At 30.6% G+C, this 72,089-nt stretch overlaps 3 protein-coding genes, 2 long non-coding RNA genes and 1 pseudogene across 15 annotated transcripts in view; 3 read left to right on the top strand and 3 right to left on the bottom strand.

Moving 5' to 3' along the window:
- The window catches only part of LOC145974826 (uncharacterized), a 10,023-nt gene extending 6,386 nt beyond the window's left edge, over positions 1 to 3,637 (bottom strand). For 3 of the 4 annotated variants that reach the window (XM_083104866.1, XM_083104868.1, XM_083104867.1), the window contains exons 1-5: positions 3,491 to 3,636; positions 3,346 to 3,427; positions 949 to 1,153; positions 369 to 629; positions 176 to 277 (exon numbers count right to left, since the gene is read on the bottom strand). In XM_083104866.1, the coding sequence (XP_082960992.1) occupies positions 176 to 277; positions 369 to 629; positions 949 to 1,144 (559 nt within the window). In that variant the 5' untranslated portion in view covers positions 1,145 to 1,153; positions 3,346 to 3,427; positions 3,491 to 3,636. Of the gene's footprint in view, positions 1 to 175; positions 278 to 368; positions 630 to 948; positions 1,154 to 3,345; positions 3,428 to 3,490 lie in introns of all 4 variants that reach the window. The other variant, XM_083104869.1, reaches the window with a different exon arrangement.
- Positions 3,638 to 11,525: 7,888 nt separating this feature from the next.
- On the top strand, positions 11,526 to 18,344 carry LOC145974830 (uncharacterized). The gene is made up of 2 exons (XM_083104873.1): positions 11,526 to 12,405; positions 17,676 to 18,344. Exons 1-2 carry the CDS (start codon positions 12,029 to 12,031, stop codon positions 17,680 to 17,682), a joined length of 384 nt encoding a protein of 127 aa, XP_082960999.1. The 5' UTR covers positions 11,526 to 12,028; the 3' UTR covers positions 17,683 to 18,344.
- A 2,949-nt stretch (positions 18,345 to 21,293) lies between these two features.
- Positions 21,294 to 23,640, top strand: LOC145974832 (uncharacterized). Its single transcript, XR_014439813.1, has 3 exons — positions 21,294 to 22,165; positions 22,264 to 23,395; positions 23,498 to 23,640. It is a non-coding gene; the product is annotated as an uncharacterized LOC145974832 (long non-coding RNA).
- Positions 23,641 to 26,591: 2,951 nt separating this feature from the next.
- Positions 26,592 to 28,435, bottom strand: LOC145974833 (uncharacterized). Its single transcript, XR_014439814.1, has 3 exons — positions 28,178 to 28,435; positions 27,885 to 28,054; positions 26,592 to 27,013 (listed from the first exon to the last, which is right to left on the bottom strand). It is a non-coding gene; the product is annotated as an uncharacterized LOC145974833 (long non-coding RNA).
- A 6,253-nt stretch (positions 28,436 to 34,688) lies between these two features.
- Positions 34,689 to 48,369, top strand: LOC145974312 (uncharacterized; annotated as a pseudogene). Its single transcript, XR_014439642.1, has 22 exons — positions 34,689 to 35,523; positions 35,711 to 35,856; positions 37,630 to 37,829; positions 38,805 to 38,969; positions 39,039 to 39,345; positions 39,432 to 39,559; positions 39,629 to 39,911; positions 40,213 to 40,337; positions 40,431 to 40,549; positions 40,627 to 40,757; positions 40,885 to 41,021; positions 44,179 to 44,469; positions 44,660 to 44,799; positions 44,885 to 45,081; positions 45,977 to 46,115; positions 46,185 to 46,585; positions 46,671 to 46,804; positions 46,897 to 47,172; positions 47,450 to 47,574; positions 47,665 to 47,783; positions 47,873 to 48,003; positions 48,127 to 48,369. The product of XR_014439642.1 is annotated as an uncharacterized LOC145974312 (transcript).
- Positions 48,370 to 61,001: 12,632 nt separating this feature from the next.
- On the bottom strand, positions 61,002 to 71,329 carry LOC145974825 (uncharacterized). Of its 7 annotated transcripts, XM_083104862.1 has the most exons (10): positions 71,179 to 71,329; positions 67,905 to 67,978; positions 65,205 to 65,409; positions 64,896 to 65,117; positions 64,645 to 64,758; positions 64,482 to 64,571; positions 63,769 to 64,007; positions 63,492 to 63,651; positions 62,006 to 62,123; positions 61,529 to 61,669 (listed from the first exon to the last, which is right to left on the bottom strand). In XM_083104862.1, the coding sequence occupies exons 3-9, from the start codon at positions 65,401 to 65,403 to the stop codon at positions 62,029 to 62,031; spliced, it is 1,119 nt and encodes a 372-aa protein (XP_082960988.1). In that variant the 5' UTR covers positions 65,404 to 65,409; positions 67,905 to 67,978; positions 71,179 to 71,329; the 3' UTR covers positions 61,529 to 61,669; positions 62,006 to 62,028. The 7 variants fall into 7 exon arrangements, with proteins under 7 accessions (XP_082960985.1, XP_082960990.1, XP_082960987.1 ...); XM_083104859.1 differs by lacking the exon at positions 62,006 to 62,123 and having other exon boundaries at positions 61,002 to 61,669; XM_083104864.1 differs by lacking the exon at positions 62,006 to 62,123 and having other exon boundaries at positions 61,002 to 61,669; positions 63,769 to 63,941.
- Positions 71,330 to 72,089: the final 760 nt, after the last annotated feature.

Below are 72,089 nucleotides of genomic sequence, written 5' to 3'. Positions count from 1 at the left end.
CAAAAAATGTGAAATATTAAAATGAAATTAGTTTATAACTATTTTAATAATACTGAAATATAATAATTTACTGAATATACTAAAAATATAAAAATACTGAAAGCGCGATACTAAAAATAAAATTATTATAAAAATTATTGTTGTAAAAATTATTATACATATTTTTATCGATTACCTGTATTTTTATTTATTGAAGAAAATGTTTCTACATTTGTTTTGTTTAGGTTAATATTTGAATTGTTATCTTCATATTCGGTCAGTTTTGATACATTTTTATCTATATAAATGATAAGTAAAATTATTATTGTAATGTATATATTATAAATATTTTTACTATATTAATATACGCTATAAATCTTTTTACTAACTTTTCAATGGCATTTTAATGTTGAATTTTATTGTTGAATTTTCATACGACTGTTTATCAAGATTTTTTTTGTGTGGAACCTTTGGATACGATGGTACACGAACACGTTTTTCCTCTTCACTCAAACTTTCTTCACTACTTATAACAGTCTTGGCTCTATATTTTCTACTCCTTTTTAAAGTATCATTATCTTCACTTTCAGAATTTAAATCTGATATAAATTCTGCTTTTTTTAATTTTTTAATTCCTTTTTCATATGTACCTTAAAAAAATAAAATTATATATAACAAATAGTAAATATAAAATTAAAAATTTTTATATTTTTAAATAAAAAAAATGCTTGTTAATTATATTTTACTTTAACAATTATACTCTAAAGTGTAAGTATTATAAGTTTGTAAAAATATTTTTTGAAAAATTGTCTATAAGTTATGCTACAAACATATACTATATTTAATACTATTTTAATATTGAAGAATATTGAATGAGCAACAAAATAAGAATACAATTAATTATCTATATTAACGTATTATTTATGTATATTAATATAATTATTTAATTTACTTTTTGTATGTACTTACTTGCAGTTGCTAAAATCCTTTTTATTTCATGTTGCGGCCAATCGTCCATCTTTGAAATACATTTTTGCACAGCTTTTCTAAATTTTTCGTTTGGTGTAAAAGTATGCCAATATGCATATTTATTATTTTTGGTTATCCAAGAAGAGGGTATCATTTGCAGTCCATCGATGAACTCTACTATGGCATACTGTTCCATAGCTCCAAACTAGCAGTAATAGATATATTAAATATATTTTAGAAATATATTTAATATACAATATACCGTTTAAACATACAAAATATATATAAGTGTTAAATTAGTATATTAAAATATTAAATATACATTATCTAATTACAATAACTAAAATCTATATATATATATATATATATATATATATATATATATTTTTTTTTTTTTTAAATTCAATTTATTAATGTAAAGTACTACATATTTATTTTCTAATAGTGGTAATTTAACATATTTTGTATCAATATTTTTTATTGGCCACATTTGTAATTGACCTAAACTATGTACACTAAATATTTGTAATAACGATGAGGAACATGGAATGTTGTAAAAATCTTCCTTGTATAAAAATTTTCGACCTATAATTACATCTACATTTAGATCTTTATTATGTGCTATGTTTTCTATTAACACAATAGTTCCATCAGTTAATGCGCAACAACTATCAGCTTGTACATCTATACGTAAAGTCATATTTTCTTTTCTTATTATTTTATATTGTGGATTGCAACAGCCATGTATTAATGGACCAAATGTATGAATAGATTTCAAATCTACTGTAAAATGATTAGTTTCTTTTGTCATAAGTTTTTCTGCTACTTTATTTTTTTCATGTTCAAAATATCTTCTTACAATTTGTTGTAAAGGTTTATCATATTTTTTTAATAGTTTCTTTAACGTTTGTAAATAATTTTCATATTTAAACGCACTAAAATTATCTAGTGGACCAAATTTTTTTACATCTTTTACAAGATGAATAAGACCATGTACATTGTAAGAAACGTTATGTGTACCATAAATTAATGCAAATGCTGTAACGAAATGTTCTAATAATTCTTGACAATAATTAAATAAATCCTGTAATTTATTGGAACATAATATTCTAATAGCTACATGTAAAGTTACAAAATGATCATACATATCTCTACGAAGAAAATTTTTAAAAACTACAGGTCCTGTATATAAAAGCAGTTCTCGATATTCTGTTGCTTTCCACAATTTCACATAAGTTAGTGATCGAGGCTTTCTTACAAACTCACATGGTACATTATTTTTAAAAATATTTTCTAAATTTAATGATATGCTTTGACACTTTCTATTTTCTAAACGAAATCTGTTATCGCCAAATAGCCATAAATATAATAAACGTCGCGTAACGCCTAGACAAACTAAATGCATGTAATCTAATGGTATATTATTTATAAGATCAAAATTTGGAATTTCTTCAACAATTGTGGTTCCAATATGAAAATTTTCATCAGTCTTTAATCTAAAATCTAGATCTGTCCTCAATGAAGCATTTATTTCAGGAAAACAAACTTTATTACAACGGAAATCACCTTCAGTTATACATTTAGTGCAACTCGAATAGCCAGTATGTTCTTTAATTTGTAATATAAATGATTTGGCTGGAGTATCACATATTATTGAATCTATACTACATTTAATGTGTTTATTATTGATAAAAATTCCATCATTACATAATAATTTTGCTTCTTCTATGAATTCTTTTAGAAACTCTTGTGAATTTGAAGGTTTTTGTCTACCGTAATATGCACCAATAATAAAAACTTGTTTTGATTGTACTACGGAACCCAAAATTGGCCATAATTGTTGTTGCGAAGACTTTGCTAATGGTAGTCCATCAATATTTATACTTATTTTTATATTACTTAAATTTGTTGAAAGAGATGAACACCTATTTTCTATTGCCTTTAATAAACCAAAATGATAATATTCTCCGCTACCACAATTTCTAATATTTGTACTTCTTGGTGTGCGCAAAAGTGTTCTAGGATCAGATGGTATGTCATGATGACATTTAACACATGTATATTGTTTTATTCCTTTTAAAAGACTACGTAATGATGCCTGTGCAATGTTTTCTTTAACTGCCCAACTGGCAAGAAATCTTTTAAAATCACTTTTTTCAGTATCTGTATCATCATCATTATTATTCAAAAATTCTTGCTCTAATAAAGGTAAAAACTCATTGTTTTCATTTTCGCTGCTTGAAGCAGGATTTATTTCCTCAAGATCACTATCGTTTGATAAATTTGCATCCATTGATATATCCAAAACATTCTCAATAATTTCAGATGTTGGTTCATTAGATAATATTGATTTATTAGATGATATGTTAGAATTTAAAGTTTCATTAATTATATTACCTTCTAATTTTCTTATTTTTCGCTGGGTTGGAGAATTAATTGTATGAAACGTTTTTTTATAGTTAGGATATGGCATCTTAACCTTAAATATTAAATTATATATTATTTCTTTTTTCCTAAAAAACTGTAAATGTTAAAATCTTACCTTTTGATTCCTCCTTGAGGATTCACAAAAATTATTATGTTTGAAAATAAACTTATACACTGAACAGGCACAATTAATAAAAAATTGTCAATCGAAGCACTGGCACTGCTAAGCACAATCATCAGGCACACAATGATATAAAAAAGCGGGAACGTTCATTTCGTTACTTTCGTTGCTAAGATATTGCGCATGCGCAATATCTTTGTTACTTGCAAATCCAACAGTTGAAGCATTTCTTACATGTTTTACTGATTTTAAAAAATATATAAATATATCATCAATCTTTCAATTAAATAAAAGCAAATTACAATAAAAAAACAAAATATTCTTTTACATATACGAACAACATATATAATATATGATAAATATATATATATATATATATATATATATATATAATTAATATATATTTGTTATATGTTGCTCATATATGTATAAGAATATTTTTTTTATTATTTTTCTTGCTTTTATTAAATTAAAAGATTGAATCTTTAACAGGAGCATACATGTTTGAAAGACGTTCAGAGGACATCTAGAAGATATTTTTTGGATGTCCTCTGGATGTCCTCTGAATGGTCTCTGGATGTCCTCTGGATATCCTCTGAATGTCCTCTGAACGTTTTTCGAAGATCTGTGCTGATATAATATATATCCAGTGAGTAACCAGTAAGCATCCAGTGCATTTCTAATGGATGTCCTATGGATATTTATGGGACATAATAAAATTATATTTATATATGCAAATATTCTATAAATATTCTATATTAAAGTAAACTGCAAATAATTTTGCAGGTTCTTATTAAATTATATTATTATACAAATATTTTTAATTAGACTACACAGTATTTAAGGAAAAAATAGATCTTTATGGGATATTTATATACAGGGTGATTCTGAATAACTTTATGTTTTTGCAAAAACATAATCTTGACCGAATTCTAAGACGATTTTTCTTTTGGCAAAATTTCGTGCAAAGCATAGTTTTTGAATTATTAAAGGAAGTAGTTAACGTATGACGGGTCGAATACAAGAGGCAGGCAAGGGTGGCGTGATTCACCGTCAGACGCGGGCGCTCACGCGGGGCGCCTTCGGCGATCAGCTGGTCGCTATACTATGCACGGACATACATGCGAATACATACATTCTCTCTCACTCTCTCTCTCTCTCTCTCTCTCATTCGCTCACTTACCCGTGGTTTTTTTTTTTTTTTTTTTACGAGGGGAAAATGCATTTTATGCATACTCACCGGTCGGTCCGGTGAGTTATGTGGGACTCGAGTACCAAGTCGAATTACCAACTCGGTACTCCCTACCCACTAAAAACCCCTCTCTTTTCACGAATTTCCTTTGACACACTGTCCCTCTGACTTCCCGAGATCTGTTTTCACATAACGTCAAAAAATAGTTATTATTACCTTGTTCGATGACTTTTGATGTATTGCTGTAATTGCTTGAAGGAGAAATGAATTTTCCGATAGATCGTACGTTCTCAAATTTAACGTAGATATCACGTTGCAAAAGACAAGATATCCACACTAAATTATTAACTGAAAGTTTTTCTTCTTTCATGAACTGTATTCTTTTATAAACTTTAACGTAATCACATTTATTTACTCACTCGATGAGACGAGAAATTTACTAATGACTCTATCACTAATCACTATTAATCACTGTCGAATAATAACTGTTGGCGATTAAAAATCACTCGATGAAAGAAACACGCGCGGACACGTTACTACACGACGCGACGACGCGACAATGCGACGGTAATTATTCGGCGACTGCAAGCAGTTTTTGTCATGGTAGGTTGCGGTAGGTTAATGTACTACTGGCGCTATCGAACGCGATCATGTGTTCGATTGAAGAATGCGGTAAACATAATAAACATTTAACATATTAATATTATTATTATCATGAATGTGTGTGATATCCATACATCATATGATATCTATTTAAAAATTAATTAGATTAAATAAGTGTTTTTAAAATATTTATTACTTTTACTATTATCTTAAATAAATATTTAATATTAATATTTTATATGATAATAGTAAAAGTAATAAATATTTTAAAAACACTTATTTAATCTAATTAATTTTTAAATAGATATACGATGTATGGATATCACACACATTCATGATAATAATAATATTAATATGTTAAATGTTTATTATGTTTACCGCATTCTTCAATCGAACACATGATTGCGTTCGATTGCGCCAGTAGTACCTTAACCTACCGCAACCTACCATGACAAAAAACTGCTTGCAGTCGCCGAGTAATTATCGTCGCATTGTCGCGTCGTCGCGTCGTGTAGTAACGTGTCCGCGCGTGTTTCTTTCATCGAGTGATTTTTAATCGCCAACAGTTATTATTCGACAGTGATTAATAGTGATTAGTGAGAGTCATTAGTAAATTTCTCGTCTCATCGAGTGAGTAAATAAATGTGATTACGTTAAAGTTTATACAAGAATACAGTTCATGAAAGGAGAAAAACTTTCACTTAATAATTTAGTGTGGATTTCTTGTCTTTTGCAACGTGATATCTACGTTAAATTTGAGAACGTACGATCTATCGGAAAATTCATTTCTCCTTCATGCAATTACAGCAATACATCAAAAGTCATCGAACAAGGTAATAATAACTACTTTTTGACGTTATGTGAAAACAGATCTCGGGAAGTCAGAGGGACAGTGTGTCAAAGGAAATTCGTGAAAAGAGAGGGGTTTTTAGTGGGTAGGGAGTACCGAGTTGGTAATTCGACTTGGTACTCGAGTCCCACATAACTCACTGGATCGACCGGTGGGTATGCATAAAATGCATTTTCCCCTCTCTCGTAAAAAAAAAAAAAAAAAAACAGGTGAGTGAGCGAATGAGCGAGAGAGGGGGGGAGAGAGAGAGAGAAAGAGAGAGACAGACAGAGAGAGAATGTATGTGTTCGCATGTGTGTATGTATGTGTATAGCGACCAGCTGATCGCAGCAGGCGCCCCGCGTAAGCACCCGCGTCTGACGGTGAATCGCGTCACCCTTGCCTGCTTCTTGTATTCGACCCGTCATACGTTAACTACTTCCTTTAATAATTCAAAAACTAAGCTTCGGACGAAATTTTGCCAAAGGAAAAATCGTCTTAGAATTCGGTCAAGATTATGTTTTTGCAAAAGCATAAAGTTATTTAGAATCACCCTGTATATATTGACGATTAAAATTAAATTAAATATTTTATATAACTAAAAGTAATCATATATGCACATTAAATCTTTATATAAATATTTGTACAAAAATTTAAAATGTCCTATAAATCTCCCAGGATGTTCTGGACATATTCAGGAAAATTTAAAATGTCCTATAAATCTCCCAGGATGTCCTGGACATATTCAGGATGATACTGAGGACGTTTTGTGCTGTCTGGGTTATGATTAAAATTGGAGCTAAAGTTATGATACGGCGTAATATTGATGCTAGTTTGGGTCTCGTAAATGGTACAATTACTGAAGTGATTTCAATTGTACAAGATCCATGTACTAATAACGTAGAAAAGATTAAACTTCTTTTACCATCAGGTGCAGAATATTTAATTGAAAGAGGAAACGTTAAATTTGAGGTGATGGATAGAGCATATGTTACCAGAAAACAGTTTCCATTATCTCTGAGTTATGGTATAACTATTCATAAAAGCCAAGGATTAAGTTTGAAATGTGCTATTATGGATATTGGTAATTCTATATTTAATTGTGGTCAAGTTTACGTTGCGTTGTCACGAGTAACATCTTTAGATGGTTTACATTTAATTAACTTTGATCCTTCGTCAATAATGGCTAGTGAAGAAGCTATTGTCGAATATAACCGGCTAAGACGTATACATAAACCAACAACAGAAATAATAATACCTCCAAAAGGACGTTATCCGAAAGTAAAAGATGTTCTATGGGCGTTACCAAAAATAATTACTTCCATTCAACAGTCGGATGAAAAAATAGAGCGAAGTACTGCTTGGATTATACGTGGTTTCGAAAATACAGATAAAGTTTCTTGCTATGCAAATGCAGTATTGCAATGTTTATTAAATTTTAATATTATTAGACAGCAATTGTTTCATTGCGAAAAATCAGATGTTTTACGTACATTAGTATGTCGATATGAAAATGGTGTGCGTAATCTAAGTACAAATTCAATACGACAATATTTAGGAGAATATTTTTCAAATCCAGTAAAACAAAATGTATCTGATTTTCTTATGGCTCCCCGGGAAAAAAAAGCCCATGTCTATTTATATAAAAAAAAGTAAAATTATATACAGTCTTATATGATTATATATAATATCACATATGATTTTATCAGAGCATACGTTTTTGTATATGCTTAGATATGATGTCCATCTCTGATCATTTCTGATCATAAAAAATGATATTAGATACCTCACGTCATTTTGTACAATCAGACATAGTCAGATATTGATATCATATCTAAGCATGTATAAAACCAAAGCAAAGGTTAGTTTCATGTATGCTTTGATATAAATCATATATGATATTATATATAATCATTTAAGATTATATATGATTTTACCTTTTTTTATATAGACAAATATAATTTTTCCTAAAAATTATATCTTGCATTATATATTTAATTAATTATAAGTCCTCCTTATAAGTCCTCTTAATAAATATTCTTAATAAATAAGAATATATTCTTAATGAATAAGAATATATTCTTAATTTGCGACTTCTACGCCGCAACTCGATTTTCGTGTGCGCGACATGTTTCTTCATTTGCCGCTACGCGGCGACACCACTCTTAATTTTTTTCGTATTCAATATTTATCATGAAATGTATATAAAGGACTTGTATTAACGTAAGATCTAAAGTATATTTTTTTCCCTTAGCTGTGGTACGAAAGAGAGGACGCTGCTCACACACAGGTTCTCTGTGTACACGTGAGCCGCATTCTCTTTCTGACATCACTGTTTATCAGTTTAATTTCAAACTGAATTTAAAATAATTTATTTAATAATCTGAATTCCTTGTTGGGATTCAGAATATTTAAACAGATTATTTGAAATTAGGCGGAAAAAAACTTTTAGACCAATAATTAAATTTATTTGACTTCAACAAAATTTATTAAATCCAAAAAAATATTTGTCTCTGTATATTAAGAATATCTCTTTAGAAGATTTTCCTCTTAACTTAAGAGGATCCTCTTGGCGCCTATTTTAGTGGTATATATTCTAAAGATAAGTGGCATATTCTTAAGTTAAGAATACAATTTTTTCGGTGTACTCTTAGTGGTACTTAATTTTCAGATCTGATAATATTTATTCATATATGATATCATATATGACTATATTTGGCAAAACATAATTAGATATTGACAAAATCCATATATGGCCAATTTTATATGGACTTTTTTTTCCCGGGTCTTTGCGAAAAATATGATTGCATAAAAAGTCTCATGAGAAATCAAATAGTTTCTACAAGACGGTGTAAAACCTGTGATAATACAAAAACTATTGTTGATAATAATATTATTATTTCTATTCCTATTAATAATTTGAAGAAAAAAAGATATGATCTTAATGATTTGTTAAATGTTACTTTTTCACATTGGTTTCAATTGCATAACGAATCGTGTGAATATTGTGCTGAAAAAAATAATATGTTATTAAAAAGAGAAATAATATTGGCAAAAGAGATAATCGTGATTCATTTAATATCTTTTCCATCACAAAATGATAAATCAATGAAAGCGACACATGATTTTAATTTATGTGCTATTCCAACGACTAAGATATTAATAGATGGACACGTACAAAGTGACAAATGCCATATTTTTTCAAAATCCTGATATTGATGAAGGACATTATATAAGTATGTGCAGAGAAGGAACATCTAATATTTGGATCGAAGCTAATGATGCTCAAGTTAAGAAAAAACAGTGGCCTAGAGGTGGTAAAAATGTTTGTTTATTTTTTCTACGAAGAATGTCTAATAAGTAATATATAAATATATCCAATATTATAAAATTAATAATTTAAATATCTGCAGTAGGCAAGAAAGACCGTCACATTTTGAAAAAGTATAACGGGGGGTTTATTTAAAAATGTATAATAAATACGTACAATAAAAAAATAATATCCATAAAAAATTTATAAAATATGTAATGTTTAATACATAAAAAATAATATTCTTAAAAAATACATTTTAAAGAAAAGTTAAACTTAAATATCTGTAAAAAACGATCATATAATATTTAAATATCTATAGTAAGCAAGCGAGACCGTCACATTTTGTTATAGTATGACGGGGGTCGTGGTGGGTTTATTTAAAAATGTTTAATAAATATTATGAAAAATAATAATTATGAGAAATTAAATTTAAAATACATAATTTTTTATACAAAAAGAAGTGATATCCCTAAAAAAATACCTTTTAAAAAAAGGTAAAGAAAAAGCGTCGAGTTCATCTAAAAACCGTCTCACAAAAAATAGCTATCACAAAAAGTAGCTACCTTTATGTAAAAAATTAACTCTGAAAAATTTTCACAAAAAATAGTTATTTTTATAAAAAATACTGATATTAATTATAAAAAATTGCGTCAAGTTGGGGTGCAATTTCACTTTAAGTTTGTTAGTGTTATAAAATTTTATACATATGTGCTTTTATATAATCCGCTGCTGACAAATAGGTAGAAGTTCCGTATAAAATCTATTACATTTTTGTCATAAAGAAGAATATTTTTGTTAGAGTTGAATCAATTTTTTAAAATAAAAGATTACGTCAAATGATTTTTAAATTTTCTAGAAAATTAAAATAAGATTAAAAAAACTTATTTAAAAATTAAAAATTCAAAAAAATGAAAGATTACGTCAATAATTTTTCAATCTTCTACAAAAATAAAATAATTTAATAATAATAAAATTAAAATAATTAAAAGAACAAATTTTTTTAAAAATTAAAAATGAAAAAAAATATAAATTAAAAAAATTTTAAATAAAAAAACTCGGCGCTACCTAGTAATTATTGAAATAATGTTAATATATAATTGTTCATTTATCATTTATTATTATTGCCAATCAAATTGGTAGCGCGCCGAGTTTTTTTATTTAAAATTTTTTTAATTTATATCTTTTTTCATTTTTAATTTTTAAAAAAATTTGTTCTTTTAATTATTTTAATTTTATTATTATTAAATTATTTTATTTTTGTAGAAGATTGGAAAATTATTGACGTAATCTTTCATTTTTTTGAATTTTTAATTTTTAAATAAGTTATTTTAATCTTATTTTAATTTTCTAGAAAATTTAAAAATCATTTGACGTAATCTTTTATTTTAAAAAATTGATTCAACTCTAACAAAAATATTCTTCTTTATGACAAAAATGTAATATTGTAGATTTTAAACGGAACTTCTACCTATTTGTCAGCAGCGAATTATATAAAAGCACATATGTATAAAATTTTATAACACTAACAAACTTAAAGTGAAATTGCACCCCAACTTGACGCAATTTTTTATAATTAATATCAGTATTTTTTATAAAAATAACTATTTTTTGTGAAAATTTTTCAGAGTTAATTTTTTACATAAAGGTAGCTACTTTTTGTGATAGCTATTTTTTGTGAGACGGTTTTTAGATGAACTCGACGCTTTTTCTTTACCTTTTTCTAATTTTTGCTTACATGGTATATTGGTTGACTTTTTTCGCATAAGTATTGATTATTATTATTTATACAATCATTTAGGTTTTGTTTTGTTAAAAGTACATACTTTTATTTGATTTTTCGCGACGTGTTTTAGTGTTTGTTGATTACTTTGTAATAGTTGAATTTGTTCATTTATTAGTTTTCTATCGTTCGCGTCCATAAGTCCAAATAACGTTTTAGTTATTGCTCTTACTCCATCTATCAGACCTCTGCGTTTGTCTGATGATGTTTTATACAGATTATTTATTAATTTTATTATTTTAGCTAGTGTATTGGATTCATTGTTGATAATGTTTTTTAAATTTTCGCACGTTCTTTTAATGTGATCTTCGGATTTTATGCTTTTACATATTTCGTTCGTTTGTTGCACATATTTATTTAATTGCCAAGTTTTGTCATTTAATTCAGTTATATCTAGTTTAATTACTAATTTCCCAGTCTTCTTGATTTGATGTAGATTTCCGATTTTCTCGTAGTAGATTCCTGGGTTGTGCTTAAATTCTTCAATTTCAAACGGAAGACGGGTTTCGTCTTGCTCGGTGGGAACGGGGTTGATCCCTAGTGTTAGTATTCTGTAATAATATATATTAAGTATTATATTATGCACTTTTGCGAGTGTCATATTTTTTCCGTTTCTTGCTACGTTTATCATTGTGAGAATGGTTTTAATTTTCCTTGACTAGCTTCGCTATACTCTATATTCTTTTACGAGCTTCAGTCGCTCGCCGTCTTCCCAGTAAGTAACAAATGTCTGATACGAGTTATCCTACCTCGTCGGAGGAGTTATCCGATAATAGTAGATAATAGTAGAGGTGAAGTGTGTGGCCCGTGCCAAAATGGTGTCTGGTGCGGCTCGGGGTGTGTTGTGTGGCCCGCCTTTGCCGCGCGACCGGTTTGAATGGGCATGTTTGCGCGTATACGCGAATGGCCCGTTATCCTTACGGATAATTTTAGACATTAATACAGGTGAGCGCAGTGTACTTGAAGTGGTGCCCTATCCCAGAGATGCCCTGCACTGGGTGTGGGACTTTTTGGATATTTTCCGGGCACAGGAGGCCCGGGATTTCGCTGCCTTGCGGGGGCGTCGGAGATTTGAGCGACTTCTCAGGCTCGGCGGGGGCGGCCAGCGTATGGGGCCGTTACCGTTGGGACCTCTTCCCCGGCTGAATGAGAGGATGCCCCCCATCGGACGTGGTCGTGGTCGCTCACCTGGGTAAGTACTTTTTATATTTTTAATATTCTATAAATAATTTTAATTTGTTCACGTGCATGCGTGTCGCTTTTCTTCCCTTTTTTATGGTGTAATTAACGTCGGAGTTTTTCTCTAGAATTGTATATGGTCCTGTCCATAGTGATTCTAGTTTCTTTGATCTTCCTCGTCGTAATGTTTCGTCGTATACTAATACTTTGTCTCCTACTTTGAATTATGTTTCCTTTGTGCTTTTATCGTATTGTTTTTTAGCCTTAAATTTTTCTTCTTTTAAGTATTCTTTCGCGAGTTGATTTTGTCGCTCTTAGTCTTTCTTTTAATTCCTGCGCGTAATCGTCATAATTGTACGTTGGTTTAGGCGGTTTTGTTAACGCTGTCGGAATTTCGGCTTGGTGTCCGTACACCAATTCGAAGGGTGTATATCCTGTAGCGGTATGCGGCGTTGTATTGTAGGTAAACATCGCGAACGGTATCCACTCGTCCCAGTCCGTTTGATCTTCGTTTATGTAGTGTCGTAGATACTCGGCTAATGTGCGATGCGATCGTTCTAACGTGCCGTTGCTTTCTGAATGATACGCGGTTGTTTGTATTTTGTTTATTTTTAATAGTTTACAAGTATTTTTAAATATTTCGCTCATAAAATTAGTTCCTTGATCCGTTAAAATTTTTTCCGGTATTCCGTGTTCAAGTATTATTTTTATAACATTCTTTGCTGATTGTATTCGCTTCTTGATTCGGAATCGGTATTGCCTTACTAAATTTATTTAAGTTATCTTGGAACGTGAGTAGATATTTATTTCCACTATTAGTAATTGTTAACGGTCCGACAATGTCTAACGCGCATTTTTCAAATGGTTTATTAGGCGTATCTGTAATAATTAACGGTACTTTATTATTTCGCGATAATTTATTTTTTTGGCAAGATTCGCATCTTGCAATATGTCGTTCGATGTCTTTTCTCAAGCCTTTCCAATTGTGCTGAAGTCGGATTCTTCTTATTGTCCGTTCTATTCCTTGATGCCCTCATATAGGTGCATCATGATATTCGGAGAGTATTTGCTTTTTCTCCTCTTCTGTATATGTTTTTGCTTGTTCGTTGCTTGCTTCGTCTTCTTGTTTTTCTTCTTCGTCTTCTTCTTCTTCTTCTTCTATTATTAAGACGGCATGATTATTATTTTCATTTGAGGGTCCCGGTACCGCGTTGCGACTTAATGCGTCGGCGTTCGCGTTTGCTCGTCCGACCTTATGTATAATCTCATAGTCGTATTCTTCTAATTTTAATCTCCATCGGATTAGTCTTGATCCGAGGTCGTTTACGTTGAACAATCCATATTAGCGGTTTGTGATCGGTCACAATTTTAAATTTTGTTCCATATACGTATGGTCTAAAATGTTTTACGGCCCATACAATTGCTAGTAATTCTTTTTCAGTGGTATTATAATTTTGCTCCGCCTTTGTCAATATTCTGCTGGCGTAAGCAATCGGTCGGTCGTTGCCTACCTTTCCTTGTGATAACACTGCTCCGATCGCATAGTCGGAGGCATCGGTGGTCACTATGAATTCTTGTGTGAAGTCAGGATACTTCAACACTGGTGCAGTCATTAATTTTTCCTTAAGTAGTTCAAATGCTGCTTGCTGTTCCGTTGTCCATTCAAACTTCTCCGATTTTTTTGTTAATTTTGTTAACGGTTTAGCTATTTTTGAAAAGTTTTCAATAAATTTTCTGTAATATCCTGCAAGTCCTATGAAGGATTGGATATCTTTTACCTTTTTCGGCGTTGGAAATTCTTTTATTGCCGTTAGTTTTGACGGGTCTGGCGATATTCCGTTTTCCAAAATAATATGCCCTAAATAGATTACTTCTTTGCGTAAAAATTCGCATTTATCCGGCTGCAATTTTAAATTAGTTTTTCGCAGTCTTTGTAGTACTTCCTTTAAACGTTTATTATGATCTTCTAAGCTCGATCCGTATATCACGATGTCGTCGAGATAGACCAGGCATCTAAGTCCTTGTATTCCTGTTAAGACCGAATTCATCAGTCGTTGAAATGTAGCTGGCGCATTTTTTAATCCGAACGGCATTCGATTGAATTCGTAATGTCCGTAGGGAGTTGAAAAAGCTGTTTTATTTTTATCCCTCTCAGCCATTGGGATTTGGTGATATCCTGATGCTAAATCTAGCGTGGTGAAATATTTCGCATTTCCCAGCTGATCTAAGATATCGGTTATATTAAGCAACGGAAATGAATCGCCTATCGTTAATTCATTCAGCTTCCGAAAATCTATTACTACTCGGAGCTTCGGTTTTCCAGATGCGTCTGCTTTTTTCGGCACTACTAATAACGGTGCGTTCCATTGACTCGTGCTAGTTCGAATAATTTCGTCCTTTAGCATTTCTTGAATTTGTTTATTTACCTCTGTCTTATGTTTCTCGGGTAAACGATACGGCTTCACGTTCCGCCGGCTTTCACCGGCGCGGTATCGGCACGCGTGTTTATCTCATGCTCTACCGTCGCGGTGCAAGTCAGTGGTTCTCCTTCCAAGTGGAATGTATCGCTGAATTCTTCGCAGATTTTTAAGAGTGTCTGCCCCTCTTCCTTATTTAAGTGTTGAGTTCGCAATAATTGTCAAATGCGCTGGGCTCGCGGAGTGTTGATTTTATTCTTCGTTACTGATTTTACTGTATTTATTTCGGCAGTGCTAATTTTGTCTTCCATGTCTTCTAATGTGACGATGGGAGTCTCTAACTCGACGGTTTCATCGGTCGTATTTATCACGCTCACAGGACATGAAAAATTTTTTGGTTTTACTAGACAGCTTCCAATATATACTCCCGGTGTGGTTTCTTCTGTTCGGACTATCCCTATCCGATTTTGATTAGTCGCAGCTTTTATTATTGTTTTGCTACGCGGATTTAGAATTATTTTGTTGCAAGGATGGAGTTTTAATGTACTGTCTTGTATTTTTATTTCGTTAGTTTCATAATCACATTTAGCTGTTTGTTTTTTAAGGAAGTCTAGTCCTAGAACTCCCTCGTGTTCTATAGCGGTATCGTCTTTTATTACATAAAATGCATGTTTAATTTTATGTTTGTTTATTTTTATCGTGGCGTACATTTTGCCTAATGTATATATTTTATGTCCGCTTATTCCTATCAGTGCTATCTTCTTCTCGTATATTAATGTTTCGTCCTTTAAATGTTTTAATTTCATTAAGGAAATTGTTGACCCGGAATCGTACATGTTTATTTTTTCTCCTTTTACTTCGGGAATGGGTAGTGTAACTTGTAATAATTCGTCCTTCGATGGTGCATGCATATTTTTAACATGCGTTACGCGATACTCTAGGGCAGGTCGCGGTTGCTTCTTCGTTTCTTTCTGCTCCTCTTCGCTATTGCTTGCAGAGTCGGTGCTCTTTTTCCGCTGTCGATGCGAAGTCTTTTGTTCACACGTATTATCTTTGTAATTATTTTTATTAGTTTGTTTATTATTTTTAATATTATTTTTTGGTCGTCCATTTAAATTTCAGCACTCGTCGCGGCTGTGTCCGGATTTTTTGCAATATTTGCAGAATTTAGTTATAGTATTTATTCGCGTAGATTTTTCCGGTTTTGGTAATGCATATTTATTACTGCTACGGCAATCGCGTCCGTAGTGTCCAGATTTTCCGCATTTATAACGTTGTATGTTTGTGTCTCGAGTTGGTCGCGTGTGTTTAGCGTCGAATTAATTTTTATTAGAGAATCCGGGTGCTCGTGTGACAGACGGTCCGATAAGCTTCTCTTCCGCGCTCGCGCCGTTTATCGCTTCTTGGAGCGAAGTATTATATCGTTGTGATCGCACGAGGATTTTTAATTCGTCGCGTAATCCGATTTGAAAGTTTATTAGAGCTTGTTTTTTAATGGTTGCATCTATAGCTTGTTTGAATGAAGGAGGTTGTTCTTCTCTTTCCACCATAGACTCATATAACTTCATGGCGAGTACATCGACACGTTGCCCGAATGCATGTGCGGTTTCGCTTGGTTTTTGTTTTAGCGAATTGAATTCTATTTGTAAATGCGTCGTGCTTTGTTTCGCTTGATAGCACGTTTCAAGTTGTTGTTTTAAATCTTCGAACGTTTGTATATTTCGCGTCTCGAAGTCTTGCATGGCTTTTCCTTTTAGTTTAGTATACAAAATGGCTTGCATCAGCGATTCTTCGTCCGCGGGATTAATATTTTGTACCGCGTATGTACAAGCGTTTAAAAATTCTTGCAGTTTTTGTCGCGATGATCCGTCAAATTCGGGAATCATTGATCGCGCTTCTTTTAATGGTAGATAGTGCGGGGCTGCGCTACGTCTGTTTCCAATATCGTGTTCGGTACGTCCGTACGTCACGTCGTGTGGGACATCGTTTATATTTGCTCGTGGCTCGTTAAAGTTTCCTCGGTTTATATGTACGTTTCGCACTTGTTCGCGTAAATCTCGCATTTCCTCTTGCATTTCGCGAAAACTATGTACGAGTTCGGCTAATAATATATTACTAGTGCTTTCGACCGGGCGACCGGCGTCTTCATAATTCGCGGCTGCATTTTGTCCGGCTTGTTGCGCTCGTAAGCGTTCGATTTCTCTATCGACGGCTTCGTTATCCATATTTCTCGCGGGATTTGGCTCAAAGAGGCTAATATCAACGGATATTGGTGAATAATTTCTCCTGACAGTAACTCAACTAACGCTTTGTCGGTCCTGTTCTAAATTATCGTTATCGTCTTGTTCGCGCGCTTCGGAAGATTCGGAACTCGAATATTGGTTCTCTAAATTTCTTCGCACGCTATCTCGTATATCGCGAGTAGCTTCTTCCGCAACTTGGAACGGTGTTACAAGACCTAATCTATTTGCCAATCGTTCTGGCACGCTCAAAAATCGTGGGCTATTAAATCGAACTCGGTTTAACGGTTCCGACATTTAAATTAAAATTCGACTTACAGTAGTAGTACGGTGAATCGCATGGTCGCTTATCGGTTCGCTCGACTGCTGACGCTGCTAGTAGATACGGGTCGTTGTCCGTCGGTGATGCGCTGTCCGTCGGCGATGCGTTGTCCAGGCGAAGGTCGTGGATCGACGTTGGTCCTTGGGCGTTGGTGCTCCCTTTCAGATAGAGCTGCTTGACCGTGGTCACTTATCACTTGTTGGCTTTATGCGTTATATGTGCTGTGGTCTACTTGAGTCCGTCTGCTTTAATATAGCAGTTGCTCCGTCCACTTTATTAATTTTATATTTTCTTTTTGTTGCAGATATTAGAGGTCCAGGATTTTTCTTCGGCGGTTCTCTTTCTCGGTTATCCCACCGCTGCCACCAATAATGTTGTGCCGGGAACGACACGGGATGTGGGGTAGCCTGGAGTTTCCCAGAGGATGCCTCGGAATTGTTTCTTAGGATTATTCTCTTTATTAATTTTTTATCAAATCGTTTATTTCAAGATTTGCACACAATTTGGTTAACTTTTAAATATATCTTATTTCGTGATCCTTCTCAAGAGTTTCAAGTTTCTTTCCTTAATATCGCTAGCCTTCGAGCTTGAACAAATTTCCTTTAGCGTTCGATGCACAAAATAGCGGTTAGCCCTGGATTCGCACTCTTTGTTAATTGATTTCTCATTAACGACTGTCCACCACGGACCCGCGGTGGACGGTTTTTAACACCTCATTTTAGGGATGTTTTGGAGGGGATCGCCTAGCGACATGACCGTATATGGTCATGGAAGATTTTCGTGGCGGTTAAGTCCAAGTGCAAACGAAGGAGGTTCAAAGTCGAATCCCTTCGTTGGCATTTTCACGTTTCCGGCGAACTCGCGCGTGGTTCGCTGAGGTAGCGGTTTTACGCGGTTCGCGAACATTCTATCGCATCTAAAGCGTATAAAATTTATTAATGGTAAAATAAAATAAAGTTATAGTCTTTCGGAATACAACAATATACACATATAAATAAAATTAATAAAATCTACATATGCACGTCTATTTTCAAATCTTTTTCCTTTATGTATTTTTTTATAATATAAATGTATATCTCTTCTATACGAAATGATAATTATAATGATCAGTTTTATTATAGAGAAATATATATATGTTATGCCATTGATTCTTATTTTTTATTTTCATTCGAATTTAAAATAAAAGCGTTCTTATAATTCAAATGTAACTTTATTTTAATATTTCAGAGTAATAATGTTGATCATGTTTCATAGGAATCGTTATGGTATAAGAAGTATTTTTACAGAAAGACTTAATATATGTTGCATCGCGATGTTAGCAGCTTATATCCGTAACTGTACCATGCATACTACCGATTCTTTCAATTAATTACTATACTTCTGTAAGTTATACTGGGATACCTGAGATAATTTTGGCGATATACATAATTTAACATATTTTTAGCCATTTCTCTTTGCAACAAAAACACATTGCAAAAATTCCTAGTAAATAATAGTTGCTGTTTTCGAATTATAAATATTATTATTTGTATATTTCAAAACAAATAAATTTCTGTTTGCAGAAATATTTGTTACTTAAATTAAACTATAAAATTAAAAATCATTTATGTATTGGAAAAAATAATTAGTTAATTAATCTATATATGTTCAAAAACTGTATAAAAATCCTAATTTAACTATAATAAATTTTGTTGAAATATATTTGTTGAATATGTATGAATCTTTGTTTCATTAAATTGAAATTCTCTCTATATCTACAATTAGTATATCTTAAATTCATATTTGATCAAAAATAAATGCATAGGCGAAAGTGAAAGTAAAATAAGTAACATAAAATTAAAACATATAAGTAGATAAAAAAAATATATATATATTATAAGAACGACCAGAAATGTAAAACTTACTGCTCGCATATGTGTTAAATTAAAATTAAAATTTGAATGGTGTAGACTTCATTGCCGGAGCGTTTAAAATTAAATAAAATGAATCCATTATATATAAATTCAAGCTACAAATTTTATTTATCTGTTTTGATAATTCCTCATATATTTTGCGAATCTTTATTAATTCTTTTGTAATGTTACATAAATAAATAATAAAAAAATAAGATAAGATAGCAAAAATGAAAAGAAGGAGTAGAGATATAGTAGATAAAAAGGCAAAAAGTTAAGAAAGGAATTCTGCGGATCTATTAATAATTTTTAATAACTGAATGTGTATTCTTTTACACTGCATTTAAGCACAGTGTATTAAATAAAAAATTGATAGCATTCGATCGATTTGCATTTCGATTTCGTTGAAAAATTAGTTTCCATTTTTTTTTTATATGTTCCGCTTTATTATATGATGGGCATTAACCATAAGTTTTATAAGCAAAAAAGAGAATATGAAATCAATAATCTATCTCTTTAGCACATACATGTATAAATTTTGTCTAATTGAAATAAAAAAGTTCCATATTTATATCAGTCACGTAATATTTTTAAGGAAATCACAAAAAATTAATGAAATATAATCAAGCAATTATTGAATATGTTATATTGAAGTGTATATTAATATCATATTCAAAAAATTACATAATTATAAAAAAATATATAATAATAAATAATAAAATAATATGTAATAAATCTTTTATTAAAAATAATTTATGGGCAAAGAAATTTAATTAAAATCATAAAATGCCGGAAAAATTATTACGCTATCCGAATCGTTATGTGGAATATGTAGTTTAGGCAAATACGCTTATTGTTTGACAGAATAGAATATTAGAATGCGCAGCAATTTCTTTCTAATTAGTTTTTAACTTCTTGCGTTTTACAAAAAAGTATCTTATATATGTGCATTTATATATTACTTCCATTTTCTCTCTCTTGTTTGATATATTTATTCAAATCTTATCTTCTTATCTTCTTAACAATACAAAACAATCACATCTTCTCTCTTAAGCATATAATAAAAGTAGAGGTAATATATTTCTACTGTATGGTACAGTAACTTTATGGAATAATATCTTCCAGTACGTTGATAATAGGACATCGTCAGTATTCACTATAGTGGTTACTACATAATATTGTATCAGTGAGTATAATTTTTAGCATATTAAGTGTATTCATTGGTTACAAAAACTTTCTACAAGCAGTATACAACTAATTAAAAAAAAGAAAAACAAGTCAACATTGTTGTCGACGTGTAAATAGGAACGAGTGATATTTGGTTTTCTCAAGATGCCTCGATTACTTAGGAATTATTCAAAACTCTTTGTTTTGCAGAAACTGAAATAAGGAATGAAATAAGGTATCGTGTTAAGAATGGAATGAAATATACAGCTCAGACTTGATAAACGGTTTTTAATTTTAATTTAGACGCACGCTTCGATTTAGAACCTATGCAATTTAAATATAATATGTTTTTGAATGTTATTAAAGATCGTAAACTTACATTGTATATTTAATATCTTAACAATAAAATATGCATTTTTTAAATTTGTATGATTATGTACAATTATTTTAAAAATTATGAATTTTAATTTGTTAGTTTTATAATTTTATTAAAAAAATTATTATCATAATATGAAATATGCGACAGTGTCTCAACACTATACTTTCTATGCACTAATTTTAAAATCGTAAAAATGCTTCAAATTATGCTTTTTACCAATTATATCCCAATCACTCTTGATTTAACTTTAAGCTATGCAATACTCATTTAAAAGAAGATTCTTTTTATTTTAATAAAAATGTATATTATATCCACTTCACTAATTTAATTCTCGTTTAATTAATTGAGACGACCAAAATAAAATTTATTTAGTGCAATTATTTAGGGTGCAGTGCTATTAATTAATCGCTAAATCGATTTTTAATTGAATTCAATGTTTCATACCTAGGATCTAAAATTCAAATATTTCCGGCGAAATGGATGATTCAAAGATAAATGCAAAAACAAATATAATCTTATATAATCTTATATAATATTTAAATAACAAACTACTGTCAATATGAAGTGAGATATGCACGGAGCATTAAATATATGAAATGCAAATTTACTAGGTTTGTAAAAATTTTGTAATTAATTAAAAAAATAAACATCTATTATTTTTAGAATTTTACTGTGGAAAATAATGTTTATGGCTGTCGAACGGGGCAGGAACGGCTATCGAACGGCTATCGAACGGGTCAGGAACGGCTAACGAACGGGGCAGAAACGGTAACGAACGGCTATCGAACGGGTTCTGCTGCACTAGAGTGTCATTTCTTTCGTTGCTCTTCTGTGTTTCGGTGGTCTTGTGCAATGGCTGAAGAAAACGTAATTATCATCGACGACGATACGGATGATGATGATTATTGGATAGATCCAGTTGTGGCGGAGAGGATGGAGATAGAGAGAGAGGAGAGAGAGAGGAGAGAGATGGAAGATGATGGATCTGATATAGAACCCTTGGCGAAGGACAGTTATTATGATAGTGACAATAGTGTCGATATTCTTGATGAACGGTTACAAAAGAAACAGCGAGATTTAAGCATACCTGAAATAATGACATACAACGAAGCAACAAAGATATGTTGCATTTCCTATTACTATATGGAAAATGGATCAAAATATTGCACCGAATGCTTTCTAGAAGATTCGCATCAGTTTGAAGAAATTAGTTCTGTTCGAGAACATAGAACCATAGCTTATGTTCATTTGGAAAATATGTCATGCAAAGAGTGCAGAAAATGTTTGAATCAAATATTGGCCTGCAACATATGCCCTATTTGCACAAATTAAAATAGATGAGTCATGGATAACATTGTAAGTATCTTTTAATTTATTATATATCAAAAGTATCTTAAAATAAATTATTAAATAATATAAACTAATGAAATGCATATGTTTTCTTCTGTTTTCAGAAACGGCTTCCCCAACATAGCCCGACAGCCTATTTTATATATTATTATTATTTTTATTTTATATTGTATACTTTTTTTTATTAAACTCACACATTTAAATAAATTATATATTTTTAATTGTAACAAAAAAAAAATTGCAATTATTTACACGCCTTTCCCTTGCGCTCCAATCCTTTGCGTGCTCTCGCACGCATTAATTATAAGTCTCGCTATCGTTCTCTCTCGTACGCGTTCTTTTCGCACTCTTATCGTTCTCTCTCACACGCGCGGCAAGGGCGTAAAGCAGTCGAACATCGGTATCATAAACAGAAAACATAAAAAAAAGGAAGGTTCCAAGATCCATTTCTCTTCATAGGAATACTGTTCATATTGTTTATACCAAGCGTAGAAAAAGACCATGAAAGGATCACTAATGGTTAATATATACAGTGGGTGTAAAAAATATTCGTACACTAGTGTAACCCTTCCAGTTTTGAGACCTTTATAATTCCTACAGCGGAGAGTAACATTTGATTTCAATCTCAGTCGTGTATTGTCCGAGAGGAGAACGTCAGCGAGTTTAACCGTGGTATTTCTTTTTCCGTATGTGCGATTATTTCTTACGCTGTATAAAATGGATTGTATTTTTAATTTTTCGTTTTGGAAGAGGAGTTTCATAGACCTCTTATTTTTTGTAATATTAAAAGTGGCATTCGTCTGGAAGGTAGGTAGTGTTTTTGTGAAAAAATTGTTTGTATGTGTATGTGTATGTGTATTTTTTAATATATTATTTTATAGTACCCCAATGATGTCGAAATTCCCGGGTTCGTCAACATAGAGCATCGACGCAGCGTGTGGGCGGAGCGGTGGAACGCGCGACATGATCTCGCGGAGGAATGGGGCGACACCCCGGAGAGTTGCCAAGATAACGATGTAAATGGATCATAGAAATATCTTGACATCTTTAACTTGCGGCTGCTCTTCGGGATGGAGTCCCTATCTGATGAAATATGCGAACTATCGATTATAAGATATGAAGAGGAAAGAATTCTGGAAGAGGAAAGAATACGGCAAATACAAAGAGAACTGGAAGAGGAAAGAAGAAGACGGTTACAGGAATACTGGCGGCACTTTGCAGCTCCAGGGGGCTAAGGTACATATTTCTTTTTAAAATTTTTGTTATTAATTATTAAGATTAAATTAGTTTTTTTTATTTAATTAAGATAAAATTAATGTAGCGTTTTTCCTGTTTCAGGAGCTGCCTCCCCCTTACAGCCCCGCGCACCGTCCGCATTATTTTATATTCATCTTTTTTTTTCTATATTTTATTAATTTTTAAATTTTATATAATTTTAATATTAAGTACACACACACACACACACACACACACACACACAATTTGTAATACTCATACACATTTTTTAAATAAATTTATATTTCAGAAAGAAAAATGTATAATTATTTACGCACCTCTCCCTTGCACTACCCTTTTCCCATTCTTTGCGCTAATTATAAGTCTCGCTATCGTTCTCTCTGGTACGCATTCTTTTCGCACGCGATATTATCGTTCTCTCTCACACGCACGGCAAGGGTACAAAGCAGCTGAACATCGGTGCTGATACGTTGCAATTCTTCCTAGAAAAAATATGGAAAATAATTCTGGCCCTAATATCCAATCCTCTTCAAATACCGTTGTTTATCAACCGGACATCGGTTTATGATTGTTTATATTTGTCATAAAACATCCAACACGTCCCCAAGCGTCCCCCGCCCCGCCCCGCAGCCCCCGCGCCTACGAAATCCCCTCCGTCCCGCGTGACGTCATTCCCCCGCGCCACCGAAAACCCCCTCCATCCTGGGTGACGTCATTCCCCCGCGCCGCTGAGATCCCCTCGCGCCTCACCCCCCCTGAGAGGACCTGAGTTAGAACTCTCCTTGTATACCTACTATTATTAACGTTTAAGAAATCTTAACATGTTATATTTTATTTTAAAACTTAAAAATATATGTGTATTAAATCAAACATAATATTAAATTCAAATGTTAATGCTATCAATATCAAATTATTATATCAATGTTATTAAATATTTGAATAAATGGAATATTATTATTTGATCTTGATAGTATCATAAATTTGTAAATTGTAAATTGTAAATTATAAATAGTTATAATTGTGTTTTAATTATAATCTAACATTAATATTTTAATTGCAAAATACAATACAATTATGACTATAATTATATTATATGAAATTGTATTTACGATCGTAAATTTTTATGTAAATTACACGAAAAATTATCGAAAGTATACGTATAATGATTACATAGTAATTAACATAATAGTAATTCATTAAATTAAAGTATTTATTTCTGTAGTATATATTTTTGGAATATTCATAAAAGAGTAACTGTTTGTATTTTCATGTCAAAGAGTCATTAATAAATTCGGAAAATTTTTATATAAAACATAAAAATTCGATGCTAAATTAATGATTAAATATAAGCATTATAAAATTTGACGGACGCCTTTGTTACAGAATCGCGAGTCAATTATTATGAATTTAATGATATGCGTTATTTATTTACTAGAACAATACAGGCGCGAGCTTCGCGCGCGCCATTTATATTCTTTTTCATTGTACATATTAATGACCTTAAAGAATATTGTTAAGGTCACGTGAAAATCACTTTCAATTTCAAGCACTTTAATTATTTTTTATTAAATATACTTTCTTAGTTATGAGGCTTGAAATTTACAGTAGTTTGACATAAAAAATAAAATATCTTTTTAAATATTTAGTTTTTGGTAATCTTACTTTAATGTACAAAATAATGAGACCAATCAATTGGTATAAAGAAAAATATAATTGTTTTTAAAAAAGTATGTAATTTGCAACCTATTTTTTAAAAATCAATTATGTTTTTTTTTCACATCAATTGATTGGTCTCACTGTACATAAAAATATTAAGATAAGATTATCGAAAACTAAATATTTGTAACGATGCATTCCCGGCATCGTTCCGAATTCCCGGCAGAACACCAGCCGGAAGCTGCCGCTCGGCAGAACACCCGCCGGGCAGAGGCAGGGGCGCGGTGCGCCCACCTTTTTTAATCTTTCCGCATACGGCCCCTAAGCCGTTAATATTAAATCGGTCGAATACCGCCGATCATAGTCGACGTGGCCCGAACCGCCGACCGGCGAAAACCCGCGTTCGGCGCACAACCCGAACCCCTCCGAACGGGCCCGACCGCACCGTTTCCGAAAAACCGTTCGGAAGGGGTTACGCCGCCGCGCGCGCCGACGAGGGCAATTAGCCGGTATATAAAAGGGCACATTTCGGCGTCTAATCACCATTCTCCCGATCCGCTCTTAGCTGTACGCTACAGAGAACAAGAGAATCCTTACGAGCACAACTACTGCGGGCAGAAGGTGGAGTGAACTCCGTCTTGGACGAGCGATCTCGATCCCATAAGTACGCGTGCATCCGCCTGATCCTGCAGCTGAGCCATCACGGAAGGTGGAGCTCAGAGCCGCCCCGAGTCGAGAGTTCTCGACCCAGCTGCAACGCGATTTCCATCCTTCGCGACGCGATCCTATTTCGCGCATTATAACGAACATCGAGCGCATAGCGCATTTGATTATCGCGGCCTCCGCCGCCGCGTATTTCTGTTACCGAGCGCATTCATTTATTGCGGCCTCCGCCGCCGCCGTTAAAGCGCATCGCGCATTCATTTATCGCGGCCTCCGCCGCCGTCGTTAAAGCGCATCGCGCATTCACTTATCGCGGCCTCCGCCGCTGTCGTTAAAACGCATCGCGTATTCCTGTATCACGGCATCCGCCGCCGTTATTAAAGCGCACCGCCTAAATCAAATCGAACGCCGGCTTTAAGCGAAACATCTGGAAACAAATATTCCCACGAAAGCGACCGTCGATCCCGGGAAACCGAGGATTCTCGGAACACCGGGATTCCTCGCGGAAAAAGCGTCGCAAAAACGCGTGCAGGCTCGCGCGCTATAAACACGAACACGTGCGCGAAATCGCTTCCGTATTTCGATCGAAATTTGCATCTACGACGTTTGCCTCATTATCGCGTGAATTATCACTCAGCGAGATTAATATACCGCACGACACACGCACCCACACTCACACGCGCGCACACACACACACACACACACCTACATTCTGTACATTTATACGTTACATTTATACAAATTCCAAATAAATACATCTAGTCACACACAGCGCGTATTTCTTCTAACGAACCTTGCACCGGCGATTTATCCGCAGCAGCGAAAAACGCCCGAAAATACGACCGTTACATATTTTACAAAATTTTATTCTTTATTATATTTTTTAAATCAACTACTGTAAACTTCAAGCTTTATAACTCTGAGAGTATTTAATAAAAAAATAATTTAATTATAGTGTTTTGAAAAACTTTCCAGATAAGTTACAAAAGTATGTAATAAAAAATTGAGAGTTAAAATAGATATGAATGTATTTATACATATCACATATATAAATTAATTGTATACAAACAAATATATAAAATTGATATAGGTTAGCTTGTAAAATACATATACCTCGCTCTTTCTTCCTTCTCTCTCTCTCCTCTTTCTCTCTCTTCTCTCTTTTCTTTTTTTTCAATGTTATGATGAACAAATATATATTTTAATGGAATCTAGTGAGCGTTTCGACAAATCTTCCGTCCTAAATCCACAACCTCGATTACACCGTAATCGAAAGAAACACTTTTTTTCTTGTAAACGCTAAAAAATGATAATATTTATTACAGACTAAATTAAATTTATATATATAAATGAACTGTAATTATAGGTCAATAAACTTTAATATAAATAATACAATAATAGAAAGGGCTAATAGACCCGGTGCAAGTTAGAGAATATGGGTGCTTTCCATTAGAGAACGCATTATACGTATTTACACAATTAGATATACATAGATCAAATATTTCAATCTTGAATTAGATCCTATTCAATAATATTATAGTAAAATTATTACAATAAAAATTAAAATAAGTAATAAATAAAATGCATACAAATACGAGTTCGCAGAATAATTTAACTACTATACTTTATACTTAATTATACTATTATACTATTATACTATTATACTATTATACTTTATTTTTAATATTTATAATTTCTAAATTATATTAAAACGATAAAAACGAGAAAGTCAAGTCAAGTCAAGTGGTTATAAGATAACACGTCATTTCCATTAAAATGCACATCGTCACACAAAAATAAATCGTAAAATGCATGTCACTGATCATTAATCTTTGATATTTTGATGAACATGAAGAGAGTTTATATGTAGAAAATTATTCAATGAAAATAATATACACCCGGCGATGAAAGATCTACAACTCGTATATGTATACATTTTATTTATTATTTATTTTAATTTTTATTTATAATAATTTGACCATAGTATCACTGAGAAGAATTTAATTCAAAATCGAAACGTTTGTTCTATATATGTATTATACATTTAAATCTAATGCGTTTTAAAGGGGTTATACATATACATACACACTTTATTATTTGCGCCAGCTCTATTTACCTTTTCTATTATTATACGAATCATCTATACAAATTATGAATATAAAGAACGTACCTTTCTCTTTTTGTTCTTCTTATCTCTTTTCTGTCTCCCTTTCTTTCTTTCAATTTCTCTCTCTTTATTTCATATAAAAATAATCGTCCCGACAAACTATTCTTGCAGAATCAAGAGTATCACGACTTTTTCTTCCTGCAGCACCCGTAATTAAAGAGGACATTTTTTTACTAAAAAATGTTAATATTATATATTAATTATATAATTATATTATATTTTATTATATAATTATTGTATGTATACAATTTATAATCATAATATAATTTATATATGTATGTATGTATAATACATACCTGTCTCTTTGTTCTTATATGTTTATCTCTCTCTTCTATCTCTCTCTCTTCTCATTAATTTCTTTAATAACTCCGTAATTTTGAAGACTGAGCTTCAAAATCAAAAGCTTAACCGCAAATTGTCAAACTGTCAAACTGCTAATTCTCGTAATGACAGCTGCTCGATGCTATGAATTAGAGACCCTGTATAACACAGGGCCTCTACTATGAATTTAATGCACAACGCGAATCGAGATCGAAACGACCAATCAGCATCGCGGAAAAGAGGCTTCAAAACTTCGATAAAAACGAAATTCACTCAGTTAACATGCCTTTTTTAGAGAAGGATGAATTCCATATCGCGCGGAACTGAATATTCTTAAAATAAATTATTAAATTATGATTGCGAAAATGCCGTGTTCTTTCCGCGTTCTCTTTGCGTCCTTATACAAGATTATCATTTTAACAGAAGAATTTTATCGCTGTCCCTCTCGTCAGATAATATTCCAAAATATTGCTAATTAAATATAAAGAAATGTCGAATAAGAGAGTGAAGATTCGATGTGATAAGTCAACGGTTAAATATTAGCTTCACAAAATTTAACGATCACCTTCGATATTATAGAATCGCGAGTTAATTATTATGAATTTAATAATTTGTTTTTTTAGTTATATTTGTATTCACGAATTTTTTTTTTCGTATCGGAAAATATTCATAAATAAATTAATAAATTACCGTTGCGAAAACACCGTGTTTTTCTCGCGTTCTTTTTCGCGTTCTTAGACGAGATTGTCGTTTTAATAAAAGAGTTATCATTGTTCCTTCCGTTAAATAAACATTAATGAAAGTTGCGTGGCTCGTACCGCCGAGAAGTCGAAACGATTTGGAAAATTATTTCTCATCGGTTCTTGTAAGATCCATTCGCGACGTCTAGTTCGGTACTCTGTTGAAAATTGGGAATTTTTATTGTAAGATTGAAGAAACTAATCCCAGGTTTTCCGATAGCAATTTCCAAAAGCAGTGATTTCGATAGTAATTCAACGACGATACGCTTCTTTAACGTCGAATTAATTTAAATAATATATATTTAGATGAGAGAAATGTATCTTTTCTTTTCTTCGTTAAAAATGTTCTATGATTATTAGGATTGGTATTATTATTGTCTATATATATAATGCTAGAAAGATTTAATAGTAGATTAAATATGGATATAGCGTTGTGTATAAATTTTAATTTTTCAAGTAATTTCATATTGTAATTAATCTGTATAAATTTTTTGATAAAAATGATTACGAACGAATATATTTTTAATTAATATAATTTGTCTCTTTTGAAAAATTATTTTTAGGTGCTGGGGATATTAACATTAATTTTTAGTTTCTTTTAAGAAACTATTTGCAGGTATTGGACATCCATCGCCATTTTGAAATATTAGTTTTTAGGTATATACCATTTTATATACATATGTATAATAAAATACATGCACAAATTCACGTATCCAAAATATTTTCATAATTTTTAATAATGTTATATATTATATATAAGCGAAATTATACATGAATGTTACATAAAATGTGCGAATACTTAAAAATTTCGAGACAAATCGAATGGGTACCCCTATATCAGTAAGATAGTGATTAAAAGAAAAGAAAGTATTAATTTAAACGTTATAAGAATAAGAATCTAGAGAATTAATCCAGAATTAATTGTTTAAAATTATTTGATTTATTTTATTTTGCACACTGTACGAATTGAAATTTTTTAAATCTTGCTGATATCGGATTCGATTCGTCTCGTGTGCGCGAACGGTACCCCAAATTATATGTGTTCGCACATTTAACACATACTCCAATAATGCATGTATTTTATTATTTATAAATATAATCGTTCGTAATCACATTTCAATAAAAAAGGTCGTTATATCCATTTAATTTTCAATAAAGAAATATATTTCTTAATAATGGAAGAACATGTTTTCTGATGTGCATATCAATTTCGTGAATTAAAGATAATGACGAGGGATAATTGTCGTTGATTTATTACTGAAATCATTGCTATCGGGAATAGTCCGGAAGATCCAGGATTCATTCCCTCCTACAGTAAAGTTCCCGACGTTCAATGGATCACTTAATTTTTTTTCGCAGATTGATCTTGCGAAATCTGATGTAGAAACAAGATGTTAATCGTTCTCCATTTTTAAGATCGCTCCTCTTTTTACCGGTATGTCACTCGCATATCTGCAATTGAATATTCTGAATATTATCGATTTATTTATTCGTCGCGTTTTATCGCGAATTTTAAATCGCGATTTATCTTATAAAAATTCGCAAGTAAATCGGTTGGTGAATTGCATATTCACAAACATTACAGACCTCAAATGTTTGTCGAAATATTTTCGATTTTCTATTTATACGTGATAATAATTACATCGCGCACGTGTCTATTGAGAGCTTCGATTATTATATTATAAAAATTATACGTATCGCGATCAAATATTCCACATATTATCGACTTATTTATTCGTCGCGTTTTCTCGTGAATTCGAGTCACGATTTATCTTATAAAGATTCGCAATTGACTCGGACAGTGAGTACTGTATTCGTAAATATTACTGTCATCAAATTGTCTGTCAAAATATCTTCGCATTTATGTGATAATTATATCGCGCGCGATTATAATGTCTATTGATTCGATTATTATATTGTTGCGCCCCCGTGTCCCGTCCCTGCGGATGTATTCGCCACCCGTTATTTTGTCGGCGGGAAGTACGTCGACGGAAGAAGATCGCCTCCGCGCGCGTTGTCAAGATATTGTTTTCAACAACGACTGTCATTGAGTCCGAGCCCAGCTGTCAAGCTGATCGGTCGCGCGTTAATCTGTGTTCCGTTATCCTGATTTTCCGAGTTCTTGTATGTTCTTCGTGGTTTCATTAAAGTTGTTGTGTTCAAAGAACCGTGTTCTTATTCCCGAGTGCGCGGGTGCGCGAGTGTGATCGTGTGCCGATAGTTGTGCCGCGCGCGCTTCGAGATATATCGCTCCGCGGGCGCAACAATATTATAAGTATACATATCACAAACGGATATTCCGAATATTATCGATTTATTTATTCATCGCGTTTTCTCGGGAATTTTAAATCGCGATTTATCTTATAATTTAATCGTTGACTTATATATTGAAACTTTGTTTATCTTTCCACGTCTTTGAATTTTGTTTTTAATAGTTCGTGCAAAATGCTGGTAGTGCAAATATTTTCTTCTATAATTTAAAAGACGATCGATAACTTTATTAATGACTGTTTTAAACGTGATTCTTTACATTATTTAAATCTTATTTAACTCTACAATTATATCGATTATTAGAGGGACTTTGAAAATCATTCGTTCTGTTATTTTCTATTATACGTGGCCACAACGCGATTTTTAATTATATTTTAAAGCTTATAGAGCTCATTTCATCTTATTCAGCTAATCATGCGCGAAATAGGATATATGTATTTTATTCTTAATCGTGAAATTCGTATAAAGTCGCGTATTAATCGCAAATAAATCGGACAGTAAATTTTATGGTCATAAACAATACGGATCACAAATGTTTGCCAAAATATCTTCTGTCATCATCATTTGTGTGATAATAATTATATCGCACGCGTGTCTATTGATGGTTTCGATTATCATATTATAAAAATTATGCGTATCTCGCAATCGAATATTCCGATTATTGTCGATTTATTTATTCGTCGCGTTTTTTCGCGAATTTTAAATCGCGATTTATTTAGTAATTTAATTGTTGATTTCGAAGTTTATTCTATCTCTTCATTTTGAATATTTCCTTTGATAATCTATACAATATGCGCCAGTAATGCAAATACTTTCTTTTACAATTGAAGAGACGATCAATAATTTTATTAATGACTCTTGATCACGATTATTTACGTTATATAAAACTTATTAAAAATTCTATTATTGCATATCTATTATTAATAATAAATGTCGCGTAATTAATCTTCGCTGATCAATCTCGTCTGGACTATGTAAAAATTTTTAGTAAATTTTATATTATACGTACATTTTGGACATTTTCGTGTAATAAATTATTCCATGTAATAAATTATTTTGTATTTAATTTCGAATTATATTTTATATTAAATTTGTATTATATTTTGTCATATATTTTGTAATATGTATTTAGCATAAAAATATTATGCATAAAAATATTATGTTGGTATAAAAATTATAATAAAAATATATAAAAATAATGTTAGCTATATTAAAATGGAACATATGAATTCTTTATATTTTATATAAAGAAAGAGACTTAAAATATTTTGCAACATCTATATTTTTCGAGTCTTAATTATAAAAACTTCAGAAGAATCAGTGATTAATTTGACAAATTCTATACATGTATTAATAATTAAATTTTTAAATAATTAAAAAAATGATTGATAAATATCAAAGATTAGTTTACTGCTAATTAAGAAGATTTATAGAAATACGGTTAAAAATGTTTTTATCCCACAGCAGGCATTTTGTGTTTTGTAAATAAAAAGATATAAATATGACAATGAATATAGAAAAATATTTATTTCATCTTTGAATATTACAGTATCTTTCGCGATTGAATAATTTATTTACTATCAATTTACATACATAAGTATCTTGTTATACAGCACTCGTGCCACTGGCATTTCGTGCACATAGCATGGAACAAAACCAGAAATTGTGCATATTATATATTACCCTCTAAGAATATTTATGGACATTGGCTTTGTAGTTCATGTCCACGTTTTCAATGTCCAGACGGAATATCGCTTTCAGGGATCACCTAAAAGCAGGCCATGACACTTCTCAGTCTTCTCTCTGTAAATAACACACACATGTATCATATGTGTATGTATACACGTGGTTGTTAACTCTCTGCGCATGCTCGCATTAACTTTTTCGGGTCCAACCTGTAGCTGCCTGTAGTAGCTGATGCGTTGTTGATACGGTGGAAGTGGGAGGATTCTAGGAAATTCTATGTGCTATCAATGCGCGCATTAAATGAAACGGAATAGTTTTCTCTGCAGCTTATGCGTTTTAAGCGTGAAACGGAAGGCATCCAATATAAAGGCCCATTTATACATATCCGTTCCGTATCCGTTCCGTATCCGTACCGTGTACGTCAGTGCACGGATGCTAGATTCGATTTCATGTAATCAAATGTAAGTATTTACACTATTCCGTACCGTATCGTCAGTGTCCGTACCGACATCGCCGATATCGGTGGCGACCAAATTTTCACGGAATGGACGGCACTGACCGTATGAGTACGGACATGCACGGACAAGTATAAATACGCGTCCGTACAGCGTCCGTGTAGCGTTCAGTATTTCCCGAGTCTCATTTGGCGTCAGTCTGCGGTACCATAAGCATTCTATTATGGACAACGAAAAATTAATAGAATTAGTAAGACAACACAATGTATTGTATGATCTTTCTCATGCAAAATATCTCGATGGACAATATAAAGAGAAAATATGGAAAAGTATTTCTGAAGAACTTGATCAACCAGGTAATTCGAATATCATATCATGAAAATTATTTTACAAATAATATTTAAGTTTATTAAATATATAATTTTATTTCGAGAAAAAAGTACAATTTTCCATAAAAAGTTTATATACGTGTAATAACATTAATAATTATTGTACATATATGTATATTATAAATTAAATTCTTTTATTTTGCCATATAACAGATCCAGCTGAAGAGTTGAAAAATTTTGTAAAAGTTTCTCTTACTGCAAATGCTACTCGCGTACTATTTCCACCACGAACATTTATATTTTGTAATGCTATCTGATGTTGATTCCTGTTAGTATTATCTTCCAAATTAATAGTATAATTATTATCAGTTTCTTTGATAAAATTATGTAACACACATGTTGCAAGTATAATAAAATCAGCATATTGAGGTTTGGCTTGAATTCGGCGATTATAAATTCGAAAACGTTGTGTTAAAATCCCAAATGCATTTTCAACTACTCTTCTAGCGCGCGATAAGCGATAATTATAAATTCTTTTATCATCAGTATCTAAACTTTTTCCGGGATATGGTCTAAGAAGATAGGGCTTTAAAGGAAAAGCTTCATCTCCGACTATAACATAAGGTACTTCAGTAATAGTACCAGGCAAAAACGTATCATTCGGGACATTTAATTTTTTCTCTTCAAATTTTTTTCCCATCGCAGAATGTGCGAAAATGCCTCCATCACTATTTTTTCCATATGCACCAACATCAACCATGATAAATTTATAATTGGCGTCGACGAGAGCCATCAAAACAAGATCTAAGATGTTTATAAAAGTTACTACATGTCATAAATAATATATATATATATATATATATATATATATATATATATTATATATATAAAAGTTATATATAAAGTTTATTATATAGCTAATAATAAAATAATATTTTATAAATAAAGTTAATGAATAAAATTATATCTATTAATATATACATATGTATTTTCTGTATTCTTACCTTAGGCAAATCGCTAAACGTTCTCTTGGCTTAATTGCTTTTCTCCAACTTGTATTTCGTTTTTTTATTTTATCAGCAATTGTATTGAATAATATATTAAAAGCATGTTCCGACATTCGAAAATATTGATGAAATTTGGTTGGATCATCAACAAGTTCTTTATATAAGGTGAAAAATTCACCCTCCGTTTCACGTTCTGTCCATGCTTTGTGAACCCATAAGTTTCGTTTTCTTTTTTTTCTTGGAGACTCTTCTTCATCCAAAATTAATGCTATTACGGCCAATTCGTCTTCTGACAAACTTGCCATGATCACGGACGTCTCAAGACTGACGTATTGTTTCAAAAAATTCACGGATATGATCCGGACATGTATAAATAGTCAATCCGATTTTGCCGGTACGGTACGGATACGGTACGGATACGGATCGGATACGGAACGGATATGTATAAATGGGCCTTAAAATTGGCAGTGGTCAATCGCGCACTCCCATCATATGAGTGCGTTTCCACAAAAATTACGCCGGAACAAAGTCGCGTCTCGTCGACTATCACTGACGTCATCGAAAAAGTTCTGTTCCCCGGAAGATATAGAGAAGAGAAATTCAGAAACAAAAACTAACGAAAGAAAGTAAGTTTGACAGTCTTGTTTTTCTCTTCCTTTTTATACAAATTTATACAAATTGCTGCTGGGTGATAGCGATGTTGAAGTAATTGCAGATACCGGCAAGATATTAGATGAAAACAAAAATACTATCATGTCGATTTCATCGAAAAATTTCTGTTTCCCGGAAGATGTAGAGAAGAGAAATTCAGAAACAACAACTAACGAAAAAAAGTAAGTTTGATAGCTTTGCTTTTCTCTTCCGTTTCATAAGTTACTGCTGGGCAATAATGATGTCGAAATAATCACAGATGTCGACAAGATTGTAGGAAAAAACGAAAAACGTGCGGTGGCATGAAATATAATTAATTCAAAATCAAAGTGAATGAATAGAAAACTGAAAGTTATCAACTATTTGCAGAGAGATACAAAAAGACGAGAAGGAAACTTTGCAGTGCGTTCGAGCGATGAAGAAACGTCCAGAAGTCCAGAACCTTAGAAGTTGGCCGACCTTCAATCTGCTAAAACCGGAATTTATCCCGCAAATTCACACAGTTATGGTGTATGGTAAGATTTATCTCTTTTTTTCTTTTCATCATATTGTCTTTTTCATTAATTATTATTAGTAGTAATAATTATTATTAATTGCTTTCCATTTATATTCAAGTGATACTAAGTCAGTTATGTATTTTGTACTCAAATAGTGACGTCATTATTCAGTGAATAAAATATAATAAAAGATATTAAAAACCCAGCAAACATCAAGTAACATTTATATAATTGTTAGTTGTAATTTCCCACTCAACAATATAATTGTTACATGTTATGTAACTGTTATATAACATCTAACAGTTATATTGTTGAGTGGGAAATTATAACTAACAGTTATATAAATATTTGATGTTTGATGGGAAGTAATACAGGTTCATAACTTTACTTTTAATGTTAATCTATCAGACTCATTAAACCACATAGTCTCGAGCTTATTTAGATTATAGGTAAAAACCAGGGTTGGGAAGTAACGCGTTACTTGTAACGCCATTACCGTTATAGTTACTTTTTTTTGGTAACGGTCTGATAACGGCGTTACATTTTTTTTCTGTAACTGTAACGATAACATAGTTACATTTTTTTAGTAACGATAACGAAGTTAACAGTTACTTGTACCGTTACTTTTCATATTTTGAAAATACTTATGTTCGTATATCTGTCATATTCAATTTTTAATCATCGACCGACATTCATATAAAATTCGATAATACTTCAGATGAAATTTATTGCTCTGAGAGGTGTCTGTAAAGCTGGCACGACAATCTACGAATTTTAAAAGAATAGTCCAGAACTGCCGTTAAAACTAAAATCATCAGCACGATACATTTTTACTAAGTGTCGTGCTAAAATCATCAGCACGATACATTTTTACTAAGTGTCGTGCTGGTCAAGAACATTAAAAATTTATAAAAAATTATTAATTTTTGGAATATCGATCTAAAATTGCATATATAGGCTGAACTGTAGCAGAACTATTGAGAACTGTTGTCAAAAATAATAATTTCCATCGCATTTTGGTACTTTAGAGAGAAGAGTGTCGTGCTATATTTGCGAAGTTAGCAGGACATTTTTTCGATTTCGATTTTTTAATATAAGGAATGCGGAACTCTTTTTAATTTTTATCAGGAACTGTAGAACTATGAAAAGTGCTATCAGAACTCTTAGTATTTTTTTGAAATTCGTAGATTGTCGTGCCAGCTTCACAGACACCTCTGAGAGCGATTAATGACATCATTGGTCAATTACAGTTATTTCATTCTTCTGAGGAATGGATGTGATTGGCCAGCTTTTAAGTTTGACGTAATATCGGACGAGAGCACAAAAAGAATGTAAATTTAGCTGTATTTATAAATTTAATGGAAATTAAAATTTTTCTATTTACATGTGAAGTTACATGTTAAGTGCTTTAAAATCTATATTTTTTTAAATTTTTTACGGTTTTGTAAATTTAAAATAAAAAATTTGTTGCTTTTATTAATATTTTAAAATATTATATTATATTTTTAAAATATTACCAAAGTAAATTTTTTATTTAATTTTATCTTGTTTTAACATTAAAAGTAACGGGAAAAGTAACGAATCGTTACTTTTGAAGTAACGTTAACGATAACGAGTTACTTTCAAAAAATTACTTTTCCATCCCTGGTAAAAACTCAGTTGAATCTTACTTGCCAGCATCAAAAGGAATGTGCATTCAATTGAGTTATGACATCACAAGTGAGAATTATCTGAGTTTGGATATAAGGGGAAAGCAACAATTGTTACTTACACCGTGACATTTTGAAACAGGTTCCTTAGGTAATAGGGCTATAATTGTGACGAAAGACAAGAATGTCTACAATTTAGGTTATACTGAAGATGATCATTCGAAGACTGGTGACATACAAACTGCTCTCTGCCCAAAAAAGATAGATGAATTGTGTGGAAAAAACATAAAGACCTTTGCTCATAGCTCGTATTTCATTCTGGCACTTACTAAAGAGGGAGAGGTACATCAAAGAATTTATATTTTTCGAATGTGCCTTGATGGCACATCTGAGTTTCTGAAACTAAATTTTAATTTGCTTGAAAGATAAGATATTAGGAGGTTTTGCAGCCTCCCTAAATCCTGAACCTTTTTTAGGAAAAAATACAAGAATGACTTATGTATGGTTGTATTACTTGAGGGATTTTGTAGTAAAAATTATTAGTCATTTAGAAATGAGAAAATTGAAAGATGCCAATTTTTCTCATATGCTTTTTTATTTTTAAATTTCTTATTTTTAATTGATTGCATTACTTTTATTCTATATACATACATGTGTGTGAAATCATAATAATATATAGTTAGAAAAATCAATTAAGAATATATATTAAATAAATTAATAAATTAATTAAATATATATTAAGTAAAAAATATATTAAATAAAATAAATTATTTTGATTAGAAGTACAGACATTTGACCATAATTTCAGCATGCAAATATTTTTAAAATTAAGACTATAGGTCATGAAAGATTGTAAGGATATAATTTTTATTTCCTCTATAAGAAAAAAGTATGAGAAAAATTTTAAAAATATCTCTGATAAACATACAAAGAAAAGCAGAAACTGCTGTATATCATTTTCATTTCTTTATACATTCCATCTCGTTTTGTAAAAATTGCATATAATAAAACATGTATACAGGGTGTCAGGGCTATCTGTTGCCAAAAGAAAGCTCTTGTAATTTACCTCGAGAGCTTTTCAAAACACTATAATAAAGTATTTTTTCATCGAGTACTTTTCAAGTTATGAGGCTTGAAATAATTTCTTAATTTCTTAATTTTTATATAAATCATAAAATATCTTGTAAAATATTCATTTTTCGATTATCTTACCTTAATACTTTTATGTACAAAATAATGAGAGGAATTAATTGGTATAAAGAAAACACATAATTGTTTCGAAGAAAAAATATGTAATTTGTAATTAACAATTTACAGCTGCTATTATTTTTGGTTTATTTCTGGAAGTTCAAGAAACCTGTATCGAATGACAGATCGCCTGTCGCGTCGATACCTATTCGAGTCTCCGGCTTTAATGAGAAACGTATCGTGGACATCGCATGCGGGGATAGTCATTCACTCGCTCTCACCAGCGATGGAAAGGTACGCTAAAAATTGAACTATTACATTGATAATGATAATAATCATTCTTACTTAACAATTGTAATTTAGGTATATGCTTGGGGAGAATATAATTATGGGCAGATTGGTATCGGAAACTCAGTTACTTTTTACAGTGAGCCGAGACAAATAAAACTTGAATTGGAGAAGAAGAATGTTATCCATATCGCTTGCGGTTTAATGTTCAACATGGTTATAACTGACGAAAACAAACTATATGGTTGGGGCAACAACGAGACCGGTCAGATTTCAATCGATAATACTTCCGTTTCTTTTACCGGTTCAACATCAAGTAATGTTCGGCCGCCAAAATATGTCTCGTACCCATGCGAAATTATCACAATCTCGGATGAAATAGGTAAATCCTTTTTTTAGTTCATATCTGAGATTTGTTGTCTAAGAATGTTGCAGTATTGAATAACCTAATAGAGACTGACATTTTAGTTAAACTGGCGTGTGGATTCCGTCATATATTGGCGCTCTCAAGAAAAGGAGAGATATATGCCTGGGGCGATAACAATCATGGACAGTTGGGCGTTAAAAATCAAATGAAACCTTCCGGTCCGATCATGGTATCTCATACATTATTGGTGAAAATTGAAAAACGAGAATCATAATAATAAAAATGATATGATCGACAGGTAAAGATGCCCCAGATGGGAAAGATGTTGGATATCGCTGCCCACGGTAACTTGAGCGTTGCCGAAGGCCTTGATAGGACTATCTATGTATGGGGTGAATGTTTTGGTCAATGTATTACTACCCCATTTCGCACGACACTCTCAAAAATTCACGACCCATTTGCGTACAATAGCTGCAGAGTCATGCACAAGCCATTAACTGTGTACGAATATTTATGATATTTATGATGAAGAAGAAGAATTGAATATATTGGAATCTCTAGAAGCAGCATTCGATGATCCAGTATGTTTCATATTATTTTTCTGTATGCACTTGTTCGCATTATATAGCAAAACTAAATATGTATAATACATATTGTTTCATATTTCTAATTAAGAAATTTATTGAGTTTGTGTGTAAAAAAGAATGGAAAACTTTTTTCTACATAGAAAAAATAAATTGTTCGTGATAATTTTGACTAAGTCTCTTACTTCATTCTAGTCATATAATATTAGAAATAAAAAGTTATGTATTTTTTATGAAAGTTATGTATTTTTATATTAATCTAATATTATTATATTATTTAATAATTTTTGTTTTTCAGTCGACGAGCGATTTTACTATAAAAGTCGAAGGACAACCTATTCATGTTCACAAAGTTATTCTTAAGATTCGTTGTCAGTATTTTAAGAACATGTTTCAACATGGTTGGGCTGAAAATATTCAAAGGTAAACTTAGAAAAAAAACTGGTTCTCTTATTAGAATTTCATACTACTAATTTCTCTTTGGTTATTACATAATGTCACATTGTGTTTGGACAGTACATCGGATTCATCGCCAGTGTACAACCCGTCAGATAAATTTTTTTATATCGTTTATAAAGCCTTTTTGAAATATTTGTATACCGCCACAGTCGATATATCTTTGGAGAACGCATTAGGTAAATTGGAGTTGAGTGTAAACTCAAACTATCATGAACTTGCGACAATCAGAAATTGAAACGACACTTTGTTACAGAGCTTATGGAATTGGCCAACATGTATTGTGAAACCAATCTTTAAAAAAATTGCACTCAGATAATAAAGCAAGCCATTACTGTGTCAAATGTAGCTTTCTTCTACAGTAAAGCGATCGAATACAATGCTAAGGTAAATATTACAGTTTGGGATTAATTACTATTAATATTGATATTGATATGGTTAGAATTCATTAACTGCAATGTATTTACATATTTATGTGTATTCAATATATCATTGAATATCATGTGAATTACAGGAACTCGAGGAATTCTGTTTCCATTTTGCTTTCCGTCACTTGAAAGCTGTAGTACTATCGGAAGAGTATATGTTAGACATGAATACAAAGGATAATTTTATGCGCAGAGCAGCTGAAGAAGATGTTTTTAAAACATAATTTTTAAATGCAAGTTTTGAGCCAAATTGTCAATTGTTTCTTTATTCCTATATATGTATCAATGATGCTACACATATCTAATAAAGTAAACTTTGTTCTAGATATCATTCCATAGTCCAATGTTACATAAATATGTAATTTGTAATTTTATCCAATAATTTTATCTAATAATTTTATATCGAATTTTTTATCTAATTTTATTTATCAATTGAGATATTTACAAAATTGATTCAATAATAAATTTCATACTACTCATAAGAAATTTTTTTCCTCTCACTAGTGTCTTTTATCAAAAAGTGAATATATAAGGAGAAGAATCACTAAAAATTTATTATCAAATACAATGCATCGAAATCATAAAAGAGAATCTAGAATAGATATAATTTTTTTATTCTATATAATATAGATCCTATATGATACATTCAATATGTAATTATAATTAAGCATTAGTAATTATAATGCTACAGAAATATTATAAGTCCATTTTAATTTTTGTCAGCGTCATCTAGTTCGCATCTTTGATTTAAGGTAATTAATTTAATCAGATGGCGACAGAGAAAATTCTTGCATGAGCAGACAAAGTTGTCTAGGTGTAAGTAATCATAAGAGCTTAAAAGTTTCGATCGTAGGAAGAGGAGAAGACGCTCAATTATATCTCTTCCGTGACACGCCAGGACGTTCTACACGCGATCTTCAAATGCAACGTCAAAAAGCCGATGGCTGAAGACATGCACCTTAGCTTCGATTCTGGATAACGTATTGAAGATCTACAAGAAAAATATCAATTCGATGAACTATTAATGCTACATCGCGTGCCTTAAACGTTTAATTTGCATTACTTTTTTTTCTCCTATATTAGAAGAAATTAATGAATGCCGAATGTCAATTATATATGTATAAATATCACACACTTGAGCATAAATTGATATATATTTTTAAATATGTATAATATGGTTAAAATTGAACTTGAAAAATATATTCATCGATAATGAAGAAGTTTCTTAACGCGTAATTATATTTTGCGAACCGATTATTCAACCGCACCATTTCGTTTTTCATATATATTATTTTAACTTTTTAATATCGTTCGTTTTTTTCCAATAAGAAATTTACACAAATGTGTTGTCAACAAACGCTTTCATTTATTTTTCACAGTTCACTAATAGCTTATTTTTTGTCATTCCTATGTACTTTGACCAATAATTAGACACACACGCGCGCGCGCGCGGGGGGTGCAAGGGGGCCTTCGGCCCCCCCTTCTGCACCACCCTGCCGGTAGGTAAGGTGGATTTCGCTTTACAACTTACAGCATGTGTCTATTGTGGCAAAGCGAGGTCCACCTTGCCTACCGGCGGGGTGGTGCGGGAGGGGGGGCCGAAGGCCCCCTTGTACCGCCCGCGCGCGCGCGCGTGTGTGTGTGTGTATTCCATATCTCAGACATCGGTTGGGGCGAGGGAGGCGAAACCCACTACGTCTGCGCATGTACTATAAAAAATGTTAAATAGATCAGTAGAATGTAAACAAACCTCATATACATATATAATGTTGTTAATAATAATCTATAATGCCTAAAAGAAGCGTTAAATTGTCAAACTTTAACTTGTTATATCTTCTAAATTAATGCCGTTCCCTACTTATTTTTTGCGGGGAATTATTCAGGACAACCTCCTCTATAACATTGAAGTGGCGATAAAATCGGCGAGGTCTGACCTTTTATGCATATTTACCATACTGGTTTTGATTTGTTAAAAAAGAAAGACTAGCCCACTATAGGTTAAAATTACTATTTTCTAACATAATAGCCAAAATAATGAGCTTACGAAAAAAATATATAGAACCTTTTTTGTAGATCTTTTCAAGAGCTTGAATTTTTCTTTGAAACTTTTTTCTCTCAAATCGATATTTTCGGAGATACAGGGTGAAACATTTTTCAACTTTGGGAGAGGGTGGGAGCGGAACGGTGTCGATGCGCCAAAAATTCCTTGGTACATTTTCTTATATCGTTGGGAGGTCTGTGCAAAATTTCAACCGAATTGGAGGTAACAGCTATTCGGAACTTTATCCTTTACATCTATAAGATGTATATATATATTTACTATATATTATTATATTATATCTATATTATACATATACATATATCATATGTAATAAAGATAATATATAATAATAAAATAATATATATATACATATAAAATATATAATAGATACATAATAATACAATAATATATAATATATAATAATATTTAATTATATAATTTATAACAATATATAGAAATAATAATAATATTTATATCTATATTATATCTCTATTATTATATATTATATAATTAAAATTATTATTTGTGGCATTTAGAATGCCCGAAAGTTTTATGAAATGCAAGCAGATCAGATTTAATATTTAGAGATAACTTTTTCAATTCGGATTGGCAACAAATCGCGTGAAGGAGGCAGCGAGTAGCTTAGGCAACAAAGTATTCATCTGTTGGGTGAAAAATCTATAGACTTAAAGAAATAGACTGCGCATCCCTACAAAAGACTCAAAGAAATCTTTTTCTCTTTCTCTCCTTCAATTGTGCGAGAGAGAAAGAAATCCGACCACTATCCCTCTCTCTTTCTAATGTTTAAGTCTTTTGTGTAGGAATGCGCAGTCTATTTCTTTAAGTTCTATGGAAAAATTCCGGAATCGAATCCTGGTACCGCCGTTTCATTCTCTTTCCGATGTTCGAAGAAGATGCACACAAATGAATACGCTTCCTTTGACGTAAGATGCTCTATTCATAGAAATATTCTTCTGATTACTCTTCCTTTAATTACACTTTCTTTGAATTGTTTTAATTACCAATTAATGACCGAAAATTAAATGTTTAAAATCCTTACAAAATCACGTGGGCCAATAAAATTCGAAGTAAGCATAAAGTACGTTATACGTTATCTACCCACGTGTTCCTCAAGTTAGATAATATTTGTTTGTTTTTTTTCCGTTATCCGTATAAAGATTTTCATTTGGACAAATTAAATTCTTAATCTTTCCCAAGAAGCAAGCAAAACTCGTCTGTTATAAGTGTTCATACATCGTCTTCCTAAAGTGACGGCATCTTCACTCTTGCAGATAAAGAAGAGTAGCATCGCGTCTGGTTGCATAGCGTCTTCCTGAAGTGATAACACTCAAGAAGTAACTGACAGGAACAAGTGTGTTCACAAAGGAATTGTTTTCCATTCATTTTTAAATATTTTTATTATCATGAGAGCGTCTCGATTTCATCTCTCTAAGAGAAAAAGAATTCGAAGAAGCAGAAACAAAACTTTTCGACCGTCCGTTTCGTCGACGTTAAATATTACGCTGCCGCAAAGTCACGTCGCCGTCATGTCGACATCGACGGAAAAATTGTCCTCTTCCTCAAAAAATGCAGATGCAGAGGAAAGAAATTCAGGAACAAAAACTAAAGGGTAAGTGTGACGTCTTCTTCTTCTTTTCCTTTTTATACAAGTTACAGCCGGATGATAGCGATATCGAAATAATCGTAGATGTCCAAGATAATAGGAGAAAACAAAAAGCGTGCGATGACATGAAGTATAATTAATTTAAACCAATGTGAATAAGCAAGTAACTAAACTGAAAGTTGTCAACTATTTGCAGAGAGATACAGAAAAATGGGAAGAAAATTTTGCAATGGACTCTGACAGGGGAGTTATATCCAGTGGATTTTAAAAACTGGCCAATCTTAAGTCCGCTAAATCCGGAACTTATCTCGCAAATTCACACAGTTGTTGTATATGGTAAGATTTATCTTTTTTTTCCTTATCATTGCATTGTCTTTTTCATTACGTGATATTATTCCTTATGCTGTGGCATCTTGAACAGGTGTCAGGGGTAACAGAGCTATAATTGTGACCAAGGACAAGAATGTGTACGATTTAGATAATGATGAAGATGTTTATTCGAAGACTGGTGACATACATGGTCTCTGCTTAAAAAAGATAGAAGAATTGTGTGGAAAAAACATAAAGACTTTTGCTTACAACTCACATTTCATTCTGGCACTTACAGAAGAAGAGGAGGTACATCAAAAAGTTTATATTTTTTGAATGTGTCTTATTCACACTTAAATTTTTCTGGAAATAAACTTTTAACTTGCTCGAATGAATAATATTAGGAGATTTTATAGCCTAAATCGTGAATTTTCTTAGGATCCAAGTGGAAATGAAAATTTATGTTCATGTTTAAAATATTATAAAAAGAAAAAATATGTTCAAAACAATAACTTGAGCGTGGTTGTATCATTTAAAGAATTTTGTGGTAAAAATTATTAGAGTCAATTAGAAATGAAAATTAAAAGATATGATATTTTTTAATTTTCATTTGCAACATTTTTATTCTACATACACACATGTATGTGAAATCAAATTATAAGTAGAAAATTTAATTAGGGATATATATTAAATAAATAAGTTACTTTGATTAAAAGTACAGATATATGGCCACAACATTTATTTCAACATGCAAATATTTTTAAAATTAAGATTATATGTGAAAAATTGTAGTAATTTTTAATTGATATAAATTTTATTTTCTTAATAAGAGAAAAAAATATGAGAAAATTTGAAAATATTTTCTCATATTTCCAATATTTTTGATGAACAAAAAAAAGACAGAAATTACAGCATATTATTTTCTTTATGTATTCATCTAGTTTTGTGAAAAAATTAAAGCAACACACACATACTTGTTCATAATATTTTACAAGTGTGAGAAAATGTCATTTCTTTTATATCTATCATGGTCAATGAATTTATATAAATTTATTAAATTGAAAGGCACTTAATATCAATTTTATCATTAATCTTGGATCAAGTCTTTTCTAACAGTTCTTTGATACTTAAATGAAACATTCTATCTAGAATGAAATTAAAAAATGAGATAAAAAATATACTACAGCTGTATTATATTTGAAAGGTTTATTCCTGGGAGTTCATCGGGCGTTGAGATATCTCTCGTATCCAGGCCTACTCGAGTTGCCGGTTTAAGCGAAAAACGTATCGTGGACATCGCATGTGGCAGTAGTCATTCTCTTGCTCTCACCAGCGATGGAAAGGTACGCTAAAAATTGAACTATTACATTGATAATGATAATAATCATTCTTACTTAACAATTGTAATTTAGGTATATGCTTGGGGAGAAAATAATTATGGGCAGATTGGTAACGGAAACTCAGTTACTCTTAACAGTGTGCCGATACAAGTAAAACATGAACAAGAAAAATGTTGTCCGTATTGCTTGTGGTTCAACATTCAATATAGTTATGACTGACGAAAACAAACTATATGGTTGGGGCAACAACCTGTGCGGCCAGATTTCAACCGATAATACTGCCCTTCCTTATATTACCTCTGATAGTGGTTCTACCGTCCACTTTACATCATACTTTACAAATTCAATGTTCAGCCGATATCCATCAAACTCTAGAAATTCAGCATTTGACTATAACGCAACATCATATAGTGTTCCGTCGCAAAGACGTTATGTGTACCCATGCGAAATTACCGCAATCTCCGACAAAATAGGTAAATTTTTCTTTTAGTTTATACATGTGATATTTGATCTCTAAGAATGTTGCAGAATCGAACATCTTCATAATCGAAATTAAAGTTCCAGTTAAGGTGGCCTGCGGATTCGCGCATACGATTGCGCTTACAGATAAAGGAGAGATCTATGTCTGGGGCGATAACAGTCGTGGACAAGTGGGCGTAAATCACAAGCGGAGAGCCTCCGGTCCGATTATGGTAATTCATGAATGAAAATTAAAAAACTTTTTAATAATCGCTATGATAAGTGAAACGCGAAGCGGAATAATACAAAATAATACGATCAACAGGTGAACAAGCCTCAGATGGGAAAGGTGTTGGACATCGCTGCCTACGGTAACTTGAGCGTTGCCGAAGGATATGATAGGTCTATTTACGTATGGGGTGACTATCATAATTATAGTGTTGCTACCCCAATTTGCACGACGTTTTCGAGGATTCACGACCCATTTGCATACAATAGCTGCAGAGTCATGCACAAGCCATTGACTGTGTGTACGAATATTTATGATGAAGAAGAAGAATTGAATATATTGGAATCTCCAGAAGCAACATTCGATGATCCAGTATGTTTCATATTATTTTCCTGTATGCATTTTTTGGCATTATATAGCAAACCTAAATATGTATAATACATATTTTTTCATATTTATAATTAAGAAATTTATTGAGTTTTGTAAAAAAGAATGGAAAACTTTTTTCTACATAGAAAAAATTAATTATTCATGATTATTTTGACTAAGTCTTTTATCTCATTTTAGTCATATAACATTAGAAATAAAAAGTTATGTATTTTATATTAATCTAATATTATTAAATTATTTAATAATTTTTGTTTTTCAGTTGACGAGCGATTTTACTATAAAAGTCGAAGGACAACCTATTCACGTTCACAAAGGTATTCTTAAGATTCGTTGTCAATATTTCAAAAACATGTTTCAACATGATTGGAAAATCATCAAACGTAAGCATTTAGAGAAAAAATTGGTACTCTTATTAGAATTTCTTACTACAATTTCTCTTTGATTATTACATAATGTCACATTGTGTTTGGACAGTACATCGGATTCATCGTCAGTGTACAACATGTCAGATAAATTTTCTTATATCGTTTATAAAGCCTTTTTGAAATATTTATATACCGCCACAGTCGATATACCTTTGGAGAACGCATTAGGTAAATTGGAGTTGAGTGTAAGCTCAAACTACCATAAACTTGCAACAATACTTGCGACAATCAGAAATTGAGACGACACTTTGTTACAGAGCTTATGGAATTGGTCGACATGTATTGCGAAACCAATCTTATAAAAAATTGCAATCAGATAATAAAGCAAGCCATTACTGTGTCAAATGTAGCTTTCTTCTACAATAAAGCGATCGAATACAATGCTAAGGTAAATATTACAGTTTGGGATTAATCACTATTAATATTGATATTGATACGATTAGAATTTATTAATTGCAATGTATTTACTTATGTGTATTCAATATATCATTGAATATCATGTGAATTTTAGGAACTCGAGGAATCCTGCTTACAGTTTGCTTTCCGTCACTTGAAAGCTGTAGTACTATCGGAAGAGTATATTAAGTTAGACATGAATACAAAGGATAATTTTATGCGCAGAGCAGCTGAAGAAGATGTTTTTAAAACATAATTTTTAAATGCAAGTTTTGAGCCAAATTGTCAATTGTTTCTTTATTCCTATATATGTATCAATGATGCTACACATATCTAATAAAGTAAACTTTGTTCTAGATATCATTCCATAGTACATAAATATGTAATTTGTAATTTTATCCAATAATTTTATCTAATAATTTTATATCAAATTTTTTATCTAATTTTATTTATCAATTGAGATATTTACAAAATTGATTCAATAATAAATTTCATACTACTCATAAGAAATTTTTTTCCTCTCACTAGTGTCTTTTATCAAAAAGTGAATATATAAGGAGAAGAATCACTAAAAATTTATTATCAAATACAATGCATCGAGATCATAAAAGAGAAAAATATTAAACATTTTTATCATAAAATCATCTAGAATAGATATAATTTTATTATTGTATATAATATAGATCCTATATGATACATTCAATATGTAATTATAATTAAGCACTATAGTAATTATAATGCTACAGAAATATTATAAGTCCATTTCAATTTGTCAGCGTCATCTAGTTCGCATATCTTTGATTTAAGGTAATTAATTTAATCAGATGGCGACAGAGAAAATTTTTGCGTGAGCAGGCAAAGTTGTCTAGGTGTAAATAATTATAAGAGCTTAAAAGCTTTGATCGTAGGAAGAGGAGAAGATGCTCGATTATATCTCTTCTGTGACATGCCAGGGCGTTCTCCACGCGATTTTCAAATGCGACGTCAAAAAGCCGATGGCCGAAGACATACACCAGTAGCTTCGATTCTGGATAATGTATTGACGATGTACAAGAAAAACACCAATTCGATGAACTATTAATGCTACATCGCGTGCCTTAAACGTTTAATTTGCATTACTTTTCTTCTCCTATATTAGACAAAATTAATGAATGCCGAGTGTTATATATTATATATTTATAAATATCACACACTTGAACATAAATTGATATATATTTTTAAATATGTATAATATGGTTAAAATTGAACTTGAAAAATATATTATCGATAATGAATAAGTTTCTTAACGCGTAATTATATTTGGTGAACCGATTATTTAACCGCGCCATTTCCTTTTTTATGTATATTCTTTTAACTTTTTAATGTCACTAGAACAACACAGGCGCGCGCTACGCGCGCGCCATTGAGCTCTTACATGAACAAAATAAATAAACTCTAAATTAAATTTTAATAAAATGAAATAATATATCTTATTTATCTACCCTCTTACACACAAATTCTCAAAATACCGCGATGGCAGTCATTCGAGGCAACCACGAATCGAAGTAAATAATTCTCATCGATATTGAATAAACTGCATTTATCTAGGAAGTATCTGGAGATCATATCATCAATTTTGTCATCAATTATATCGCCTAAATACTCCTAAATAAAATATAATAAAATTGTTGACAAAAGGATATAAATTCTATTGAAAAGTAATAAATAAATCCATTTATAGTCACATTTCATTAGATACATTAAATGGATACATATCCTAAAAATTTTAAACAGCATAATTTAATTTGAAGCCGTTTTCCAACAAAGTAATATTAATGAATTTAAAAAATTACTATAATTTTCATTTCTTTGAACTTTGCATAGTTCCTATTAATTTAATTATATTTCTTTTAATTAAATCTAAATTTAAATATCTGTCATCATCAAAATTTATAATGTTATTTTTTAATTTAAATGTGCTATCAGTAATTGATCTTTATCTTATTCTTTCGATTATTCTTCATAATAGATGTAAAATTTCATTTATGCTTGTAGAAAATATATACAATGTAAAATATATAAAATATATACAATGTTAAAAATATATTCAATAATTTTTAAATTTAAAATATGTTTAAAATTTACTATTATCTACAAATATCCAATATACCAATATTCCAAAAGTATATGCTTGATTATAAATTTTTGATACCACTATACTTAGAAAAATGTTTAAGATAGTCAATATCGGAATAGGTAAAATCGTCCTATTGATTTTCATCTATTATATTACACAAAGTACTTCTCTGAATAAAACAATCGAAGAAAGGATATAAATTATATGACAACCTAAGAAATAAATATTTACATCAATAATATTTTATTACAAACATTTCACAGACATACAGTCATAAAATATTAAATATACATCAATAAAATTTAAAATGGAATTTGAAGCAGATTTTCAAGAAGTTTTAAACGCAGCTATACCCGAAAGAAGAAAGAATGAAATTGATGAATTAATAGACTGTTTAACACCAAATGAAATATTGGATAAAATTCAAATTTTTGATTCTACAGTGTACGTATTCTTTATAGTTATTATATACAAACTATTATACATATATGATTGGAAAATGGCGAGGGTTGAGGTGACAGGTGTGGAGAGGTGGGCCAAGAGAAAAAGGAAAAGAGGATGATTGGAAGAGGAGATGGGAGCTGAAAGTTGAGGAGGAGGTGGAGTTATGCGAGGGAATTGGAAGGATGTGGAGACAGAGATGGAGAAGAAAAGGTCAGGGAGTTATTCGAAAGAGAAAAGTCGACGAAAAGTGCTGAGTTGGATATGAAGGATGGTGGGAGAGGCGGGAAGAGAGAGGTGAGAGAGAGTGAAGGTGGCGCTGGAGGCAGGAAGAAGGAGCGAGAGAAGCGGCAGAGACGGTGAGTGGAGATGGCGCCAGAGGATGGAGGAAGAATGCGGGCGGCAGATAGATGGCTCTAGGGGTGAGAAGAATGAAGCAGGGGCAGTAAGATCAATGCGTAGATCGATGAGGAGATCGATGAGGGGGGTTATAGTGGACGGAGTAGTCAGTGAGAAGTGACAGGGTCACAGTGAGTAATGGAAAGGAAGACAGAAGGTGGAGAGCTGGTGGAGGAGGATGGTGAGGGGGATGGAGAGAAGAGAGGAAGCCGGTCGTGAGCACGTGGGAGAGGAGGTTAGAAAGGAGAGAGAAGGTGTGAGAGAGGAGAGAGGAGAGGAAGAGAGGAGGTTAGGAAGGCAGAGGAGTCAAGGACAGGGAAAGGGAAGATGATAGAGGGGAGAAGGGAGACAAGAGAGAAGAGAGGGGAAGGAAGCGGAGTGGAAGAAGAAAGAAGAGAGAAGGATGCGAAGGTGGAGGAGCCGAGGATGGAGAAAGGGAAGACATCAGAGGGGAGGAAGGAGGCAGGAGAGAAGAAAGGAGACGGAGGGAGGGTGGAAGACAAGGAGAAGAGGAACAAGTGGAATGAGGGGGGAAGGAAGGAAGAGGAACAGAAAAGAAGGAAGAAAAGGAGAAGGCACAGGAGAGAAGGGGGAAAGGAAAGAAACGGGAGGAGGGGAAGAGGATGAAAGAGGCAGGAGAGAGGGAGGGGGAGAGGGGGGTAGAGAAGGAAAGGGAAAGTGGAGGAGAGGAGAGTTCAGAGGACAGAGAGAGGGAAGAAGATTGGTGGAAGATGGTGAAAGAGGAACAGGAGGAGAGAAGGAAGAGGAAGAAGGCGGAGGAGGGAAGAGGAGGGGAGAAAGAAGAGGCTCTACGGGGGGAGGGCAAGAGGACGGCCGGAGAGGATGCATGGAGGAAATTTGAAGAAAAGAGGGAAAGAGAGAGGAAGGAGTTAGAGAGAAAGGAAAGGGAGAGAGAGATGGAGGCGGAGAAGAGGAGGGAAAGAAGGAGGAACATAGTGTGAAGAGATGTAGAGGGGGGGGAAAGAAAGGAAGCGGAGGGAGAAGAAGTGGATGAAGGAGATAGACGGAAAAATGAAGGGACGGGGGGAGGATAGGAAGGCGGAGGAGTTAAAGGTAGGAAAAGGAAATACAACAGAAGGGAGGAAGGGGACAAATAGGAGAGAAGGCTGTAGGGAAAGGGTGGAAGGGGAGGGTGTAGAGAGGAGGAGTTGATATACGCTGTTTTTTGGACTAATTTTGTTTTGTCTAGTTTGTACAGGCATGTCCGGTGCAGGAAGGAAAAGGAAAGGAGAGGAGAATGGAAAGGAAGGATTAGAGCAGAAGGAAACGGAGACAGGAAAGGAAGAAAGGCAGGATAGGAAAAGCAAAACGCAGGAGAAAAGGAGAGGAGGAAGAGGAAGATGGAAAGCGGTGCTGGCATGAGAGGAAGCATAGATTGGGAGGAGAAGGGTCAGAAGAGTGGAAAGGGGGGTGAGGGATGGAAAGAAAGGAAGGGGAGGGTACGCAGGGAGGGTGTGGGAAATTATAATGTAGTGGTCGCACAAGGGCCAGGTCGGGGGGATGTAAATTTTTTGGATTGTGAAAGGTTCGGGAACGCTCCTTGTAAAAGCGCCTTGTAATCCCTGAGGGGCAGCAATAAACAATCAATCTATTATACATATATACAAATATTATACATATTACATTATATATATTTCACACACACACACACACCTACATACACACGTGCACACACACACACACACACACACACTCTCTCTCTCTCTCTTTTAATTTATTTATTTCAGTTTTAAAATTCTATATTCTAAATAAATTTCATAAATAAATCTTTTTTAATAATAATTTAAAATAATAATAATAATAATAATAATAACAATAATTCTTTCAAATAATAATAATATTGTGTTTTATTTTCAATAATTTCGTTCTTTATAATTCTTTAATTAATTTTTTAGTTATAGTGTTCATGTCACTACCTAAATAACATAGTTAATGTAGATTCACTTTTTATTATGGTTATTTTTTTATGTTTTTCTATGATTTATTTTTTCAAATGCATTATTTTTTTTGTGTACAAAAAGAAAGTATATAATTTTATAATTTTATAATTCTTATATAGTGAAATAATCGGTTATGTGGCATCGAGGCGTCTCGTATTGTTGGTAGAAGTCCACAATATAAATTTTTTAAATTCTATCTAAACAATGGAGTCGGAAGAAGGATACAGGTTGTCGCGTGGAACGAAGATATAGATCGGATTGAGCATTTTATTAGATTAAATTATGTAATTTTTTTGCAATTTTGTAATTTTTTTATTTTGTATTTTTTTATAATTTTTTTTTATTATAATTTTTTCTTTTTTCTATTTTTTTTAATTAAATGAATATAGTTTAATTAATGTAATCTTGAATAGGTTCTTCATTTAGATGGAGTACAAGCGAGAATGCCCAAAATGAGTATATACAACAACGGTAATGTATCGTATGAATTTTTAATTAGAAAAAACACATTGATTAATAATTTGGGAAAATATAATCCAAAATTTGTATCATCCGCAAAAAGTTTTATTAAGTGAAGCTATAAATACTTCCGAATGTATTAGTAAGTTTTATGTGTGCTTATTATTTTAAACGGTAAATATTTACTTTAGGTGACACAGCATAAAAATTTTATTTTGACATATTGTAGATGATACATTCCTAAGTAATACACCATTTGAATTTTGCAGCGATCTCTCTTCGTTCCTGAGATATACGATTTCGAAATTACATACTTATATCATATTTTCATTATATCCTAAACATGTTAATATTTTTTGTTTAAAACATTACCGAGGTCATCTTTCCGAATGGTTTCATATGGGTTTGCAACTTTTAATGAGAAGCGAGGTCCACCCCACATCACACCTGAGTCAGCGCAAACAAGATCTACTTATTATTGTATATTCCATATGTGTTTGTAACTTTCCATGCGAAACAAGGAACCATAGATCTCGATTCACACTGACTCTGGGATTATGTATGGTAGACCTCGTTTCGCATAAAAAGTTGCACTCATGTGCAATTATACAATAATAGACCTCGTTTCGCGCTGACTCAGGCGTGGTGTGGGATGAAAGGATTTGTGGTTAAGGTAAATTATTTAAAAAAATATAAATACTCAAGTAAAATATAACATGAAACCGTGACGAACAAATGTAAATCAAAAATATAAAAGCATAAATAGAATCTAACGAAAAGATGATACAAGTAATTTTTTTATTTTAATTCGTATATCTCTTAAACGAAGTGAGACCGCCGTAAAATTCAAATAATATTTTACTTAGGAATGTATCTTCTACAATATATGTCGAAATAAAAATTTTTCGTACTGTAACTTAAATTAAAAATTTACTTTTTAATCTTTAAAATTATTTAACATATTTTTAACATTATATATATCTCAGTTCTAGAAGCATATATAAAAACAAATTTTGCATCGTTTATGAAGAATAGATTAAAAATTAATTATGAAGAATAGATTAAATAAAATCATAGGTTGTGGTTCAATTACCGATGGCAAATTTAAATTAGAAGTTAGTATTCTAAATTTTGATGATGATGAATATTTAAATTTAAATTTAAATAAAGGTGACAAAATTGAAATAATCGGAACTATGCAAAGTTCAGGTAAAAATATTTATAATAATTATTTAAAATATATTATCTATGAATGTTTTATTTTTTAGAATTAATTTTTTTTATATAAATTTTTTTCTAAATTTAATTTTTTTTAATTTTATAGTTTAAATTTTTTTTTATAATTTTGTTAAATTAAAAAAAAATTTTTTTTATACGAGACATTTTCCTCTTTTTAATATTAATTTACTCTAACAAAGAAAACAAATTAATTATTCCGTTAGTCCTCTTTATCTATTTAATTTTTTGATTATTATTATTGGAGCTTTATACAGTTATTAATTTTAATTATTTAATTTTATGTTTATAAAGCAAATTAAATTAAAAATAAATTAATTAGATTCAATATCATTGAATAATTTTTAATGCAAACACTTTGACAAAATAGATCTTTTTTAAATTTAAGTATTAAGTACGAAATAATTTACTTTTTAAATTTAAATAAATAATAAATTAAAATTTAATTAATTTGAATAAATAATAAATTAAAATATAATTAATTTAAATAAATAATAAATTAAAATTTAATTAATTTAAATTTATTTGATTTTTTTCAATATTTTTTTTTCTTATAAATATAGAATATCATTTTTTACAACAATTATTTATACATTTTGTTCACATCTAATATTTTATCTATAAATATTTATGCTTTGTTTCGAATATATTTATTCCTTAAATTAAATTAAATTTTTTAAATTATCTTTTAAATTATCTTTTAAATTATTATCATGCAAAAATTTCTTATAAAAAGTCCAGTACAAAATAATTTACTTCCTTTGATATTATAATTATTTGAAGTCAATTTTTAATTATTTCTTTGATGATTTTTATATATTGTAACTTTCTTTTTTTCCTTATCTATGTTTCATATTGAATTATTCAGTTTACTAATTAATATATTAATTTTATAGCTGTTCCCCCATATTTAGTTGTTAATAATATCAAAGATATACAGCAGAAAGTTGGAAAAATGCCCTTAAAAGAATTAATAGAAGCTGTTGAAATATCTCTGAAAAGAAAAGCAGAAGATAATCAGGTAAATAGTACCACCACGCCAAATAAGAGTAAATAAAAAAACGAGTTTGTTCTCCAAAAACATAAAATTTAAAAATTATATACAGGGTGTCCCATTTTAAGTATCCACCCCAAATATCTCTCTCATTTTTTATTTTAGAGAAAAATGGTTCAGACATGTTTTGTATGGTTTCGAGGGGGCCATAAGACGGTACTATTGATTTGACCTTGAAGAGTCATTTGAAGATCACGTGAAGGTCACTTTAATTTTTTTAAATGGAACACCCTATATATTTTTGCACATTCTTGTAACTTATCTCGAGAGCTTTCCAAAACACTATAATTAAGTACCTTTTCGTTAAATACTTTTTGAGTTATGAGGCTTGAAATAATTTCTTAATTTTACATAAACCGTAAAATATCTTGTAAAATATTCATTTTTCAATTATCTTACCTTAATACTTTTACGTACAAAATAATGAGAGGAATTAATTGGTGTAAAAAAAAACACATAGTTGTTTTGAAGAAAAAATATGTAATTTGCAATTAACAGTTCCATATTTTTTCTTAAAAACAACTATGTGTTTTCTTTACACCAATTGATTCCTCTCATTATTTTGTACATAAAAGTATTAAGGTAAGATAATCGAAAAATGAATATTTTACAAGATATTTTACGGTTTATGTAAAATTAAGAAATTATTTCAAGCCTCATAACTCAAAAAGTATTTAACGAAAAGGTACTTAATTATAGTGTTTTGGAAAGCTCTCGAGATAAGTTACAAGAATGTGCAAAAATATATAGGGTGTTTCATTTAAGAAAATTAAAGTGAACTTCATGTGACCTTCAAATGACCTTCAAGGTCAAATCAATGGTACCATCTTATGGCCCCCTCGAAATCATACAAAACATGTCTGAACCATTTTTCTCTAAAATCAAAAGTGAAAGAGATATTTGGGGTGAACACTTAAAATGGGACACCCTGTATAGAAATAACTTTTAAAAACTAATGTAATTTTTCTCTTAAAAGAATAAAAATAACTATAATAAATCATTCCGAATAAAAATTTCAGAATTATATAATACTCCATAAAATATTTACGTTAAAATTGTTAAATTAATTAAATAGTTATTTTACTTACATTTTTGTTGCAAAAATAAATAATTTCAATATTTTCAGTTGTGTTTATAATGCTTATTTTTTCTTGCAAAAATATTTCTTAAAAAAATTTATATATGTACAATTATTTCTAATCGTATATATTCCAAAGTAAAAAGTTTTAATAATTTTTAAATTGTTGATAATATTTTATATATTTTTATATAATTTTCCATGTTTATTTTTATGATTTTTTTTTCTTTATTTAGTCTCCACTTACTATATTGCTTTACTATATTGCTTTTTATGTTCTCTTTTCTTTAGTTAAAAAACATTTTCTATATATTAACAAATAATATTTTTTTCAGATGCAGAATAAAAGAAATTCAATATAAATTTTATAATTAAACAGTTATTACTAATTGAAAATTTTATTAATTACGTATTTATCATTTGCAAGTTTCAACAAAAAATTTAATTACATATTTATTAATTGCAAGTTTCATTAAGTTCTCGAAAAATTCTTTCCTTTAATTTCATGTTCTATTATATTATTACTATTTTATGTTCTATTAATATATTTTTAATAAAATAATGTACTTTTTACAATTTGTTACCTAGCCTGATTATTGCTTTATTATTAATAATTATTATTATTATTTATATGTTATTTCATACGTTATTATTACATTTTTATACGTTTTATGAGGAAATAACAATTATTCAATTTTGTTTAAAATATAAAAAAATTATTGACATTTTATACTTAAAATAAAGAAGATGACTTTAAAATTTCCAAAATCATTTTATTATTTATTTTAATTAAAAAAATTTTTTTTTAATTTAATTTCATTTATTTTAATTTTTTCTATACTTCTCTACATATACAGGGTGACCCATTTTAACTTAGGCAGCCAAATAACTCGAAAAATAAGCAAGATAGAGAAAAATGTTTTAGACAAAAGTTGTATGGTTTCGAGGGGGCCATAAGATGGTATCATTGGTTTGACCTTGAAGAGTCATTTGAAGGTCACGTGAAGGTCACTTCAATTTTTTTAAATGGAATACCCTATATATTTTTGTACATTCTTGTAGCTTATTTCGAGAGCTTTCCAAAACACTATAATTAAGTACCTTTCCGTTAAGTACTTTTTGAGTTATGATGCTTGAAATAATTTCTTAATTTTACATAAACCGTAAAATATCTTGTAAAATATTCATTTTTCGATTATCTTACCTTAATACTTTTATGTACAAAATAATGAGAGGAATCAATTGGTGTAAAGAAAACACATAGTTGTTTTTAAGAAAAAATATGGAATTGTTAATTGCAAATTACATATTTTTTCTTCGAAACAACTATGTGTTTTCTTTACACCAATTGATTCCTCTCATTATTTTGTACATAAAACTATTAAGGTAAGGTAATCGAAAAATGAATATTTTACAAGATATTTTACGGTTTATGTAAAATTAAGAAATTATTTCAAGCCTCATAACTCAAAAAGTACTTAACGAAAATGTACTTAATTATAGTGTTTTGGAAAGCTCTCGAGATGAGCTACAAGAATGTACAAAAATATATAGGATGTTCCATTTAAAAAAATTGAAGTGACCTTCACGTGACCTTCAAATGACTCTTCAAGGTCAAACCAATGATACCATCTTATGGCCCCCTCGAAACCATACAACTTTTGTCTAAAACATTTTTCTCTATCTTGCTTATTTTTCGAGTTATTTGGCTGCCTAAGTTAAAATGGGTCACCCTGTATACATACATACACACACCCACACAAACAAATACTTTTCTTAAGTTTCCTTCCTTCTCTCCGTCTCTCCGTCTCTCCGTCTCTCCGTCTCTCTCTCTCTCTCTCTCACTCTCTCTCTCTCTCTCTCTCTCTCTCTCTCTCTCTCTCTCTCTCTCTCTCTCTCTCTCTCTCTCTCTCTCTCTCTCTCTCTCCCCCTCTCTCACACACACACACACACTCTCTCTCTCTCTCTCTCTCTCTCTCTCTATACAGGGTGAGTCAAAAGTATGTTTTAAAAATTTGTGAGCGTGTTCCTGGATAAAAAAGAAGAACAAATGTTCATATGAACATATGGTCGCAAATGCTTTGTTGTCGAGATAATGGACATAAATCAGCAGTATCAAATAATGCTTTATTTTGTTTTTTACAATAACAAAATTGTAAACGTTCAAATAAAGCATTATTTGATACTGCTGATTTATGTCCATTATCTCGACAACAAAGCATTTGCGACCATATGTTCATATGAACATTTGTTCTTCCTTTTTATCCAGGCACACGCTCACAAATTTTTAAAACATACTTTTGACTCACCCTGTATATACAGGGTGTTTCATTTTAATCCGACCAGTCGAATATCTCGAAAACCAAGCCCGGGAGAGAAAAATATTTCAGACAAAAGTTATTTGGTTTCGAGGGGGCCATAAGATGGTGACAATGATTTGACCTTGAACAGTCATTTGAAGGTCACATAAAGGTCACCTTAAATTTCTTAAATGGAATACCCTATATATTTTTGCACATTCTTGTAGCTGACATCGAGAGCTTTCCAAAACACTATAATTAAGTACCTTTTCGTTAAGTACTTTTTGAGTTATGAGGCTTGAAATAATTTCTTAATTCTACATAAACCGTAAAATATCTAGTAAAATATTCATTTTTCGATTATCTTACCTTAATACTTTTACGTACAAAATAATGAGAGGAATCAATTGGTGTAAAGAAAACACATAGTTGTTTTGAAGAAAAAATATGTAATTTGCAATTAACAATTCCATATTTTTTCTTAAAAACAACTATGTGTTTTTTTTACACCAATTGATTCCTCTCATTATTTTGTACATAAAAGTATTAAGGTAAGATAATCGAAAAGTGAATATTTTACAAGATATTTTACGGTTTATGTAAAATTAAGAAATTATTTCAAGCCTCATAACTCAAAAAGTACTTAACGGAAAGGTACTTAATTATAGTGTTTTGGAAAGCTCTCGAGATAAGCTACAAGAATGTGCAAAAATATATAGGGTGTTTCATTTAAGAAAATTAAAGTGAACTTCACGTGACCTTCAAATGACCTTCAAGGTCAAATCAATGGTACCATCTTATGGCCCCCAAAGAAACAAACAACTTTTGTGGGAAAATTTTTTCTCTGTCATGCTTTGCCAACGAGATAATTGGGATTATAGATTAAAATGACTCACCGTGTATATATTTATCTTCTTCTTTCTTCTTACTCCTCCTTTTACAAATTTTTTTTGCATCCTTCTATTCCTTTTTCCCTCTCTCCCTCTCTCTCTCTCTCTCTTCTTCTTTCTTCCTTTTTTTAAAAATAATTTTTCGTCTTGAGCTATCTAAATAAAAAGTAAAAATGTGTGTAAACACTATATTTTTCATCAAATGTCGAGGCTGTAATATATAAACCATAAAATATCTCATAAAATATTCACTGTTCTACGATCTTACCTGAATAATTTTAGGCACAAAATAATGAAAGGAATTTATTGGTGTAAAAAAATATATAGTTATCTTTAGGAAAAGATATGTAACTGTTAATTGCAAATTACATATTTTCTTTTTAAATAACTATGTATTTTTTTACACAAATAGATTTCATTCATTATTTTTTACCTATTAGTATTGAGATAAGATCATCGAACAATGAATACTTTATAATTTAATTGTACTTAAATCCAGAAGATTGTAAGATTGATTACTTGCAATAAACAATAATGAATAAGCATAATAAACCTAATTCCTAATAATAAACCTAATGTTATTACTTAAAAAGTCAGATAAAGTTTAAAATAAATAAATTTTGATACTGTTGATAAAAATTTTTTATTTTTTTATTTTTAGATTATAGTAAAATAAAATGACTTCCCAATAAGCACAAGTACGTCCTATGTACGTACGACGAACGTACATGCTGGACATAGTGTACATCCATTGTATGTCCATATCGAATACAGTAGATGTCTATAGGACGTCCATTGTATGTCCGTTTGCAACTCCAATGGACATCCATAAGACGTCTTTACTGGACAAACTATGGACAAACTATGGACCTGAAATGGACGAACTATGGATCTAATGAACAAATTTTGGATCTTAAATGAACGAATTATGGACCAAATGGATGAATTTTGGATCTTTTATGGACGAAATTCGAATCTTAACTGGACATACTTCGGACAATTATTACGCATGTATAATTCATAAATAATTAAATAATTGGTAATAATTAATAATAATTGTATAGAAAACTGGAAGAATATTTATTTTTGATTTATATTGTTATTCTGTATGTACACTGGCAAACACTGATCTCTGTTTCCTGAGATAAAAAGGTGAAAATTATTATTACATTTTATTATATGCAATAATTTATTCTCCCCTTTTACCTCAAAAAACGAATCAATATCCGCCAATAAACATTATTACACTTTATATGTTTTACACTATCACATGTATTAATTCATATATATTTTGCATATCAACATTTTATCACAATGGTATTTATATATACTTTCAACTTTACAAGTATCATATATCACATTGTTTTACATATTGCATATCACAATATTTTATTATCAAAATATCTATAAACTAAAACTCATAAACTAAACAAATTTATAAACTAAATGCATAAACTAATATATATACGTGTATGTGTGTGTGTAAACTATAAAGTATATAAACTAAAAGAAAAAAATATTAAATTGGAAAGAACAGCAATATATAAAAATTGAAAAGAATAATAATATTACAATAATAATTAAATTAAAAAATTAATTGTTGTTATTTTCTCCTTGGTTTTTATTCTTATTATTGCTGCGTTCCTTTGCTCTTCTTAACCATTTTTGAATCGCTTCTTCGCAATCTTTATTGGTGGAGTTTGGAATACTCTTTTTAGTAGAACCTGTAATATGTTAAAAACAAATTAACAATTAGAAAATTGTACATAGATAATATATTTATCTAAATTATTTGTTTTATTTGTTATATATTTTTATTTATATTTATTTATTATATATTTTTTAATATTTATTTTTTTATTTTATTTGATAATTATCTTGACGTTTTGATCAGTCTAGTCTCTCATAGTATGATTTTTATTCCTTGATATTATTATAATTAATGCAAATTTAATTTTTAAATAAGTTATTAGTAAGAAACGTGATATTTCTAACAGTGTTTAAAGATTAAACAAAATCTTTTTCTTTTAATGATACATAGAAACTCTTTAATTTCTTACCAACTGATGAAATTTCGTTTTCGTTATTTGACATTGATGAGCAGCAAGTCAAAAAAAGGAAGTGAGTCGATGAAATTGTTCAGTAATGAATCATCGAAATCACGCGGTTCACTACGGACTTATATAATAATTTAAATTAAAAATATTTAATAATTATAAAAGCGCAGAAAATTCTGCACTAAGTTCAAAATATATCTAAATATACAAAGTATAATTTGATATGCAAGATGTTCCATTTTAACTTACACAGCAAATATCTCTTGAACAATGTATAAAAATATTTCAGACAAAAGTTGTAAAATTTCGAAGAAGAAAGTTAGTGCTATTAATTTTTTCCTAAAGGGTGAGTTTCTAAGTTATTTGAAAGTCTTTTTTTTAATAAAATTATCTTGTTTTTTTATGTAAATAGATTATTAACGCCTTCTTAACAACTTCTTTCTCCTTCGAAATCCTACAACTTTTGTCTGAAATATTTTTCTCTAAAATATATTGTTTAAGAGATATTTTGCTGTGTATATTAAAAAAATGATATACTCTGTATATATTATTAACTCTCTAATGGAATTTAATAGTGTTATAACTACATATATAATTATAAATATTATAACTAAATATAATTAAATATACAAAGTATAATTTGATATATATATATATATATATATATATATATATATATATATTATAGTACAGCGGTTCTTAACCTTTTTTACGATGCGGACCCCTTCTTATCACATTATTTTCATGCAGCCTCCCAAGTATTAAGTAATGTAAAATTAAGTTTCTTGAAAATAAATTTTCAGAAATTTTCATTTTAGAAAAAAAAATCTGGAAGAATCCGCATTTACCTTAATTTAAAGTTGAAAAACAGCATAAACCAATTATTTGTCTAAACGCAATAATTAAAATTATTAGGACATTTAAAAATGTTATCTATTTTCTATTTTGTAATTGTCCGAATTAAAATATTTTTATTACATGTATTTCTTTTAGTCTTTACTGCTAAAATTTACTCATATACAGAAAGAGTAATGCAAGAAAAAAATGACACGCGACTCACAGACTCACACAATCAAGGACGGCTTATGTCATGCGTCCGTGTGCGCGCAACCAAGTGCCGCTCGACCAAACGCACATATACGCCTGAGATAAACGGTTCATATACTTCATGTTTTACTAATTGTTTTTGCATTACTTTTCCAACGAGGATTACACATAAGTTCGTAAACTTTGTGTTTTTTCCGCTATTTCTTCGAGCTTTTGCGGATCCCCTGTGAGGACATCGCGGACCGCCAGAGGTTCGCGAACCCCAGGTTAAGAACCGCTGCTATAGTGTATATATCAAATAATACACAATATATTTAGTTATAATACCAACAATGAAAATAACTAACAAAAAAGTCAGTTACAATTGATTCAACAATAATCTTCAATCTAAAACAGTGATTTTAAATAAGTTAAGTTAAAGATAATCTAATAAACTATTTACCAATTATTAAATCGGCTATTTTTAGTTTATTAAATGTTTTCTTTGCCCGCCTTCCTAACCAGCTGTAAGTAGCTGCAAGATCATTTGTTATTACCAACTGTAAAGCTCTTTGTATAAAATTATATATGGAATATCCACCAATCTTTGAAAGTTCATTCATCTGCAAAATTCAAAATAAGAATAATATATTAATTAAAACTTTTAACTAATAATATTGTAATATAATGTAAAAAAATATAGCATGTATTTGAAAATAATAGATATTATAAAAAATTACCGCAACGTTAAAATTTTTTTCTAAATTTAGGTATTCCTCAACACGAGCTAAATCTTCTTCAGTTCGTGCAGGAAAATCAAACATTTGCAAAAAGGAGATTTCTTCTTGTACTTGATTCACATTATTATTTGCAGCGAGATTATTAATAGATGTAGTTAATTCCTGGAGTGCATCTGTGTATTGCCACATATTTGCTTTTAGTATATTTTGTTGACGAATAATCTCTTTGAAATATTTCTCTAGAAAAATGGAATTTATTAATAAATTATTGAACATATGCGCGCGCGTAGTACGTAAATTCGATAATAAGTTTAACAAAAAATATATATAAACTGTAGATTAAATATACAGGCGGGTGTCACTTAATTCGCGCCCACTATTTACATAGTAATATTCCTCATGGAAAACCTTGTCAAAAAGTTCTGAACCTTTTTTTCTATAAAACAATAAAGAAATAATTATTGAGTAAAGTATAGTTAAATAGCGCCGAGCTGTAGCCTGGCGTGTGTTAGTAAGCCGCACACTATTAGACCCGCGGTTCATTGACGCTCATTAAACTAAACCTCAGCGCTGTTTGGTTATATTTTACTCAATAATTATTCCTTTATTATGTTATAGAAAAAAATGGTTCAGAACTTTTTGACAAGATTTTCCATGAGGAATATCACTGTGTAAATAGTGGGTACAAATTAAGTGATATCCTCTATACATACCGCAATTGTATTGTAAATGTAATGGACAACATTTGCATTCATTCATAAATGGCCGGTCATTGCTATTCAAATCTTCGTTATTATCAAAATCTACACATTATAATTTTATATTTTAGACACAGTTAATTATTATGAAAATATATTATAAAAATAATTTGAAAACCATTTGATTTTGAAGTGCCCTTTCGAAATTTCTCAGTATTTGACAATGTGCTAATATTAGTAGCTTCATCATTGCTCTTTTTTTTCGGCTTGGTTTTTATAAAAGTATTGTCTTCTGAAGAAAAAAACAATTGAGGATCAAACTTTAAATGTAAATTTTTGAATTCATAAATTGATTGCTACTGTTTTATTTTATTTATAAAATTTTTATAAAATTTCTTTAATATATCAGATAGATAAATGTATACAAACCGTTTGTTGGTTTCATACGTGGAGGAGTCGGTAATTTAGTGGCGAATTGGTTGTCATTGTTATTATCGTCTGACGACGATAAATTACTCTCTTCAAATGAGGAGCCATACGTTTTTATTGTGATTTTCCTTTTAGACACGGCTAATCTACCGCTGACATCAGAATTTATATCAGAAGAATATTCTGCTTTACGACATTTCTCTTTTGCTATTGAATAATTGTCTGAAACAAAATAACAAGTGACATATAACGTAACAAGATACAATAAATAATTTTTTTATTAAAATATAATAAGTAGTATATATTTACCGAAAGTTCCATGTCTTAGAATCCGAACAGGATATGAGGGCCAACAAGTTTTTGGTTCTTCGTGATTTCTAATTGCTGCAGTTATTTTATCAAATGGAAGCGATGGCCAATAACACTTATTGTTAATTAACCAACTAGATGGAACCGCTTCTACGGTATCTTCGTCCGTGAAAATGACGATTGTCCACGTTTTTGCCATATTTTTCTACACATTCTCAACAATTTGTACATAACTGGATGCATCCAGAAGTACGACCTTGAAGTGAGCGGTCGTACTTCTGGATGGACCCAATAATTCCAGATCACAATAATTCCGAATATTATAAATGTAGAATCATACCATCAATAAAATTTATTTCACAAAAGAATAATTAATATATTTTTATTATTTTATATTCATAATTTAATATTAATATTTTTATTAATAATTTGTCAATTTTAATTACAAAATATTATAAATAGAATTAACATTACTTAAATATAAAATATAAAATTCAATCGACATTACTTAAATAATATTAAATTAAAATTTTTTAATATGTAAAAATAAAATCATAATCCGATCATAAAGAGTGAAGTAAAGGAAAAACAACAAATTTATCTTTAAATTGTAATCTGACACATTTATGCAATATTTCATTAATATTCCACCTTTGGAGATTCTTACTAATATTTTCCACTAAATGTATACCTAAATCAGAAGATTTACATAGTTCATTATAAAAATCTGTTATTGATTCATATTTATTTCCTATTATTACTGCATTTTCACTGTCTATACTAGCAATATTTTTAATTAAAATGATGTCACCATTGCTTAATCTACAACAATTATCTGGTTCTTTTATTTTCAAAGTAAAATTAGGAAACACTATTTTTTCCCACTGACTTCTATATAAATTTCGATCTAAAGGGCCATTATTATGTTTATTTAATAATTCGGGTTCGATATTCAATTTATTTTCTTTGTTTAATTCCACGAAGTTTTCTTCATGTATACGATTTATTATTTGTTGTAACGGTTTATCTTTTTTACGAATATATCCTTTTATTTTTTGCATATGATTTTCGAAGGGGTAGGCACTGTAATTTTGTAAAACACCAAATTTTTTTACATCCTCATATACATGTAACAAATTATGTATATTAATTGTACAATTGTCTTTACCATACAAAATGATAAAAGATTTTACAAAATAATTAAAAAGAGAATTAGCATAATCTAAATGTTTAATATGAGGAGATGATAAAATAGTTACAGCAACATTCAAACACATGAAATTGAGATAAATGTCATGACTGAGAACAGATTTTAAAACTACAGGCCCTCTGTATAGTAAAAATTGCCTGAATTCTGTTGCCTTCCACCTTCTACTTTCTTGTAACGATCTCGGTTTACGATTGAATTCCAATGGAATATTTTTAACTTGATTTATTAATAAATCAGAAATTTGTGAAATTTGTGTATGAGAAAATTTTGTTGGTGGTTTACCAAAACACCACAAATGTACTAAAGTTCTTGTAACGCCCAGATCAATTAAATGCATTGGCTCTACAGGAAAATCATTAATCATATTTAAATCTTTAATTAATTCAAGATCTGAAATTTTTAAATTTACATGATGTTCTTCTTGAGTTTTTGATCTAAATTCAAAATCGGTTCTATCACGAAATTTTCTTAAACTCGAAAAACAAACTCTACCATTAATATAATCCCCCTCAATATGACATTTTGTACACGAATAATAACCAGTATGACCTTTAGTAAATTTAATAAACGCCTTAGCAGGCGTATCACATATGAAACCTTTAATTTTAAAAGGATAGTTAGATTCATTTATTGTTATACCATGCGTTGATAAATCGATAGCTTCATTGATAAAATCTTTTAGAAATACATTTGCATCATTTGGTTTTGTTTCTCCGTGATATATGCCTACAATACCTACTTTACAACAATTTTCAACTAAACTGCATAATATTGGCCACAACTGTTGATTTGAACTTTTAAAAAGAGGTAAGCCATCAATATTTATATAAACTTCTACTTGTTGTAAATTTTTTAAAGTTATAAATGAAAAGTTTCTGAACGCAATTATTTAAACCGAAATGAAAATAATGTCCTGGTTCAACAATTTTTAAAGCTATTTTTCTACGAGTTTTCATTAATACGCGAGCATCCGAAGGCAAATCATTATGTTTTGACTTTAAAATACCTAATAATTCATTCAGAGCAATATGAGTAATTTTATTTTTCAGAGCCCAAGTAGCTAATTGAGATGCTAACGAAGATTCATTAGCTGTATTATTGAAATTTTTATTACTAATTAATTCATCGTTATTCAAAGTATTTTCATTATTCGAATCATTGTTGTTATCAGATTCATCATTATCTGAGTCAAAATTTTCTATATCATCTATATTGTTATCTATATTGTTATCTATATTATCTGCTATATTGTTATCTATATTACCTATATTGTTATCTATATTATTATCTATGTTATCAATCTCAATAGTGAAATCATTATCCAATTCAATGTGACCATCAATGCATGGTGTTGTAATAAATTCTTTATTAATATCATTATTTTTATTTAAAAATTGAGCAAAATCATCAGATTTAATTAAATTTATTGAAATATCTGTACAGGCTTTTGCGCGCCTGTAATATTTAGTAGAAATTTTAGGCATACTTACTTTTTATTTTCTGTATAACAGTCTCTAGTGCAATCTCCCAAAACCTGGTGGTCTTGCGCTCCAGAATTAAAACTCTATAAAATAAAAAATGTCTTAATTTATATTTAAAAGTACTTATTCTAAAGAATATAGAAAATAAGAATGTGTTCATGATGCATTTGTATTTTAAACTTTCATATTTTAAGTCTATGTGCTAACAATAAATTAAATTAATATTTTATTTATATGACAATACATATTTTTTATCAAGCAAGAATAGAGTTTAAGGAGCCTATTCTGTAACTTTTAACAATGTTGTTATGCATTACTGCACAGATTTTGTGTATCATATAATAGCTGCGCAATGATACACAACAACATATCATTAAAATATAGAATAGATTCCTAAGTGTACAGTATTTATTTATTTGCTTATCGTAATTATAATCTCTTTTAAAAATATTATAAATATATTATGAAATAGTTCTGCTTTGATATTGAATCTATTCAAAAATCATCGTTGGCTGAGATGTATTCACATAAGCTAAACACTGCCACATTTTTGAAATTAATTTATATTTTTAAACATTTTTATTGACATTTTTGTTAATAGTAATAATTATAAGCTAACAAAATCAATAATATACTAGATATATATCAAGCATTTTTCAGATTTTTACATATATTGTATCAAAATTACATATTCTCAATAAAAATACAATATAACAGTAACATATAACATTATAATGTTATAATTTCGTATTCAATAATATGTAACTGCAATGTAATGTGTCTTGTTTATAACAGTTACATTTGTTGAGTAGGAAATTATAACATTAATATATTATATATGTTGTTAGAGTATGATATTTTACTGATGAGAATATGTATATGATTTTGATTCAGCACAGAAATCTAAAATATGCATACATATATAAGATATATAATTCATTTTGTTAGCTTGTCATAATTACTATAACAAAAAATGTCAATAAAATTATCTACCCTAACAGCACATTGTGAATATTTCTCCATCAATGATGACTTATTTCAAACAGAATCAATATTATCGAAGCAGAATTACATCTTTGTTTTAAAATAAATTATAATCACGATAAGCAAATGAATAAATCCCAGATAGCAAAGTCTGTAGAAAGCATATCATGCCAAGTGTCTGCTATCAACTAATGTTAGCAAAACGGCTGCAAATTTGGTACTGAAGCTGTTATTACCAATTAAGTTGACAAATTGATGTCAAAACTCGAACAGAGTCTGCTCACAGAATCTGACGCAGATTGGTGGCAGAAACCAAGCAGAATCTGCTAACATGACTTGATATCAGATTGTCGGCAAAAATCAAGCAGAATCTGCGTGCGCGCAATTTGACTGCAGATTGACAGCAGAAGTGGAACAGGGTTTGCATGCGTGATCTGATGGCAAATTGGCAACAATCTGCATTTGATTCGATAGTTCCTTCGCTTACCGCTATGTGATGTATTTTCTCGCAATCAAATTTCTGTCAGAAATATATATAAAGTCGCTATTATTAATAAAAGATCAAAAATATAGTAACTATTTCTATCACTTTAATTTCTGATATGTGATACAAGCAGATAAGATTCAGAATATTAAACTGATTGGAATCAATAGGATAAATGGATAATTATTCATTTACTGCCTATTTGAAGCATAAAGGAAGAATTTAATTCTAAATCAATTATATCTCAAGTTTTATAAGTTAAATTTAATTATTTTCACCATTTACTTTATTATTAATTTAATTAAATTGAGTCCTTTACTATGTGAGATATAACTACGATATAACATATTACATCCCATACAGCACAGGTAGATCCTAAGTATGTACTCAGTATATCGCAAACGTAGATTGTGTATATCCTACTAATATTCGATATACGTACTATGATATTTTGAGAATGTACGGAGGATGTTCCTATGTCTGCCTTAGAAACCTACTCAGTATATACTCAGAATATTTCTTGGTATATTATGAGTATATTTTTAGAATATTTTAAGCATATTTTTACATTAATAAATTATATATGAATATAGAAGACAGTTGGACTATATATAGAATAAAAAATAGATTCTTCATGTAAAAAATAAATAAAAATGAAAAATTATTTACTATATAAATAAAGCTTCAGACAAAAATGTTATTTCTAATAGATGAATATAAAACGTTTGAAAACATCTATTAGTGTTTATTAAATGATTTTTATGGAAATATTGATCTCGATAGTCTATGTACAATTATGTAAGTACACTCGGTAATATTAATAAATGCAGTAAATGGATTACTTCTCATTTTAATTTCAAATAATCTGTTTAATATTCTGAATCCCAACAAGGAATCCAGATTATTAAACAAATTACTTTAAATTAAGTCAGTTTATTATAAATTAAACTGACTAAAAGGAAAAAAGAAGAAACTTTGGAATTCATGTTAGTACCAGTCCTTTATGTCCATTTCACCAAAAATTAAGTACGAGTTTGGTGGCGCGCGTAGCGGCAAAATGAAGAAACACATGCAATATTATAGAGTATCCTGAAAATATACGAGAAAGAATATACTAATACGAGATATTCAAAGTATATTCTGAGAATATATGAAAAGTAATATACAACAAGAGATGTTATAGGATTATTCTCAGTATATTACATCTGTAACGTATATTTACAGTATGAATATAGAATATTCGAATGATATCATGTGCTGTGTGGGATATTATATGTTGTATTAGAAGAAAATTGTAATTAACCGATAACTCGCCGATAATAGTCTTATTTAACATCTGTAGTAATTAATTTTATTGTATTTATATTACTTATTTATATGAATGACCAGAAGCTGCAGATTCTGCTCGGGATCTGCTGCCAATCTGCCGTCAGATTACGCGCGCGCAGATCCTGCTCGGTTTCTGCCGACAATTTGACATCAAGTGATGTTAGCAGATCCTGCTCGGTTTTTGCTAATAATCTGCTGTCAGATTCTGTGAGCAGGTTTTGCTAGCAAATCGTGAGCCTATTGCGGACATAACGGATGCCAATCTGCTAGCAACTTTTGTGGAAATCTGTCGCCAATCTGCTGGCAAATTGCGCGCATTTTGCTTACCGGGAATAGTACTGTACACTTAATTGTATTCTATTCTTGTTTGATAACAAGAAATACATGTATCAATAAAATACCAAATTTTTAGGTTATAAAATTGCCCAAATAATTTTTACAAATACGTGTAAAACACATGTACTACACAATTATACATATACTTACAGTTTTAATTCTTGTATCCGTACAGTCGTATCCTCTCTATTTTGTAGCCGTTAAAACGGCTGATTGATTATAATACTTCACTGAATCTCACGATTGGAATCCAAACGTTCACTTTCAGGAAATAGCGGTAATCGAGCATCGATCAACGTGTCGCGCGCTGTGATGACGATCGATATTATTGGCTCTGCCATTTGTAATATTATTTTCTTTTTTACCATTGGCTATGCAACTCGTGAACTAAATATGAATCGTGCATTACACACAATAATTGTTAGTGTTAATTTTTTGATCACAAATGCAAACAATGAATTTTATGTAATACTTATCATGTAATACTTATTATTTATTATAATATTACAGATGAATTACGATAAAGAATTTGTAAATTTTCATCCTTTTTGGAACAAAAATGAATAATCCAAAACAAGTCCATGTACGAACATCCATTGGACGTATAGTATATATCCATAAATTAATTATATAAAGTGGATTTCAAATGGATGTCCACTGGATGTACATTTATTATTAGACAATGTACGTACTTATATGGACGTACAATGGACAACTGTTTTATGTCCATGGATATATGATCGTAAAATGGACGTAAAATGAATGTCCATAAGATGTACTGTGCTATTTGGGTTGATTCTATACAGTATTCTGTAAATTGTAAATATGCAAATATACAGGTATAAATTTGCTCAATTTCATTCACGTTTTTGAAACAAATTGTTTAGTGCATGTAATGCACATAGCTCCTTTACCTACAATTTGCAATCTTATTTCAACTAATCCATTTATAAAGCACATGTATATACAAATCAATTTTTTTTTTTAATATTTATTTCACTAATTCTATTAATGTTCTAATGTCAAAACTGTGTCATAGCTATGTTAACAATAATTTATAA

The sequence above is a fragment of the Camponotus vicinus genome, unplaced genomic scaffold (genome assembly GCF_025532165.1).
Source record: "Camponotus vicinus isolate PSW18456_S1 unplaced genomic scaffold, iyCamVici1.0 SCAF_7, whole genome shotgun sequence".
NCBI classification, from domain to species: domain Eukaryota; kingdom Metazoa; phylum Arthropoda; class Insecta; order Hymenoptera; family Formicidae; genus Camponotus; species Camponotus vicinus.
This window is presented reverse-complemented; position numbering and strand designations above follow the sequence as displayed.

Bases quoted from the DNA above. Each gene is read 5' to 3' on its own strand.
- LOC145974830 (XM_083104873.1), top strand. From the start codon at position 12,029: ATGGTGTCTGGTGCGGCTCGGGGTGTGTTGTGTGGCCCGCCTTTGCCG.
- LOC145974825 (XM_083104859.1), bottom strand. From the start codon at position 65,403: ATGGCAAAAACGTGGACAATCGTCATTTTCACGGACGAAGATACCGTA. The intron at 65,118-65,204 runs GTAAATATATAC...ATTTTGTTTCAG, and splicing joins TCTAAGACATGGAACTTTCG to ACAATTATTCAATAGCAAAA. The intron at 63,652-63,768 runs GTAATTTTTTAT...TGAATTTTGCAG, and splicing joins AAAAAAATTTTAACGTTGCG to ATGAATGAACTTTCAAAGAT.